This window comes from Cyprinodon tularosa, unplaced genomic scaffold (genome assembly GCF_016077235.1).
Source record: "Cyprinodon tularosa strain WSP-4 unplaced genomic scaffold, ASM1607723v1 ctg598, whole genome shotgun sequence".
Classification (NCBI taxonomy): domain Eukaryota; kingdom Metazoa; phylum Chordata; class Actinopteri; order Cyprinodontiformes; family Cyprinodontidae; genus Cyprinodon; species Cyprinodon tularosa.
In genome coordinates, this window is record NW_024039338.1 from 818020 (window position 1) to 890108 (window position 72089).

At 40.3% G+C, this 72089-nt stretch overlaps 3 protein-coding genes across 4 annotated transcripts; 2 read left to right on the forward strand and 1 right to left on the reverse strand.

Moving 5' to 3' along the window:
- Nucleotides 1–2854: 2854 nt before the first annotated feature.
- LOC119797745 (stanniocalcin-like) lies at nucleotides 2855–40292 on the forward strand. Its single transcript, XM_038306947.1, has 5 exons — nucleotides 2855–3042; nucleotides 11698–11840; nucleotides 11917–12024; nucleotides 26430–26533; nucleotides 39620–40292. Exons 1-5 carry the CDS (start codon nucleotides 2928–2930, stop codon nucleotides 39915–39917), a joined length of 768 nt encoding a protein of 255 aa, XP_038162875.1. The 5' UTR covers nucleotides 2855–2927; the 3' UTR covers nucleotides 39918–40292.
- Nucleotides 40293–45966: 5674 nt separating this feature from the next.
- LOC119797755 (G2/M phase-specific E3 ubiquitin-protein ligase-like) lies at nucleotides 45967–50576 on the forward strand. Its single transcript, XM_038306963.1, has 5 exons — nucleotides 45967–46085; nucleotides 46260–46324; nucleotides 48211–48294; nucleotides 48377–48962; nucleotides 50397–50576. The coding sequence occupies exons 1-5, from the start codon at nucleotides 46032–46034 to the stop codon at nucleotides 50571–50573; spliced, it is 966 nt and encodes a 321-aa protein (XP_038162891.1). The 5' UTR covers nucleotides 45967–46031; the 3' UTR covers nucleotides 50574–50576.
- Nucleotides 50577–51290: 714 nt separating this feature from the next.
- On the reverse strand, nucleotides 51291–53277 carry LOC119797757. 2 transcript variants are annotated; one of them, XM_038306965.1, is made up of 3 exons: nucleotides 52613–53277; nucleotides 52089–52223; nucleotides 51291–51735 (listed from the first exon to the last, which is right to left on the reverse strand). In XM_038306965.1, the coding sequence occupies exons 1-3, from the start codon at nucleotides 52834–52836 to the stop codon at nucleotides 51531–51533; spliced, it is 564 nt and encodes a 187-aa protein (XP_038162893.1). In that variant the 5' UTR covers nucleotides 52837–53277; the 3' UTR covers nucleotides 51291–51530. The 2 variants fall into 2 exon arrangements, with proteins under 2 accessions (XP_038162893.1, XP_038162892.1); XM_038306964.1 differs by having other exon boundaries at nucleotides 52005–52223.
- Between the last annotated feature and the right edge of the window lie 18812 nt (nucleotides 53278–72089).

Consider the following 72089-nt stretch of genomic DNA (forward strand, 5'->3'; position numbering starts at 1 on the left):
AAAAAAAAAAAAGGCAACATGGTGTTTTTCCACAGGGCAGAGGAGAGGGGATGGAGGAAAGTGTGACCTGTGGGTGATAGTTATCATTGCCTGGTGACCTCCAGATTTAAAAAGGCCCACAACTTCCTCTGGTCAACCAGGCTGAGTTGGAAATGTAATCTACTCCATCATGTAGTCTCACACTTCACTAGCCCCGGTCCCTCAGATAAGACACACACAGTTTTCCTAATCTCCCACACAGGAAAAAGTAGCAATTAATCTGTTTCTAAAAGATACAGTGTAAGAAGTCAGTGGACCAAAGAGGGCCTGAGGGGTCCTGATGTACAGATCCAAGAAAGAAAAGTAAATAAACTAAAAAGAAGTAATTCAGATTGCAAACAACTTTACAGACATGTAGGATAGTAAGTGGGCAGTAAATGTTCATAAAGATGGAAAACCTTGCTTTTACCTTTCTCTTACCTTTACATCTTCCAAAATGGTCAGGCTATCTTGAACAGTTTTCTATACATATGCTGTTACAGGCTTACACCCTCAGGGGGTATAAATAAATTTCTGCCTGACAAAAACACACAAAAGTAAATCACTTATAGCCTCACTGCTATTAGATTTAAGAAGAAACTTTTGGTACCTCTGTAAAGGTAAGATGTCATAGAATGGTTTTCTGGTGTCAGCACCATTGTAGCTTTGACCCTGCCTGAAATATTAGGGACAAAATACAAAATATTTTGCATTTTTTGAACCTCGCCAAAATTTTCTTTGAAATAAACATTGCAAAACACTACCAAAATATTATTTATAGCACAAAAAAGTAGTACAGACTTTTAAATCTAAATGTTGTGGAAAAATATACCAAATTTGGACTCAATCAGATGAGTTCAGATGAATTACGAGGTCACGTAGCAGCTGTACCCACCGGTGGGTCCGTAGGGTTCTAGGGGTTAAGGCTTGCTTATGCTCAGAAACCAGGTTGTCTGCGTTTGTGACGCAGTTAACACAGATATAGTGCAGTTCAGTTTTGGCTCGGTTCTCAGATAACAAAGAGTGCATGGATAGACCGCATCAGCCTCCTTAATCATGATAATTCAGAGATTCATAAAAGTACTAGCTTCCCTATCGTGCCTACAGTAATGATTCTGCTTACAGTGTGATGAACATCAACTCCTGTCATTGTTTCCTGTGTCTGTTTGCCATGATTAGACTATCATTTGTCCTTTTCGCTTCCCGACTCTGTCATGTAAATTCCCCAAAGGCTGCCTTCTTCACCTGACTCTCCGCAAACAACGAAATAACACAATCATAACCAAACTTCCTGAATGTTATGGGCACCGCCATGTTGATTTGCTTGATTCCCTCTAGAGAGCAGTAGTACCGTAGATGGTCACTAGGAGACGAGGAACGTGCTAGCATGATGTGTAAATGGTCATAAAGAACCGAGCTCGGCATGCTCAATTGATCCAAGCTCAGTCGGAACTCAGCACAGATTGGTTTTCAGAGGGTAGTGTAAATCGGGCTACTAATGTATATATGGGCAGTGCTAATAATATATGGCAGATTTACAGCAGATTATTAATATGGGAAAATGGTGGGAAAGTATGCTTAAATAAATAACTGCTCAAACTTGAGCCTTTACAGCTATGGCCAGTAGGCACTATGATATCAGGCTGATGGAGTTGGTACAGTAAAGATAAAGGGTTCAAATGAAGCCAAGCAAAATGTGTGAATTTCCCTACAAGAACAGTGAAAAGAGTCAACGTTACATCTTCAATACTTTGTGATTAAACTAAAATAGTATATTTTTAAGGACAGAGCATATTTCATTAAGCAAGTATTTAAAGTTAGGTTCCCAGCATTACATTGTTTTTCTTTTTGACTACACAGACAGCATTTGTGACCTTTTGCATAATATCAAAATTTTAAGTAAAATTTTGCAAAAACTGTTAATTATTAGGGATATACTTTCATCTTTGGAAAAATTACTCAACCATTTTATTTGTATAGAACCTTCGAGTTGTGTAGCCTTTATAACTTAATATTGGAATTTGAAAACATAAGTTTTATTGTTAGTCTAATTAACAACAAAGATCTGAGAAATGCATAACTTAAAAGTTCTGATGTAATAGCTATATGTGTGCAGGTGCATATTGATATCAGAACATATTGTCAGGGCAAAATTACAATTACATTTTTTTTTATCTAGCCCTAGTACACCATAATTTTCAAATACTGCCACAGTCAACTGCTAACATGTTGCAAAATTTTTCTTACCAAAGCTTTCATTTAATCCCTTTAGTTATTTACTTTACATTTGATTCAGCTTTTTTAATTTAGCTGTTTGACAATTTAATTTAGGCATTCCATTCGAGGACTGTATTTTTCCATAAGAGCTGTTTTGAAAGTTAACTTTTCCATGAAGTTCTGGGTCCACAGGTCTCCTTCTTTCCACTGTCCGTCACATCCTATGGTTGCTCTTGTGTAGTAGGCGTAACCTTACAGGAAACGCAAAGAACGTGACTAGAATCAGATCCTCTGGCTTATATGAAAAGAGTGATAAATAAAGATAAAGATCCAAGGTTCCGCTTAGCGTAGCGGGGAAAAGATACACATTCTGTTTAAATGTGATACAGGGTTTTCATTTTATTTTTCAAGATTTTTATTGCTGAGGACATGTTCATTAAGTGAAGAGCAAACACCGACAAAGGTTAATCTCAGTAACTGTTTATTTTTGTGGAAATATTCACTTAGCTGTGGAAGTTAATTACACTCATGAATAAACCATGATCCTGCCCCCTGTGGAAACGGCACGCTCTTATTGGTTGCTTCAGTACCAGCTCTATATAAATTTTCGCTGGTAAGTCATAGCCTCAACGCACACTTGCTATCACGGGAGGGGAAAGTACATCTTTAAATTCATCAGCCCCGTAGAGAAGATGCTGCGCAGCTTGGCCCTGCTCTTCCTCCTCTCACTCTGCTTAACCTCCGGCTTCCAGATGCTGCCGGAGGAGGCCGCACCCCGCCGTGCACGCTTCTCTGCCAACAGCCCAAGTAAGTCTCTAGCCTGAGCCAATTACTATTTTTTTTCCCCTTTTTCTTTTGAACCTTACTTACAACATTTTTGCTGCAGTCCTTTTATTATTGTCCAAACAAGATAATTATAACCTTTAGCTGTAAATAACTGGAAGTGTTCAGCGGATCATTAAAAATAATTAAAAGTAATTAAATTATTATTTTTAAATTAAGGCTTTTTTAATTTTTTATTTAATTGGCATTAAAATTCATTAAATGTAATTATCGTGGCATTAAAAATCTTTATTTAAAAAGTTTTATAAGCACAATTTCATCTGATAAATTATATCAGATATAACTGGTTCTGCGTGTTTCCGGTTGATCGTAAAGCTGTATCTTCTTTTTATTCATTTATTAGTTTTACAGCACTATATATACACTACTGTGTACAATTTTGTGTTTTCCTGAAAAGTCACACTTACTTACCACCATACGTTGTGAAATGAATAGAAAATTACAGAGCCCCTCTGATGACATGGACAAAAAATGTTTTTTGTTGTGGCCACGAAGTAGTATTCCGTGCGCACGAAGTAGTATTTCGCGGCCACGCAATAAGTATAACGTGCGCACGAAATACTACTTCGCGGCCACGCAATAAGTATAACGTGCGCACGAAATACTACTTCGTGGCCACGCAATAAGTTTAACGTTCGCACGAATATCAATAAATCCGCCCCTGTTTTCAGGCTTATGTTAACTGTAATGACTTATCTTGGACAGGCTGTTACTGTATGTAAAAGGGCCAGTTGCGGTCTCCGTCGGCTCGGTAACCGCACCGGAGTCTGTGTGAGCAAGGGGTTAGTCCTTCGTTTAGCTATGCTGCGGTTGTTTACCCTACGCCTTTTCCACCTCAAATGGCGTCTTAGCAACAAATGTCACGTGACTGGCGGAGACCGACTGGGTAAGCAAATCGAGCGCGCCTTAGACCTTGGAGAAGGCGCGCTCGATTTGCTTACCCAGTTGTCCAGGAATGATATTATTATTAATAAGTATTTCGTGCGCACGTTAAACTTATTGCGTGACCACGAAATAGTATTTCGTGCGCACGTTAAACTTATTGCGTGGCCACGAAATACTACTTCGTGGCCAAAATTAAATTTTTTTTTTGACCATGTCATCAGAGGGGCTCCGTAGAAAATAGAGTCAAGACATTGTAAGGTTAGAAATAATGATTTGTATTTGAAATAAGATTTTTTTTTACATCAAACTTTCCTTTCGTCAAAGAATCCTCCATTTGCAGCAATTACAGCATTCTAGCGGTTAATTTGTTGAGATAATCTGGAGAAATTGCACCCCACGCTTCCAGAAGCTCCCACAAGTTGGATTGGTTGGATGGGCACTTCTTGCATACCATACAGTCAAGCTGCTCCCACAACAGCTCAAAGGGGTTCAGATCTGGGGACTGCGCTGGCCACTCCATTACCCATAGAATACCAGCTGCCTGCTTCTGCTCTAAATAGTTCTTGCACAATTTGGAGGTGTGTTTAGGGTCATTGTCCTGTTGTAGGATTAAATTGGCTCCAATCAAGCGCTGTCCACTGGGTATGGCATGGCATTGCAAAATGGAGTGATAGCCTTCCTTATTCAGAATCCTTTTACCCTGTACAAATCTCCCACCTTACCAGCACCAAAGCAACCCCAGACCATCACATTACCTCCACCATGCTTAACAGATGGCGTCAGGCATTCGTCCAGCATCTTTTCATTTGTTCTGCGTCTCTCAAATGTTCTTCTTTGTGATCCTAAAACCTGAAACTTGGATTCATCCATCCACAACACTTTTTTTCCAGTCTTTCTCTGTCCAGTATCTGTGTTCTTTTGCCCATCTTAATCTTTTTCTTTTATTGGCCAGTCTCAGATATGGCTTTTTCTTTGCCACTCTGCCCTGAAGCCCAGAATCCCGCAGCCGCCTCTTCACTGTAGATGTCGACACTGGTGTTTTGCGGGTACTATTTAATGAAGATGCCAGTTGGGGAACTGTGAGACGTCTGTTTCTCAAACTAGACACTCTAATGTACTTCTTGCTCAGTTGTGCAACACGGCTCCCACTTCTTTTCCTACTCTGTTATTGAGAACAGATAGAAATTATTTCTAAGAGCATAAAAAGGATTAAATTAAAGATTACTCAGTCCTTTGAAAACCCTGTGTCCAAGTATCAATGTTTATTACTCAAGTAGAAGTATTACGACGGAGTATTAGGGTCAGTCTAGAGATTTTTTTTCCTTCTATTTCCAGAATAAAGTTGTAACATTATGATAATAAAGTCATATCATTACGAGAATAAAGTTGTTATATTACGAGAATGAAGTCATAACATTACGCGAATAAAGTTGCAATATTACCAGAATAAAGTCGTAACATTATGAGAATAATGTCATCACATTGCGTGAATAAAGTTGTAATTTTACAAGAATGAAGTCATCATAAAACAACCCATTTCAGAAACAAAGCTTTGAGTTCCGACCAGCATATTATGGCCGACCAGCTCCACCATTCAGCAACCTGAGTCCACTTTGACATTCTGCCCAATTTGATCCTGGTGCTAATAGATTTCCTTATTTGTCAAACCAGAGCCAAAGTATAACTTCACATGATGCTTGACATTCCTCATTTTAGTGAAGAAAGTGCTTCTTGTAGGAGCTGTCATAAAATACAACTGTTTTTTTTTTATAATTTTAGGACTTTATTCTTGTAATTTTTTGACTATTCTCGTGACTTTTTTCTCATAATATTACGACTTTATTTGCGTTAAATTTACGACTTTATTTTCATAATTTTATGTCTTTATTCTCGTTATTTTACGACTTTATTGTCATAATTTTACAACTTTATTTTCATAATTTTATGACTTTATTCTTGTAATTTTGTGACTTTATTCTTGTAATTTTACTACTTTGTTCTCAAAATAGAAGAAAAAGAAGTCTCTAGCAAGGCCCTAATACTTACTGTGGTAAGCTATAAATCCTACTAGGGGTGTAAATCAGACCCATCATGGCGATTCGATTCAGAATCGATTTCTTGACCCAACATTTCCATTATTTTCGATACTCAAGAATACACCACGATACGATACGATTCGATCGATTAATTGGTTCATTTTTTATTTTTTTTTTTTACCTTACAAGCTAGACAATGTTTCAAATTTGAAATAAATCAATATAAGCTGTAATATCTTTAGGCATTTTATTTGGGAAAAAACAGCAAATAACAGAAGTAGAAAAGTTGTACTCCACCTAGGCCTATTAAAACCTCATTCACTGAAAAAATAATAACGCCCCCGCATTATAGATTCTGGAAGGCCTTGCATAAAAAAATACTGCACAAAGTCAGTGCAATGAGTGCAGTGCAATACCCCGGCTCCAGAGTGTCGACATCCCCGCCCCCTCCGCAGACACTCCGCTGCACCTCTCCTAAATTGTAGGTGACTGCAGACAGTGCCGCAGACAGGAGGCCGGCTTGTTTTGTTTTTATTACCGAAAGTGCAGAAAACAACTCAAGAAGTTTGAGTAGCTAGAAGAGCGAGGTGCGCAAGAACGCTGGGACCCTTTTTCCACATGGATCTCCGCTCTTTTTTTCCAGGCTTATAGGAATAAAACGTACCCTCTCTGCATTCCGAGCCAAAACCGTGAGGGCTCCATGTAGAAGGACCAGGACACGATCAGAAGACAAGGCAGACATGAAAACCCTCTCAATCCGCTGGCCTCTAGCAACCAGGAGATTGAACATTGGAAATAAACTAAAACTAACTAAACAGACCACAAAACACGAAAATGATCTGGCCCCGACAAATTGGGCTGAACCGAATGTAAAGCAGAAACTCCGGTGGATAGGATGAGGAGTTATTACAGATTGGGCAGCGTTAGGCAGGTGAGTGAAATGAACAATTAAAGTGACAATGAGGGCAGATCATGAAAATAAATAAACTAATTCAAGTTCATTTTGGTAAATTAAGCCACAGCTCTCTGCAATAGAGCCTTGTATTTCACCCTTTAAATGTCAGATCATAATACATAGAAAGAAATTTAAAATAGTCAATGCAGTCAAGGCATACTGGATGTGCAGGGAACTCTTTATTTAGCAGAATAACAGAACTTCAGGAACATTCACATTCCTCATTCATGTTTGATAGTTTCTGATGAGCACAGTTCACACAAAAACATTATTATTATTTTCCCTTTTTCCCTGTTTTTTAAAACTCTGTCAAGCGATCTGCAAAACTGCATCAGAAATACCACCAGATGAGTCAGCAGACTAGTACTAGCAGTAGACATCTTGGTCTGTCATGCTGTTTGCCGCAAGAAGTACAGTAAAACCTATATATATATATATATATATATATATATATATATATATATATATATATATATATATATATATATATATATATATATATATATATATATGTTAGGTTAGTTCATATATATATTACAGCTGAAAAAATTAATGAAATGAATAGTTATTTATTTTAATAATCATCTAGTTGTCATGATTTTATTCAAAGATCTGACCCACATGCAGAAAACCAATCAGAGACCAGGGGAAGGTTTAACAGGTTTATTGAGAACAGATAGAGATTGGTCCAGTGCTGCTCTGAACGATGGCGAACCGGGACTGAAAAAGGAAGGGAAATAATGTTGGGGAATGTAAGGGATGCTCTTTAAAGGGATAGTTCGGTATTTTTGACATGAATCTGTATGGCATCCCCATCACCAGTGTCATGCAATCACACTGACTTACCCCTGGCAGCGTCCTGTAAGCAGAGTTCTCGTCCAGTTTTGGTCAAGCCGAAAGTAGTCCGGCAGGTTTGCTAGACCCAGCGAAATAAAACGTTTCTCTTCCCAAAACACTATGTGTTAAAAAGAGCGATATTTTTGCATCCCAAAAACATTGTAGTGGAAAAAGTCACACGTCGTTATCAATTGGTCCTATTTTCTCTCTGTTCGTATCAGTGCGCGCCGTCATTCAGACAGCTAGGGCCTACTAACCTGACAACAGCCAGATGCATGTCTCCCTCCGCCTAGCTAGGAGCTAGGCGGAGGGAGACATGCATCTGGCTGTTGTTGAGCTCGCTGTCTGAATGACGGCGCGCACTGATACGAACAGAGAGAAAATAGGACCAATTGATAACGACGTGTGACTTTTTCCACTACAATGTTTTTGGGATGCAAAAATATCGCTCTTTTGAACACATAATGTTTTGGGAAGAGAAACGTTTTATTTCGCTGGGTCTAGTAAACCTGCCGGACTACTTTCGGCTTGAGCAAAACTGGACGAGAACTCTGCTCACAGGACGCTGCCAGGGGTAAGTCAGTGTGATTGCATGACACTGGTGATGGGGATGCCATACAGATTCATGTCAAAAATACCGAACTATCCCTTTAAGGATTACAGCCAAGCGTGGAAAGGAAATCGGTCTCTTTCCCTCAGTTTTGCCACCTGTGAGGAGAGGCACATGGAATGCTAAAGAATGCTAGCTGGAAGTAGCTTTCGTTTTCCTGCGTCAAAAATTACGCATTGCAGTGACCCATCGTGCATAGATCCCGCTGAACTTTGTGAGACGGGGATCTCAGAAGCTAAATTAAATGCTGTGTAGCCCCCCCCCCCCCCCCCCCCCCCCCCCCCCCCCCCCCCCTCCTTTGTGAGGACCTCGATACCAATCACGGCCTACCTGCAGGGGGACGCCCTTACTTTTGGGAGCCGACGGACCCACTCTGAGGCCGAAGCTCAATCTAATGCTGATGTTTAATCTATGCTGGTTATAAGAACTCTGGTTTAAAGGTTGAAAGAAATTTGATGTGAATAGCTGCAAGTGAGGTTTCTTTCTTCTTTTCTTTCTATCCTACTTTCTGCTTTAAGGTTAGTTCATAGAGAATTTGCTCACATTTAACTGTCTGTGGCCACGTGGTTGACAACCATCTATTGTTACACGCTGCCTCCCATCATCCCTTTCATCGTATGAAAAGAGTGGTTACACACACACACACACGCACACACACACGCACACACACTCACTGCCCTGTTGCCCCTCCCGCTTACTGAATGAACTTCTGCTGCTGCTGTTTGAGGATGGTTGTAACATGCTGGTGTTTTTAATGCATTTTTAACCATTTATCATTTAAGCTGAATGTATTTACATTGTTTTAATTGCACTGTTGTTATTATCATATCTGTTGCTATTCCAAATGGACATCTTTGAATGTATTACCATCTGGCCTATCTTGGACAATCTCATTAGCCAGTAATATGGAGTCTTAGGGTTTTATTCTTTTTCTTTCAAAACTAGGCCCTTAATCTACCTTGTGTTTATTTTCTAATAGCGTGTAGTGTTTTGCATAGATGTTAGATTTCTGTAATCCTGAATTATTAGAGTAAAGACATCTTTGTTTAACTTGCAGTTGTTTGTGATTCACATACGAATGGTTTATCACTCAGGCCAGATCCACCCTCTTTTGGTAATAGTTTGAATAGACAGAGATAGTTCTTTGATTGATCATTTATAGCTCTGCTGTTAACCTAGCCTAGGTCACTAAATTGGTGGGGATACATTGAATAAGTTAAATAAGTTACTTCTAGTTCTAGTTAATAATTTATCCATTATCTGCAGGGCATCATTTTGCACAAAAGCTGCTTTTATTTAGCCCTTATAAGTATTATTTTATCATTTATCCTCTTCCTTCAGAGTTGACCTCTCCCCCGCTCTGCTGCACTCTGCCCTGGATCCAGTCTCCCTGGTTAGCCTTCAGAGCTAGACGTAGCCACCCAACTCCTTGGCCCAGATCTGGTTCACATCTGCCAAGCATCTGGAACAGATCTACCGCTATCCCTTCCCACACACCTGGCAGAGACTGCACCAGAGTGGGGCAATGTTAGAGGACCATATCCTGCACTGGTGCACATTGCCTGGCTTCCCATCTCACAAATACACCTCAGAAGCTCAGTCAGGATCAGTGGGATCAGAGTTCCTTGCAATACCAGCTCTGGAGCAAAGACAGCAAACAGCGGAGATAGGGGGATGATTATGGTAGATCTGAGCCAGATGCCTGGCAGATGGGTGAGTGAGTGGGTTTAACTTTGGAGGCTAAACAGGGAGAATGTACGACAGGCAAAGTGCAGCAGAATGGAGTAGATTTAAACTGTGGAAGTTGTGTGAAGAGGACGAATGATAAATTGTTTAACAATCCTTATAAGGGCTTAATTAAAATATCTATTAAACAAGTCCCCCACAAAACTTTAAAGAGCGTTCCTTAGTTCATCCTTTTTCAACATTTTTTCATGTCTTTTGTCATTTATATTGAACAAAGGTTTGTTTTCACTGCACTTCTTTAAATTTGTTCATTAAGTGTTTTTTATTTGAACCTGTATTTGCTATGATCTAAAGATAAAAATATATTCTTCTTAAAGGAATAGTACACCCAAAACATGATTAGCCTTCATTTTCTACTCACCTCCATGCTGAACAACACTCTGGAGTACTTTTTTGATATCTCAAATGCATCTGGAGATCTGGGAGACTTCTTGCTGTCTGCTGACATTCAAATAATGGAGGTCTATGGCGCCCGAGACAGAAAGGTCCACAAAAGTCCACAAAAACTTGTCAATATTCCTCCATACTGCTCGTCCAATGTAATCCAAGTGTCCTGAGTGGGTAGCATCCAGAATTTACTCGAAACGAAGTCATTTAGAACGTTTTAGAGCCTAAACAGTAGTGTATAGGATTTCCTAATAGCGCCCCCATGCGCGCTCACGATTCTACGGAAGCCGGCAGACCAAACCAGCGCATTCAGCTCGGCAAAGAACTCATGCTCTTCCTCAACACTGAAGTCCTCAGACATTTTTCTTTCGTTGTTTCTTTCTTTGCACAGGTAAACAGCACATTTCTTCTTCTACGCTTGCATTATCGGCAGACCAGACGCTGAATGCGCACTTCCTTCCGGTTTGGTCTGCCGGCTTCCGTAGAATCGTGAGCGCGCATGGGGGCGCTATTAGGAAATCCTATACACTACTGTTTATGCTCTAAAAACATTCTAAATTACTTCGTTTCGAGTAAATTCTGGATGCTACCCACTCAGGACACTTGGATTACATTGGACGAGCAGTATGGAGGAATATTGACACGTTTTTGTGGACTTTTATGGACCTTTCTGTCTCGGGCGCCATGGACCTCCATTATTTGAATGTCAGCAGACAGCAAGAAGCCTCCCAGATCTCCAGATGCATTTGAGATATCAAAAAAGTACTCCAGAGTGTTGTTCAGCATGGAGGTGAGTAGAAAATGAAGGCTAATCATGTTTTGGGTGTACTATTCCTTTAAAAACAAGAAATAACCATCACAAATTGAGAAAAAAAACACAACACAAAGCATGACAAACAGCAGCTGGTACAGAAAATTAATAAAATTGTTAAGTAATTTTTATAAATGCTTGGTAAAATTAAAAAACAGGCAGATGAAGCTTGACAACCAGCTTGTGCCAGTTTCTCATTTCATTGGTTTTGTTTATTCATAATTACACCCACCTTTACCTGATAATATTACATATTTAGAATATTGAGTAATAATGTGGTACTATAGAGCAAACAACAAATTTAAAGTGGACTGTTACAGCTTATATTGCCCTAATGAATGTGTTTCTGTAGCTGATGTGGCCAGATGTTTGAGTGGAGCTGTAGCTGTGGGCTGTGGATTCTTTTCATGCCTCGAAAACTCAACTTGTGACACTGATGGGATGCACGAGATATGTGAGCTGTTCTTTCATGCTGCTGCTACCTTTAATACAGAAGTGAGTAGACCCACCTGGCTAAAGTTTTTTTTTATCCAAACCTTTCTCAGTTTGACCTCAGTTTTTTTTTCTTCAGGGTAAAACCTTTGTGAAGAAGAGCCTGCAATGCATTTCCCAGGGAATCTCTAACAAAGTGTTCCAGACCATTCGGCGCTGCAACATCTTCCAGAGGATGATAGCTGAGGTTTGCAGACACAGAAATGTTCACGATTAGTTTAGATGATCATCTGAAGCATAGCCTTGTTTGTTTTGTTGTTGTTTTTTTTGCGTTTTTTTTTTGTACGCCAAAGACAAGCCACAGCTGGTTTTCCATAGTTTGCAAAATGTTGAAAACTCTCCAAAATATTGCAAACTATGATATGCGGTTGCAAATATTGTTATCATTTATTTATTAGCACTGCTAATAGGTGTTGTGTACACTTTCAATGGAAAAAAAGTGCAATTACTCTAGTTATGGTAAACAGCAGTTCTTTTCCATGTACTGTATAACTAGGATAATTTCAGTAGAATTATTTGTTCAAAAGATTTGTTCACCATATAAATCATTGTTTTGAGAATGTTCACAAGTAAATTACATATTATACATGGCTTTAGTTACATTTACTGTCATTTATAAAGCTTTAACTGTATTTTATGTTCTTTAACATTTGAAATAGGGAATAAGCATGGCTTAAGTGACAATGATTGAGTCAATCATAGAAATTTTACCCTCGACACTTTACTGCTTTATCAGTAGTCGAGTTGTAAAAAAAGAAAGAAGTGGGATGGTATATATATATATATATATATATATATATATATATATATATATATATATATATATATATATATATATATATATATATATATATATATATATATATATATATATCAGTGCTGTCAAAATTATCGCGTTATTATCGCGTTAACGCGAGGCCATTTTAACGGCGATAATTTTTTTAACGTGAGATTAACGCTATGTGGTTTTTATGGTACAATTTTCCAAGTGCATCCCGCTGCAGCCTGCGGGAAGGCGGGGCTATTTTCCCCCAGTGTATGCATTTCTCATAGGCTTTGAGAGCGGACCTCCTCAAGGGAAAAAGACGCTCATACACTGGGTGATGCTAGTGCCTTTTCTTTAAGCCCCACCACCAACAAACAAGTTGAGTGTCTGGTAACTAGTAGCAACCTGAAATACGCTGAGAAAACAGATTACTGAGGTGAAATGGAATCTGCTACGGCACTCTTGCCGTCTGTGTACGCCACAGGTCGGTATTGTGTGTGTGTGTGTGTGTGTGTGTGTGTTCTCATTTTTGTTAAGAGGCTGAAAAGTAACTTTCTAGAGCATAGACTACCTCCATCTAGTGACGTCGGCCTATTGATTTTGATGTATTGATTGAAAATTGTTCATTATAATCTCAATTGTTAATTAACATCTAATGTTAACTGTACTAAATTTTATAGCAGTAGGGTAAAATGCTTGTCTTTGTTCAAAATACTGTATTAACTGTACATACTGTCTTTTACATTAGCCTGTTTTCAGGGCCTTTTTTTGGCTACATATTTGTTATTTTTGGCATAAATCAGTATCTGTGACCTGTTTTCATTTTAAAAAAAGAACATTGGCACAAATCTAGCCTGTATGTATTTTTTTGTATGTCATCGAGAGTATTTAAATGATTTTCAATCAGGAAAAAAATGTGCGATTAAAATGCGATTAATCGCGAGTTAGCTCAGGCATTGATGCGATTAATCGCGATTAAAAAAATGTTATCGATTGACAGCACTAATATATATATATATACATATATACAGGTGCTGGTCATAAAATTAGAATATCATGAAAAAGTAGATTGATTTCAGTAATTCCATTTAAAAAGTGAAACTTGTATATTATATTCATACATTACATACAAACTCATATATTTCAGATGTTTATTTTGTTTAATTTTGATGATTACAAATGACAACAAATGAAAATCTCAAATTCATCATATCAGAAAATTAGAATATTGTGAAAAGGTTCAAAATTGATGGCCCCTGGTGCCACACTCTAATCAGCTAATTAGCTCAAACCACCTGCAAAAGCCTTTAAATGGTCTTTCAGTCTAGTTCTATAGGCTACACAATCATGGGGAAGACTGCTGACTTGACAGTTGTCCAAAAGACGACCATCGACACCTTGCACAAGGAGGGCAAGACACAAAAGGTCATCGCTAAAGAGGCTGGCTGTTCACAGAGCTCAGTGTCCAAGCACATTAATAGAGAGGCGAAGGGAAGGAAAAGATGTGGTCGAAAAAAGTGTACAAGCAAGAGAGATAACCGCACCCTGGAGAGGATTGTGAAACAAAACCCATTCAAAAATGTGGGGGAGATTCACAAAGAGTGGACTGCAGCTGGAGTGAGTGCTTCAAGAACCACCACACACAGACGTATGAAAGACATGGGTTTCTGCTGTCGCATTCCTTGTGTCAAGCCACTCTTGAACCACAGACAGCGTCAGAAGCGTCTTGCCTGGGCTAAAGAGAAACAGGACTGGACTGCTGGTGACTGGTCCAAAGTCATGTTCTCTGATGAAAGTAAATTTTGCATTTCCTTTGGAAATCAAGGTCCCAGAGTCTGGAGGAAAAGAAGAGAGGCACTTCATCCACGTTGCTTGAAGTCCAGTGTAAAGTTTCCACAGTCAGTGATGGTTTGGGGTGCCATGTCATCTGCTGGTGTTGGTCCATTGTGTTTTCTGAGGTCCAGGGTCAACGCAGCCACATACCAGGAAGTTTTAGAGCACTTCATGCTTCCTGCAGCTGACCAACTTTTTGGAGATGCAGATTTCATTTTCCAACAGGACTTGGCACCTGCACACAGTGCCAAAGCTACCAGTACCTGGTTGAAGGACCATGGTATCCCTGTTCTTAATTGGCCAGCAAACTCTCCTGACCTTAACCCCATAGAAAATCTATGGGGTATTGTGAAGAAGAAGATGCAATACACCAGACCCAACAATTCAGAAGAGCTAAAAGCCACTATTAGAGCAACCTGGGCTATCATAACACCTGAGCAGTGCCACAGACTGATCGACTCCATGCCACGCCGCATTGCTGCAGTAATACAGGCCAAAGGAGGCCCAACTAAATACTGAGTGCTGTACATGCTCATACTTTTCATGTTCATACTTTTCAGTTGGCCAACATTTCTATAAATCCTTTGCTTTTATTGGTCTTCAGTAATATTCTAATTTTCTGATATGATGAATTTGAGATTTTCATTTGTTGTCATTTGTAATCATCAAAATTAAACAAAATAAACATCTGAAATATATGAGTTTGTATGTAATGTATGAATATAATATACAAGTTTCACTTTTTAAATGGAATTACTGAAATCAATCTACTTTTTCATGATATTCTAATTTTATGACCAGCACCTGTATATATATATATATATATATATATATATATATATATATATATATATATATATATATATATATATATATATATATATATATATATATACACTATATTGCCAAAAGTATTTGCTCACCTGCCTTGACTCACATATGAGCTTAAGTGACATCCCGTTCCTAATCCATAGGGTTCAATATGACGTCGGTCCACCCTTTGCAGCTAGAACAGCTTCAACTCTTCTGGGAAGGCTGTCCACAAGGTTTAGGAGTGTGTTTGGGAATTTTTGACCATTCTTCCAGAAGCGCATTTGTGAGGTCGCACACTGATGTTGGACGAGAAGGCCTGGCTCTCAGTCTCCGCTCTAATTCATCCCAAAGGTGTTCTATCGGGTTGAGGTCAGGACTCTGTGCAGGCCAGTCAAGTTCATCCACACCAGACTCTGTCATCCATGTCTTTATGGACCTTGCTTTGTGCACTGGTGCACAGTCATGTTGGAAGAGGAAGGGGCAAGCTCCAAACTGTTCCCACAAAGTTGGGAGCATGGAATTGTCCAAAATGTCTTGGTATGCTGAAGCATTCAGAGTTCCTTTCACTGGAACTAAGGGGCCAAGCCCAGCTCCTGAAAAACAACCCCACACCATAATCCCCCCTCCACCAAACTTTACACTTGGCACAATGCAGTCAGACAAGTACCGTTCTCCTGGCAACCGCCAAACCCAGACCCGTCCATCAGATTGCCAGATGGAGAAGCGCGATTCGTCACTCCAGAGAACGCGTCTCCACTGCTCTAGAGTCCAGTGGCGGCGTGCTTTACACCACCGCATCCGACGCTTTGCATTGCACTTGGTGATGTATGGCTTGGATGCAGCTGCTCGCCCATGGAAACCTATTCCATGAAGCTCTCTGCGCACTGTTCTTGAGCTACATGAAGTTTGGAGGTCTGTAGTGATTGACTCTGCAGAAAGTTGGCGACCTCTTCGCACTATGCGCGTCAGCATCCGCTGACCCCGCTCCGTCAGTTTACGTGGCCTACCACTTCGTGGCTGAGTTGCTGTCGTTCCCAAACACTTCCATTTTCTTATAATACAGCTGACAGTTGACTGTGGAATATTTAGGAGCGAGGAAATTTCACGACTGGATTTGTTGCACAGGTGGCATCCTATCACAGTTCCACGCTGGAATTCACTGAGCTCCTGAGAGCGACCCATTCTTTCACAAATGTTTGTAAAAACAGTCTGCATGCCTAGGTGCTTGAATTTATACACCTGTGGCCATGGAAGTGATTGGAACACCTGATTCCAATAATTTGGATGGGTGAGCAAATACTTTTGGCAATATAGTGTATATACAGGACCGGTTCTAGCCCTTTGGTTGCCCTAGGCGAGATTGAGTTTTGCGCCCCCCCCCCCCCCACACACACACACACACACTTTTGCTGTGCGAAATACCAGTACTGTTTTCAGCATCTGTTTAGTGCTTCGTTGAGTTGTGTTTACAGTACCACAAAGAGTGCTGTGCGGTGAATTGTGCCTACAGTTGTGCAAAGTGTGTGTTACAAAATTGCAAATTGAGTGCAAAGCAGTGTTTGTTCTTTTAGTTTTGTGAACTCAGTGAGTGTATTTGCTGTAAGTATTAATAGTTTTAGAAATTGTGCTATAAGAATCAAGGTTGTGTTTAATCATTCAGAAAAAATTGTAACTTAGCATGGAGTGATGCATAGACAAATACCAGAATAGGTTTCAGTACCTTTTCTTTTTTATTATTTTAAATAATTTATTACACACTCAAAGTTAGGACTGTGCAAAAACACTTTTAACCATCTGTAAGGACACTTAGGTAAAGTATAACTAAAAAACTGGATTGAATCATTGAATGAATTTATTTCAGACAATTAACAAATTTAACACACATTAAACAAATATTAAATAAATCAATTTCAGAAATTACCAAATAACAATAAAAAATAATAAATGTAAGAAATTCTTCAACCAAGGACTACATAAAAAAGTAATTGATAAACATTAATTTTCCTCTAAATAAAATATATCAGGTATATTTACCCTGATTTCTGACATTGATTAGTGATTAAAGAAAGGATTAACCCTCTACAAACAAAAATGCTTTTATGAATACCATTACAAAATTAAAAGTTTGAAGTTGTTGTTTTTTTTTTGTTCACATATTCTATGATGAACAGCCATGACTTCATATATTTTTATGATTATTTGTACATCCCTTTTGAATACTCAATGCAGATAATCACTACAAAATATTTTTTTTTACATTAGTATCTTCTACCCATTCTCAAGCTAATAATATAGCACATAATTCTGCTGCATATATACTGAGAAAAAAATTATGTCAACATTAGGGATGGGGATCGTTAATATTTATTGATATCGATACCTTTATCGATACTCCTTATCGATCCGAGTCTTTATCGATACCACTATCGATACTTTTCTGTTATTTGGTGGAAAGACGATGCAACAATATTTTTTTAACAGAACTGGTATTGCTTCTATTGCTTAACAAGTGAGCATAACAAAAACATTTCTAGCCTTCAATAAACATGGCTAATGTAATAGGCCACTTCGAAATGACATAAAACTAACTAGAATATATTTTCACAATTGTTGGTTAATGTATTGTCTACTGTCACTTTTCATCATGTTTTTAGTGATTAGGAAAATATTTAACAAATAAATAATTGTATTTTAAATTAAATGTAATTTTTAATAAATGTTGGCATCAGTAGTTTAATTATATATAGAGCAATATACAACTGTATTACTCATGTTTCTCGCCAAAAACAAAATTTCCCGTTTTCTTTACGTTACACTTGAACGCATCATGATAACCTAATTGACGTTTTACTGAGCCAATCTGAACACATCATCACGCAGCATGTCTGAAACTTTATTTACTTTTCAAGCTAACTAGCTTGTATGCTTCCGATTACAAGACGGATTTCACAATTAATATTTTTAACTGACCGGACAAGCTACAAAGTCTGTGTGCGCTTGCCAGTGGTACTCTGAGTGGATGATTAAGACGGGCCCGACTGCGGCGGCAGGAGGAGGAGTCTTTTCCGTTCAGCCATTCTCGAGTCGCGAGCAAAGTTAAGTGCCAGACTTCACTTGTTTTACTTTTAATATCTGTTTGCTTACAATTTCATTCCAAAATATTGGTGTACATGCTGCAGTGATTGACGTCACGACTTCCGGGTTGGAGGGCGCTTGAAAAGTGATCAGAATCTCTTTCGATTTTCTCTTAAATGTGAAAAAATAAATAAAAAAACGGTGGTATATTTATTTGTTCATATTTGCTATTTATATATACGTAAGGTTAAGTCAAACTGACGGACGCTTCATAACCGGTTTAATTCGCTTTTTTTTCTAATTCTATGATTAATGGGAAGTAAGCCTAAGGGCGACGCTAGAGGGCGCCCCCAACACATTTGTCGCCCTAGGCAATTGCCTAGCTCGCCTATAGCAATCGCCGGCCCTGTATATAGATATATATATATAAATATATATATATTAGTGCTGTCAATCGATTAAATTTTTTAATCGCGATTAATCGCATCAATGCCTGAGTTAACTCGCGATTAATCGCATTTTAATCGCACATTTTTTTTCCTGATTGAAAATCATTTAAATACTCTCGATGACATACAAAAAAATACATACAGGCTAGGTTTGTGCCAATGTTCTTTTTTTAAAATGAAAACAGGTCACAGATACTGATTTATGCCATAGAAACATATGGCAAGAAGATGGGGAGGCATGTAGCAAAAAATAACAAATATGTAGCCAAAAAAAAAGGCCCTGAAAACAGGCTGAAGTAAAAGACAGTCTTTACAGTTAATACAGTCTTTTGAACAAAGACAAGCATTTTATCCTACTGCTATAAAATTTAGTAGAGTTAACATTAGATGTTAATTAACCAAGGTAATAATGAACAATTTTCAATCAATACATCAAAATCAATAGACCGACATCACTAGATGAAGGTAGTCTATGCTCTCTAGAGCACAGACGGCAAGAGTGCTGCTACGAGATTCCATTTCACCTCAGTAATCTGTTTTCTCAGCGTATTTCAGGTTGCTACTAGTTACCAGACACTCAACTTGTTTGTTGGTGGTGGGGCTTAAAGAAAAGGCACTAGCGTTACCCAGTGTATGAGCGTCTTTTTCCCTTGAGGAGGTCCGCTCTCGAAGCCTATGAGAAATGCAATGCTGGGGGAAAATAGCCCCGCCTTCCCGCAGGCTGCAGCGGGATGTACTTGGAAAATTGTACCATAAAACCACATAGCGTTAATCTCACGTTAAAAAAATTATCGCCGTTAAAATGGCCTCGCGTTAACGCGTTAATAACGCGTAATTTTGACAGCACTAATATATATATATATATATATAAATATATATATATATACACTGCCTGGCCAAGAAAAAGTCGCCACTTGGATTCAACTAAGCAAATAGGTATGAGCCTCCTATTGGATAATTACTGCATGGGCGATTATCTTTCAGCTGGCAGAAAGTTATTTAACCCCAACTGCTGCAATGACTTGCTTCTCATTTCCTAAACAACCATGTCGAAAGACACATCCCGTGGTCGTGGAAAAGATGTTAGTCTGTTTGAGAAGGGTCAAATCATTGGCATGCATCAAGCAGAGAAAACATCTAAAGAGATTGCAGAAACTACTAAAATTGGGTTAAGAACTGTCCAACGCATTGATAAAAATTGGAAGGATAGTGGGGACCCATCGTCTTCAAGGAAGAAATGTGGCCGGAAATAAATCCTGAATGATCGTGATCGGCGATCACTTAATACTGACGCTTTGTTTAATACTGAAAGTAAGAGCATTTTCACACGCACAATGTGAAGGGAACTCAAGGCATTGGGACTGAACAGCTGTGTAGCCATAAGAAAACCACTAATCAGTCAGGCATACGGAAAAAAAGGCTTCAATTTGCTAGGGAGCATAAAGATTGGGCTGTGGAGCAATGGAAGAAGGTCATGTGGTCTGATGAGTCCAGATTTACCCTGTTCCAGTGTAATGGGCGAATCAGGGTAAGAAGGGAGGCAGGTGAAGTGATGCACCCACCATGCCTAGTGCCTACTGTACAAGCCTGTGGGGGCGGTGTTATGATCTGGGGTTGCTGCAGTTGGTCAGGTCTAGGTTCAGCAACAGTATGTGCTCAAAGAATGAGGTCAACTGACTACCTGAATATACTGAATGACCAGTTATTCCATCAATGGGCTTTTTCTTCCCTGATGTCACAGGCATATTCAAGATGACAATGCCAGGATTCATCGGGCTCAATGGTGAAAGACTGGTTCAGGGAGCATGACTCATCATTTTCACACATGGATTGGCACCACAGAGTCCAGACCTCAACCCCATTGAGTATCTTTGGGATGTGCTAGAGAGGGCTTTGCTTAGCGGTCAGTCAGACTCTACCATCATCAATGCAAGATCTTGGAGAAAAATTAATGCAACACTAGATGGAAATAAATCTTTTGACATTGCAGAAGTTTATCGAAACAATGCCACAGTGAATGCATGCCGTAATCAAAGCTTAAGGCGGTCCAACAAAGTATTAGTGAGCGACCTTTTTTTTTGGTGGCAACTTTTTTTTTTGCCAGGCACTGTATATATATATATATATATATATATATATATATATATATATATATATATATATATATATATATATATATATATATATATATATATATATATATACCGTATATTCACATATTAAAACTACTTTATTCCCACTGATCACAGCAAATATAGCTGCAAGATTGAGATTATTTAGATGAAAAAACACCTGCTAGCCACCGCGGTGAAGAGGAGGAGACCCGCCCAGAGGCTGCTGTTGAATTAAGTTTTCAGGTAGAAAAATAGAGCTGGAGCAAAACTGAGTATGATTGTGCTTTATTAATGTATTTATTACAAAGTATTAATCAAACCCATCGAAGTCATCATCCTCTGTTTCTGAATTAAACAGATGCGCTAAATCAGACATGCCAGTTTCCCCTTCTTCGCTGTCAGTCACTTTCCGTGCAGCGCAGCTCCTCAGAAATAATGCCGGCTTTTGCAAAAGCTCGAACAACAGAGCCAGCAGACACGTTTGTCCAAGCATCTACAATCCATCCGCAAACTGTGGCGTAACCTGCCCGGCGCTGCCTTCCACTTATCCTGAAACTGTGGTCTCCGTCTGTCATCCATCGCTCCCACGCCGCTGGCAGCCTTACTTTGAACGGCCGGTTCACACCGATGTCGAGCGGTTGAAGTTCCTTTGTCAGACCCCCGGGATAACGGCGAGCACAGCGTTCATTGATTCACCTTTTTTTTCACATCAGCTGTGAGATGGGCACTCATGGAGTCACAGATTAACTGCGATGGTGATGCGTGGAAAAAAACACCTGGTCTCCTCACATAGCCTACACCTCCCTCAGCCACGCTTTCATCATCTCCTCATCTATCCAGCCCTTTTCATTTAATATCATATGTCATCAGAGCGCTGTGTCTGTCTCGCTGTCAGCTCCCAGATCAGCTTCTCTGATTGGTTGATGCGGCGCGTCCAGCAGCAAAACTTCAATTTTTCCATCTCGAGCAGCAGCAGCGCGTTGGCGGTGCGTCAGATGCTTAAACGATCCCGACGTGCTGCACCTGCGGCTCAAAACGCGCTGCAGGACCTTTTGCTGCACCTATACGCGCGTCAACCATTGACTTTGCATGTAAACTCGCTGCTTCTGCTGCACCTGCTGGGTCCGGTTCACACCGATGTCGAGCGGTTGAACAGCGAGCACAGGGTTAAATTGTTTCCCCATGTTTTTCACATCAGCTGTGAGATGGGCACGCATGGAGTCACAGATTAATGGTGATGGTGATGAGTGGAAAAAAAACACCTGGTCTCCTTACATTCAGCCACTCTTTCATCATCTCCTCAATGAGGTGGTCTCAAAAGTCGCAGTTACAACACACATAGGGCGCACCGCACCATAGGGCGCACCACACATTTTGAGGGGAAGAAAAGACGTTTAAGTGCGCCTTATAGTCGTGAAAATACGGTATATATATATATATATATATATATATATATATATATATATACTGTATATATGTTTTTTTAAGTATACATAGCCTAATTAAGTCTATAGTCTATTAAACTAAAGCACTATGCATGGTATGTTTGTTACATGTCAGGTATGCCAGCCATTGAACATGACCAAGGCACCTTACAGCAAAACTGCAGTCAGTCGCTGGACTGGCATGGCTATCACTACCCCTACGTAGTTAGGGGCTAATTTCTCACTGTAATCAGCTTTACAGCCATGGAAGGCAAACTTCTTTAATTTTGCTTAAACTATTTAATTTTACAAATCTATTAAGATTTGGAAAAAAAACTTCATAAAATATTGCAAATGAATATCTGAATCTTTTCAAGTCAAGTATTTTTTCAAATTCAATTAATTAAATTGAAAGATCTGAAATAATTTTTAAAATCTGAAAAAGCTGCTAACAAATTAAAATACATTAGAATTAGCCAGAAAATGAAAAAAGCCTATATAAAATATAATATTTTTTCTCAAGTTTCTAATATGCTTTTAGAGTATTGATTTTATAAAATATACTGTTTATCGGAAAATCAGTGTTGCTTCTATTGGCTAATTTAAAGTAAGCTAGACTACAGGCAATGAAAGAGTTCAAACTATTCTAACAGGTCCGTCGAAGTTATTTGCCATTGATTAGACGACAGGCATTATTTAGCACCTTACAGCGCCTTTTAGGGCAGCCAATAGCTGTCATGATTTAATTAAAGATCTGACCCAAAATGCAGAAGACCAAACAGAGAGACCAGGGAAAAGTTTTAACAGGTTTATTTAGTATAATGAGATTAGCCCAGTGCTGCTCTGAACACTGCTCAACTGGAACTGAAAGGTGAGGGGAAGACACTGCGGTTAGCTCAGGCTCAGTGGGAAATTAGATTCTTTGACTTGAAGAGGAGGAATAGGTTGCAGACTCACGCTTCCAGAAAAAGGTGTCCTTTATTGAATCCAGTCTGTGTGGGATGTTCCAGTGATTGTCTTGTTTGATGGTGGGCGGACAGGGTTTACTCAGACTGCGGTTGTTCCTTGGTGAACGGAGAAGCTGACTGCCACTCAGATTTCCTGCGGTACTTGAACGGGCTGTGGTGCAGATGAATCCCTTGCTCAGAGTGAAACTCAAACGACCTCTTTGGGAAAAGTGGATCCAAACCTCCAGTTTGAATCCCCAGCTCAGTTTAAGGCTCAGTTGATCCTTCCAGGGAGAGAAGGTCCGAAACGTCCAGTTTTGCAGGATGACTTCCTACCGAGAGGCAAAGACAAAAATAGCAAGGTTAAAACTCAAGTGTACAAAAACTCAGCTTGGCTAGAGTACCCAAAACAGGCAGACAAAAACTCAGATTAGACTCTGCTAAACTAAGCGTGGCTAGAGTACCCCAAACTGGTAAATGCACTGGCCACGAGGTAGTGGCAGTCAGAAGCTTAAGAGCACTCCACAGGTAATGAAGCAACGAGCTGCAGGTGTGCAGGGAGGCCCGATGAGGACGGGCACCACCTGGTGGAGGAGAAAAGGAATCACAAAAACAACCCACAAAAACAGGATTCCTGACAATATGGCCTTTCTTCCTGGGCAGTTGGCAAGACTGGTGAGGAGCAGAGAAGAAAAGCTGTTGAAGAAAAAAATACAAATTTTGACAAGAAAAAGTGTTTAAATATATTAAAAAAATTTATAATTTAATTTAAATGAGTCTTAGAGTAAAAAAAGTTCTTGTTCTCTGCACATCCCATACTGCTGGGTTCTTTCTATATTGTGGCATTTTGAAACTTTTTCAAGAAGAGCCAGCCCCATTGCAGCTATGCAAAATTCTGCAGGTTACTGTTAGGACAGCTCAGTTACAGCACTAGGGGGATATTTCATAACTGGGATATAAAAAAAAATATAGTTTTGACTAGTTCAGAGTAACTTAAATATCTTGTTTATAATTCCGGATGTGTGACACTTTAAATGACAAATTTGATTATGTCATTTGAGACATCTCAAAATGCATTTTGACTATCCAAAATGTGATTAAAGATATTTTGAATTGTAATTTTTCCCTAGACCTAATATAAAAATATAAAAAATCATTAAGGGCAGTCAAAATTTAGTAAATAATGTTTGTCTATTCTATTAAAATTTCTGTGTCTCTATAATGGTTTCTGTATTATGAGTTGTCTTCTCAATTCAGAGGGCCCCATGCCTGTCGTTGCCTAGTGATCCAAATTTCCTAAATCTGCCCCTGCTTCGATTCTCTCCTCTGGGTTTCATCTGTGGTGCCGAGAATTACCTCCCCTGTCGCGGGAGCACGCATCGCCCTAAACTCATGCCCAATGATAAGAAAACGGAATAAAATATGAACGAAAAGGGAAATTTGAAAATTAAAAATTTTAAACATATGTTTTTATATTTCTTGTACTTTGATGCCTTAAAATTTATAGTTTTTGTGTACAAATAAATTTGAATTAATAGGGTTTTACTTTTATGGAAACACCTTTCAGTTAATGTGCTTCAGTCAGTGTAGGATGAATAAATTCTCCGCTCAGTAGATGCCAATTCCTGAGTTTGCTATCAACTCTATTTTAGATAATTTCTGACACTTTATTAGTTAAACTAAGAACCTGGAACCTGTGGATGATTCCCTGCCCTCCTTATTTTCACATTCCCTCAAATCACGTTGTCTTTGCCGCTCGGCCATGATGCTGTTCAGAACAGCGCAGGCTGTGCGCTACTCAGCCTGCCAAATGTTGATAGGGCAATAGTATTGCCATTACTGTTAAAATAAAATAGAAATTTACACATTCAGTTATAAAACGTCACAGGGAATGGTATAGGGGGATGGTCATTTAAGAAGGGGGATCATTTTTAAGATTTTTTTAAGAAGGGGGATACCTGCGCCCCTCTTCCCCCCTCAACTCGAGTACTGTCCTTTACACTTAAAATTAGTTATGAGGATCAGGTAAACTTTTTATGCTCTCACCTAACCTTAACTTGGAATGTTAAGCCAATTTCAGACAGTCTAAATGGGAAAAGGAAAATATGCACCTCTATCCTGACTTTTGGATGAAAATTGCTTGTGAAAAACATTTGTTTCAAGGTGATGTCATAAAATAAATGATCTGTTCTGTCTCAGTATGTCAGTACAGTAAGTGAGAAAGCGACACAGCAATTCATGTACTGCACATATCAGGATTTGATGTGTTCATGCCATAACACTCTAAAGCATCTATTGATTCCTACACCAGGTAGTAAGTATATCATGGGCAGTACTTCATGTGTCCAGGGGTGCAAGTGTCGACTGTCAGCAGAGATGGCAAAAGTACTCACTTTCCGTACTTGAGTAAAAGTACAGATACTTGTGTTAAAAAATACTCTGGTAAAAGTGGAAGTACTGATTAAACTTCTTAACTCAAGTAAAAGTAACAAAGTACAGGCTTGTAAATTTACTTAAAGTATAAAAGTAAAAGTAGAAACCACTTTTTTCATGCCGTTGCCTACATTTTAAATGGATGTCTGCCAATAGGACTAGATCTCTGTTGTGTTCATTTTCAATCATCTCGTCGTCCATGCTACTATGCTAACGCCACCGCCACCAAGCTGCAATGATTTGCCGCGAATGAATACCGCCGAATCTGTCGATTCATCTTGTAGTGGTGCGTCAAATGCAACGTAGATTCCCATCCAATTAGACTGAATTTGGTATTGATGACGTGAAAAATAATAACGGTAACTCCATTGAAATGATTCAAAACTAAAGTAACGAGCCAATTTTTTAAACTGTAAGGAGTAGAAAGTACAGATACAGTATGTGTCTAAAAATGTAAGGAGTAAAAGTAAAAAGTCGCCATAAAAATTAGTAGTAAAATAAAGTAAAAATATCAGAAAAATCTACTTGAGTACAGTAACGAAGTGTTTGTACTTCGTTACTTCCCATCTCTGACTGTCAGTCATGTTATTATCTGCTGGTTAAAATTTGGAATGATGTTATGGTGAAGTATGACAGCTTATGCTAAATAAGGGTAAGTCTTAGTTGTAGATTTGTATTAGACCTTATAACTTCATTCACTTTGGTGTTCTTCAGCAACATTATCCCCTTATTTTAAAGGTTCAAGAGGAGTGTTACACAAGTCTAGACATCTGCACTATGGCTCGATCTAACCCTGATGCTATTGGAGAGGTTGTGCAAGTGCCGACTCACTTCCCCAACAGGTGAGTTCCTGAGCTACTAACATATAAAAAGTCAATGAGGCTATTTTCTTTTCTAATGTATATTTCTTTAGTCAGAGTGCACACAGAAAATATTATTAAAACATGCCTGTGAATCAAATTATTTTGATATGTACTGCATAATTGTAGTAGTGTTACTTGCATTAAAAGAAGTCAGGAATTCCTGTAAGACTCATATAATTTTACCTAAAAAGATGTGTAAATCCTTTAACCTAACCTAAAAAATATATGAATGTCTTATTTTCATTATCCATCCATCCATCCATTATCTGACACGCTTGTCCTAATTGGGGTCGGGAGGAGGGCTGCTGCCTGTCTCCTGCTGTCAAAGGGCGAGAGGTGGGGGTACACTCTGGACAGGCCGGCAGTCTTTCACAGGGCAACACAGAGACACATAGAACTATACAACCAAAACAACACACTCTCACACCTATGGAAAATTTAGAAAAAACAAGTTACATAACAGAATCATTGTTTTCATCTAACTGAAATGTGAATTTGATTTTTATTAAAGTGAATTAAACAAGCAATGCAAAGCATAATATTGCAATGTATATTATATCACTATGTATATATATATATATATATATATATATATATATATATATATATATAGCTGTTCAGTTTGTCTATCAGATTCTGATTCTCAGGTGAAGATCAGAGAAGTGTCACGATTTTACTAAAGTTCAGACCCAAATGCTGAGGACCAAACAGGGAGACCAGGAGAAAAGGTTTAACAGGTTTAATTTAAGAGATAATGCAAACACTCTGGCCTCGAAGTAGTGGCAGTGAGCAGTTAACGAGGAAACCAACAGCAGGTGTGTGAGGTGGCGGACCAGAACCAGGCGCCTCCTGGAGGAGGAAGGGAGACAAACACAGAAACACAAACACACAGACAGGAGTCCTGACACTACCCCCCAAGGACCACCACCCGGCGGTCCAGAGGAACCAGAGGGCTGAGAGAGGCGGAAGTCCCTAATGAGGGAGGGGTCTAGGATGTACGATCCTGGGACCCTAGAGCAATCCTCGGGACCGTAACCCTCCCAATCGACCAAATATTGCCACCCTCGCCCACGGGGACAAGCATCAATGATGCGTCGAACTGTGTAGGCGGGGTGGCCATCAATGTCCAAAGGGGGAGGGGACTCAGCGGGTGGGCACAAAGGACTAGACGAGACTGGCTTGACCTGGGAGACGTGGTATTTAGGGTGAATACGAAGGGAGGATGGAAGACGGAGACGGACTGCAGTCTCAGATTGTTTTCTCCACTTCGTAGGGTCCGATGAATTTGGGTGAGAGTTTGCTTGACATCACCTTGATGAGGGGGGTGTCACGGGTGGAGAGCCGGACCTTCTGGCCCGTGCGATAGGATGAGGAAACCCTCCTCCTGCGATTTGCCCACCTCTGATTCTGCTGGGAGGTCCTTCCCAGGGCCGTCCTGGCCCAGTTCCAGAAGGTCCGGCAGCGGCGGATGTGTTGCTGGACGGAGGGTACAGCAATTTCTGCCTCTTCAGACGGGAAAAGGGGTGGCTGGTAACCAATGGATGCCTCAAATGGAGATAGACCTGTGGCGACGGAGACACTGGATTTATGTGCATACTCGACCCATGAAAGGAGTTGACTCCAGTTAGTGGTTACTGAATGTAGCTTAAGTTACTCATTCTGTGATGCATCTGAGGCTGGCTTCCAACTCTTGATTCATATGCTCTACTTGTCCATTGGATTGAGGGTGGTAACCGGAAGTGAGAGAGACCTTGGCCCCAAGTGCCGAGCAAAAACTTCTCCATACCTGGGAGATGAACTGCGGGCCGTGGTCAGACAGGATGTCCAGAGGTATTCCATGAAGCCAAAAAACATGTTTAATGAGAAGCTGGGCTTTTTGCAGAGCTGTGGGGAGTTTTCTCAGAGAGACTAGATGATAGGCCTTGGAAAAACAATCAATGATGGTAAGGATGGTTGTCATACCTTTTGAGGTGGGGAGACCTGTGATGAAGTCGATGGCGATGTGAGACTAGGGTTGCTTGGGGATGGGTAATGGTTGAAGCAGTCCGGAAGGAGGTTGATGAGAGGGTTTGTTGCGAGCACAGGTCGGCAGGCCAAAACAAACTCCTTTACATCCTTTAGCAAGGAGGGCCACCAAAAGCGCCGACTGATGTGGGCTACCGTTCGACCGATCCCTGGATGGGCAGAAAACTTATAAGAATGAATCCAAATGATTACACAAGCTCGGATGGAGGAAGGTACATAGATTCTGTTAGGTGGCCCGGTTCCAGGATCAGGTTCAGTCTGTTGGGCCTGTTTGACGAGATCTTCAATCTCCCAGGTTACTGCAGCAATAGAGCTGACTGTATATTTACAGTTCCAAGGAATCCTTTTTTTCTTACTTTGGGAAGATAGGCTAGACTGTATTTTTGGAGATATTTTCTTTGTTATCATAAGCATATGATAATTACACTATAGATCATTGTAGTGCCACAAAACTTGTAGCACACATTGTGCTGTTATGTTCACACCTTTCTTGCATCAATGACTCTGCAGACGGTGATGTGTCTAAGCAGGTTTAATGACACTAAAAAGGGTAAAATCAGAAAAGGACAAAAATGGAGACAAAAAAATACAATGCATTTACATAATGCATATGTCCATAAAATGCTTGAACTGCACTGTGTATAATCTAAATTATAGAACAACATTAAAGATAAAACAGTAATCAACAGAGACGCCATATTGCCGACCGTCTGGTTCGCTAGCATTAACTTGATACAAATCAAAATCTACGGTTGCTTAACTCATTTCTAGTCACTACAGAATAACACAAGTATTGAACAAACATAAATACATTTGTGCACATACCAGCGATCCAACCTCAAAAATGAAAGGCAAATGCGGTCTAAAGACGGCCGACATGTTCCCTGCCATCATCTGTCTGCCGCGCTGCTAAAAACGTCACTTCCCATGGAAAACGGTCTCTTCCAATTAAAAAGTACACAACCGTATCTACCTGACTTGTCCACTAGATGGCACCATAAAGCAACAAGATTAACTAAGTGGAAATATTCAAACTTTTCCTAAAATAAAACATTATTAAAAGATGAAACAGAACACATATAGATAACCTCATCTAGTTCATACTACAACCCTTACTTTCGGAATATGTGCTTAAGTCTTATTGTTTTTAGATTTTTTCATTGTTATTATAAGCAGGCCATGTGTGCAATCTCTGCAACAGGAACCACAGCACTGAGTGTTGTGTGTACTGCACAAAGTATAACTGTCACAAATGCAAGAAGGAATCACCTTGAGACAATTATAAATGGGACAATTATAGCTTTATATGTAGTGCTTTTCCTTGGGTGTAATAAATGTTATTCTAATACTGAAATCATACTGTTGTCATCCTCTAGGATGAAATGTTGAATGACGTGAAAAGGTGAGAGAAGACAAAATACAACTATTCTCTAAGTTTCTTTCACATAGTGAGCTTTGCAATATAAATGAGTCTGTTGGTGAATGGACAATATAAATAGGCTCTGAAACTAGGACCCGTATGATCAGTGGCGCAAAAACCGGGTATGCAGCGCATGCAACGCATAGGGGCGCTGCACTTGAGGGGGCGTCAAAAAACCCCTCTAGAAAATCAATATTTCTAGTTGTAATTTTCTATATTTAACAGCATAAAACGATCAATAACAGAAAGACAGCACTGATTATGCGCCCCTCTGATGCACGCCCACCGATTATGCGCCCCCTTCACCTCTCCTCCTGTCGCTCTCCTTTCCCACACAGGTGGCTTGCGCACGCGCCCCTAAGAGACGCACTCAGGCGTGTTTTTCTTTTTCTTTTTTTTTTTTTTTTTATCTTCGACTATCATTTGTAGTGCGCACTTACCAGCAAGAGGGAGCGCCAGAAAAAAAAAAAACTATCCGGGGCGCAAAACAGAAAAAGAAAAAGGGAGATAATTAAAGATGAGTTGTACAAGTTTATGTGTGTATCAGACACATTAATCCAGTGTTATTATAGCCCTTAGACTCGGTGACCCATGTTACCAACCTTTTTGGCAGGGGGACACTTGAGTTTAAATGTTTTATTCAGTATCACTACAGTGGTGTTGTGAAATATCTGATAAGTCAGATAAGATGCAGTGTCCAGTCAGTAACTTATCCAACAAGAAGATCATTCAAATATAAAGATTAATTTTTATTGTGGTTTGACTGCTGTATTTTTTAACCCTACTTAACATAAAATTAATTTAATTCAGCTGTGAGGATGGAGAGAAAGAAGAGAAGATGACAAAGGAAGAATCAGGACAGACAGGGGAAAGCAACAGGTTGATCTAATATTAGGTGGAAGTGAGGGAACAGCTACTTAATCCCAATCGATAATGTTTAAACATTATTTTTAAAAACTGTATTAAGATCTGTAATTTTTACAACTAATTTATAATGCTTTTTGACCATATGACTTAGTGGAGAACGCCACAGACAAGGGTTGAAGGAGACAAACATGAGGTCGGTGATAGAAGAGACAAGTGAGGACATCAGGTAGAAATAAATACATTAGGGAGGCAGCATAAACATATATACCATAATGGTTTGAATTTGGGATGACCATCTCTCATTGTGTTCTTTTGGTTACTGTACGGGGGGTGGGGGGGCGTCGATCATTTGTTTTCGCATACACCTCAAAAATATGTAGTTGCGCCCCTGCGTATGATATCTGGTTGTTCAATAGGTTTTTCTAAATAAAAGATTTAGATATGACTTATCCAGATATCCCTGCCAAAAGGTCTGATGTTGCAGGGGAAGATAATGAAAAGTGTTTGGAGCATGCTCTTGTTCTGATGCCAGTTTGTTTCAGCCTTTATCCAGTCTCATGTAGAAAGGTTGGTCAGATCACATGTTATTTGCATTAAAATAGAGACAGTTAGCAAGGTAGAGTAAATACACAAACTTGAAGAGGGGAAGGGGGCTTGCAGGAAAACTGGAATTCTCTGGGACTTCGAGTGCTTACAAGAGAAAATTTTGATCTCATGGGAATGCTCTCCAAAGGTTCCCGAAAGAAAGCTATTTACAACAATAACCAGGTGAAACCAAAACTCTTCAGCTTGAGGAGTTTTGGATTGAGACAGTACATTTTTTTAATCCAGAATGCAAAATGTTTTTATATTTTTTTCCAATTTTGACATAATTAGGGCTCTTAGTGGGTCACTCTGTTAGCTAAAGGTATTTTTTACAGTCTCTATATTCGAGTTAACGCTTAATCAATTGCTAAACTAGTGGAAGATTATTTAAAAAAATCACAATTAATATGATTAACTGTTTCAACTGTAGGCTTCCCCTAGGCATACTTGACCTACAGTGACTCACCCAAGCACTGGTCTCTGTGCAAATGGAAAGTTCACTAGGCCATAATATAATCCAGGTGTATGTTGTGCAGACTGACCCAGCTAATGAGCCATTGCTCTGGTCCTTTATAAACATATAGGCTTTGATCTTCTTGCCTGGTTTCCCGTTTGGATAATCATTGAAAAGGACATTTGGAGCAGGAGTCCCCAAAGTGGGGTCTGCACATGTTTGAGTGCATGCTGAGGTATGACCAAGTGTAACTGTGTTTTCCTCTCCACCATGTTCCTCCCTCTGCTCTCTGCCTTGGCCTGGAGTAGTGTTTTGACTCTGTGTATATGACACTGTGTACTTGACTTGCAAGTCAGGTACACAGTATCACTGTATCATTTCTGAAGTTTTGAATTTTGCAGGTGCACGCTTGATTTGTGGACAAATCACAACACCATAAACAAATGTTGAGCTCTTTGAGATAAGCTTTATGTCTTTTCTCTATAGGCCCAACATCCTTTGCTTGTGAATTCAGTAGGGGTTGGCTTGTTTGCTTTGATTACCTCTGTTTGTTTTTTTTTAAGTGTGATTGGAGCTTTGGATTTTATGAACTAGCTCTAGTGGTTGTCATGGGAAGTTGAAGGGGATGTGGGAATTGAAACAGGGGTCAATCCCCCCCCCCCCCCCCCGTTGTGTTATAAAAGGAAGCTTTCTATGCCCAGTGGACTTCAGACTTAACTGTAAATCTGCTTGACAATCTGTGCCTAGATATGTTTTGGTTAAAGGGGTCATAGAATTATTATATGGGGTATTTGGTGCTGGTGTTTAAGGTCTCTGAATAGGGTGTGTAACATTGTCAGGGGTGAAAATTGCATACTTACCATTCTATGAGCCCTAATTCAAGCCTGGTTAAAAGCCTTAGAATGAAACAACAGGTTTTATTCCTTTTATGGTATGCTCAGGGATATTTAGATAAGCTGTGCGCTGATTGGTTGGTTTACAACAAGTGAAGCTGCTGAGCAAAGACGCATCATAGCAACAAGCACTTACTCACATCGAAATTGTTGATATGATAGGATGACCAGAAGTCAAAATTTCAAAATCGTCCGGGACTTTGGTCAACTACATTGCAGCAGAACTGAGCTGTGAGCTCAGGGGCTGGTCCTGGAACCCCAGCAGATGGGGGCAGGAGCCAGCGTGGGACGGAGCGACTGAACCTGACCCAGTGATGGTAGCCTGGATACAGGCGGCCCCGTGCATGACAAATGTACAGGCCTGAACCAAATAAGGCAACATCCCCGAGTTTAAGTCAACTCTGGGCTTCGTTTGAATTTGCCATTTTTATGGTGGAAGTTTAGAATTGTGAGATTTGCAGAGAAAGGAGGTGTTGATGGTGTTTGAACTTCTCTGTACGTCCATTTCACCCACTGAAATATCACTATTCATCTATGACAATGTAAACTCAGTTTCAGATTCTATGACCCCTTTAACCTCTTGAAACCCACCGGGTCGCCTTAAGTAGGGGTAATATTTCAGAATGCATAAAGTTCCAAAAGTTTTACCAGCAGTTAGAGCCATTGTGTGCAGCTTCAAGCTGACACCAAAAGTTCCAATCCCCACAGCTCTGGAACTGTTATAGCTAGAGGTCTGAAATTTTCAGCATTTGTGGTTGACATGATGTAGGACATATATAATACAATGGAGAATGTCTTTATTACTGCTGTTCAAAAAAGACCTATCATTTCGAGAATAAAAAAACAACAACTTTGAGTCATATTTGAACTAATGTAGGTTGGTTTGTGTTCTACTCACCCAATTCTACTCACCAATTCAGAAAGTAGAGGATGTTAGCTTTCAAATAATGTATTGCACATGTAATCTGGGCTTACAGTTCCTAAGTTATTAGATTTTTAATTTGAGGATGCAAAAACAGGCGAGGATTACCCAAAATGAGGTGGATGTTAAGTGGTTAAATATCTAGCAAGATTATAAAGGTAATTCTTCTCATTTGATGTGTTTTATTGGTTTGATATCTGACTCTTTAAGCCCCTTAAGCTCAGCTACTTACTCAAACACATTGGCTTCAGCAAATGCTCCCTCACTTCCTTCTCATTTGTCAGTGCTTATTGAGTAGCTGAAAATTCTGCTTGTTTAACTTTTGTGTTTATCTCCTTGTGTGCAAACTTTAATCTGCCTTGTGCAGCTTCAGCCTTCGCATGTTCTTCAACTGCTGCTATTGCAATATGCAAGCGAGTAGTTCTAACTGTCCCTGGACCTCCAGTCTGTCCTCTCCGTTTGGCTACTTTGTTAGAGTATGCTCATTTTCCTGTAGAGTTGCCTCATTGATTTATACCTTTGGACATCTTTGCCATAGACTGCAGTGTAGCATTTAAACTGCATCGCCGTGAAGAGCCAATCTGCTGCTTCTACTTCAAAGCAGATTGTACTGCATTTTTTTCAAAGTAGGCTTTTTATATTTTGTCTCTGTCTGGTTTCTAGAGGATAGATAACTCTTGCAAATAATGAGGCATGAACTGTATTTTTTTCCTACACTTTATTCAGTACATCACTGTTTTTTCTTTTTTGCTTTGATAAACCACATAAAGCTAACACATACTTTAGTTAGCTTAAAATCTGATGATGTCAAAGACAAAAACTAAATATTACCACCCACCAATCAGTGTAAAAAGAGGTTTACACCTCAGTTTTAGGTTTATAGATATGAAATGTTAATTGTTGCTTTGAATTGGGAATAGGGCTGAAATGGTAAATAAAAATTGGTGAATTAAATGGTTTTCTTATATTTTTACAAATCAAAGTGCATGTTTGGTCAAAAGTTTAAACAGCAAAATCATGTAATGACATGTCACGGATTTTTTTTTGTTTGTTCTTCTAACATTAACAGGATAAATATGGCAGGATTATACAACTAGACCCATCCACCTAAAGTGAAGGGGTGGGAAAGGAGAGTATTGAACAATGAATCAGCCATCATAAAGTAACATTTGCAATTGTCGAAAGTCAGTAAAATTAATTGGCACAACTACCTGAACACACTATCCCACATTGAAATATTGAGGTGGGAGTAAAATGCAAATAAAATAAAGAGTTAAATAGTAGAGAGTAAAGCTGGTCTAAAATCAGAGATGTTAATTCAATTAAATTCAGTGTATTTATATAGCACCAATCCACAACATGTAATCTCAATGCACTTTACAATTCAACCAGGTCATACAGTCAGATTGATTCAAAGTTTTCTATCTAAGGAAAACCAGTTGATTGCATTGACTCGAAGGCAATCCCTCATGCTAAGCATGCTTGTAGTGACAGTGAAGAGGAATAACTCCCTTTTAAAAGGAAGAAACCTCCAGCAGAACGTGACTCGGTGTGAGCGGCAACCACTGAGGCCGCCTGGGGTTCAAGGAGACAGAAGCAGACATATACCCCACTTACAGTACCCTTGAAAAACCGATCCATGCCGAGACCGGTCCGAGCTCGGATCAGTTAACCAGGCCAAGTTCGGTTCTGACGACCGTTTACACATTGCGCTATCTTGGTTCCTCGCCTCCTAGTGACGATCTGCGGTATTACTGCCAGTATTGAAGGAGGAAATCAAGCAGTTGGTGGCGGTAATGCACCAAAAGTTGTTTGCCGACCGCCATAAAACACAAGAAGAAGAAGACGAAGAAGGAGGGAATCAAGCAAATCAAAGTGGCGGAGCCCGTCACATTCAGAAAGTTATGCTTGATTATTATTATCATCGCAGGTCGCACCACCCTCTTTTGAAGCCATTATTCAAAATGTTGGAGAAGATTTCAAATGTTATTTATAGTTGTTGTTCTTCTTCTGTTTTGTGTTGGTTGGCAAGCAACTTCCGGAGGGGCATTACCGCCAACTACTGGAATGGAGTGTGAATCGGGACGTGCAGCCAGACGGAGTTCTGCTCATGCACTCTTCTAATCAGAGAACCGAGCCAGGGAAAAACCGAGCCGAGCCCACCTCTGGAACTGGTCTGCAGTTAGCTCGGTTCAGTTCAGTTTGCTTTCCATTTACACATGATAAGTTAGCTCAGTTACTGAGCTCGGACCGGTCTCAACACGGTTTTTTAAGGGTAGTATAAATGGGGTATTAGAAAAAAAAACAGGGATACAATTGGCAACTGCAAACCAGCTCCACAAGCGGCCCCATTCAGGAAACACACAGCCAGGCAGACAAGCTCAATGCCAGCTCCTATGTCACAGTCAGAGAAACAGGACTACTCTGAAAAAGAGGTTGATCTCCAACATCTATAAACAAAGGTGTTTATGACAGCAGCCAGAGATGGCAAATATACTCACTTTCCGTTCTTGAGTAAAAGTACAGATACTTGTGTTAAAAAATACTCTGGTAAAAGTGGAAGTACTGATTACACTTCTTTACTCAAGTAAAAGTAACAAAGTACAGGCTTGTAAATTTACTTAAAGTATAAAAGTAAAAGTAGAAACATCTTTTTTCATGCCGGTGCCTACATTTTAAATGGATGTCTGCCAATAGGACTAGATCTCCGTTGTGTTCATTTTCAATCATCTCGTCGTCCATACTACTATGCTAACGCCACCGCCACCAAGCTGCAATGATTTGCCGCTAATGAATACCGCTGAATCTGTCGATTCATCTTGTAGTGGTGCGTCAAATGCAACGTAGATTCCCATCCAATTAGATTGAATTTGGTATTGATGACGTGAAAAATAATAACGGTAACTCCATTGAAATGATTCAAAACTAAAGTAACGAGCCAATTTTTTAAAACGTAAGGAGTAGAAAGTACAGATATTTGTGTAAAAATGTAAGGAGTAGAAGTAAAAAGTCGCCATAAAAATAAGTAGTAAAGTAAAGTAAAAATATCAGAAAAATCTACTTGAGTACAGTAACAAAGTATTTGTACTTTGTTACTTCCCATCTCTGACAGCAGCACAGGTGATATTTCTTTCCAGGCTGGTGTCACAGCCAAACAGGGGCAGAAAAAATTAAACTACAATGAGAAAAAGCAGAGGGAGCATAGTGTTAGAGATTGTACTAACAAATTCTGCAAAATGGGAGAGTAGAGATAGAATGTAGCAGACTGATAAAATGATAAACTTGCCCAATATAATGTTTGACAAATATAGTTCCTAATATTCATTTTTGTATATATATCAATGAAACATGTTTGTTTTCTAAATGTTTTTTGTAATTCGGTATTTTTTAAATTTCCAGGTTCCTGGTGTGTATATGCATGCGTCAGATAATGAACTCAAGCCTACATTACCGTGACAACATGCTTTTCAATCCTTCATGCACATTCTTTTCAAACAAAACTTTGCTTTAAATTGTTGTGTGCTTGGAAAAATATAAATTGTAATGTTAAAAATCTAAAAAAAACTTGACAGGTTAAAAACTTAAGATTAATCACAAGACAGAGTCAGTGTCACAAATGAATAACTTTTATTTTAGAGTCAAGGTATGTTTATACAAGATAATACTATTAATATAATGTGACTTTTCTAGAGAATCATTATACATAGTTATTTTATACAGGGTTTCCACGGTCTTACATCATTTCAGAATTCCCTAAATTCTGAAATAACTGACTCAGGATTAGTTTTCCCTGACAAAATAAATGCAGTAACAAGACAATAATAATAACATAACAGGTCACCAATTTAACATGTTTAACATTTAAATGCTCCTCTCCAATGTCTAAGAGAAATAAAAATTAATGAATATTTTTTTATGTATTACCTGCATCACTGTACAGAAGACTGCCATATGATAGTGCTTTCTAGCTTGTTTGTCGTTTTGGTCTCATGCCATCTGGCAGAAAATCACCCGGCTTTTTCAAATCACGCGAGAATGTGTACAAAACAATAAAAATGGTGCCGGCAACTCTTCTGGGTCGTTCTCATCGAATGTCGGTGATTTTAAGGTAATTTTGAGTGATAATTTTATTTTTTTTTTGCGATCATTAAACTTGCCCGCCGGGCAAATGCAATGAAATTTGTACTCTCCCAACAATAAAAACTACTTGCCCCAGGAGATCAGGCGATGGTTAACATGGAGCCTTGCACAAGTAAACCTGCAGATAAAGAGCAAAGTGCTCTGTTAGGAACATAACGAACAATCATTTCTCTGATATAAGATGGAGCTTTTCCATTTAAGGCTTTATTTGTGAGAAGTAGGATTTTAAATTCTCTTCTTGATTTCACAGGAAGCCGATGAAAAGAAGTCAGCATAGGACAGATAGGATTTCTACTTGTCCAGTGTAGTGAGCTAAGCTATCAGTTACTCAACAATAAATTAAGCTTCACTACACCAAAGCTACCACCTAAAGAATTATAGCAAGCTAAGTTACACTAATGTGTTAACAGTAGCGTAACTACATCAGAATCTACCCAGCCAATTAACCAGGTGAGTCCAGTCTGCACAGGTTAATTCACGGTGAAGATTGGACTCACCTGCTTCAGTGGCTGGGTAGAACAAATACATGACATGGAGATGACTTGTTGACTCCACATTGCCCATGTCTGATGGATACACACTAATAGTAAAGACTAAGTTGCAGCAAGAGATAAATACAACCACTATTAATAATCTATAATAACCATAGGTTCTGCTTTCCACATATGGGTATCTAAGAGATACCTGCTGCTTTTTGATGTTCACTTTGGTTGTCTTCTGTTTTCTATTGTTATGGGTTTTTTCCCCCTGTCATCCTCATGAAGGTGCGGAAGCAGACGTCTAGGAGCTACTGTATATCTTCTGAGTTGTCTATTTTAACTATTTTGTTCTATTTTCTCTTTTTAATGCACCTTTCCCTCTTTCCTGTCTCTATATCTTTCTCTCTCCACTTAGTTCTTATCTCCTCTTTCTTTCTCACCTCCCTTTCCATCTCTGTATATAGTTAGTACAAAATGTGGCGGCTCGTATTTTAACGGGGACCAGAAAACATCAACACATGACACCAATTGTTGTGTCTCTGCAAGGGCTCAGTGTTCATTTTAGAATTGATTTTAAGATTTTATTGTTTGCGTTTAGAGCTTTGAATGGGACTCCTCAACACATTACCGACCTCCTCCATATTTACTCTCCAGCACATCCTCTTCGGTCTCAGGGTGATCTTGAGCTAATAGTCCCCTAAGACAAGACTTAAAAGAACCTTTTGTGCAGTTGGCTCCAGACTTTGTAATACTTTTCCCCTCAATATATGAACAGCTTCCACAGTGGAGTGTTTTATTCTTTGGCTTTTAACAACGCATAATTGTGTGGTCTTCCATATCCTTTTTATTTCATTCATTTTAAACTCTTACTGCTGTTCTGTGTGTGATTTGGGGTTTTTGTTTGTTTTTATGTACAGCACATTGGAAACCTTTTTTGTTGTTAAATGTGATATGTAAATAAACTGGATTTGATTGCTTAAAATAGATGGCTGAAAGTGAAGCTCACTGGATACAAAAAAATCTATACTTTCAGCTGTTTTTTGTTAGATTATTTTTATAAAAAAAATTTTCCCTACACTCATACACTTCTATAATTTTTCAGTTTATTTTCTTTATAAGACTGTAAAATAAAACAACAAAAGCACACATTGGTATTTTTGATTTCAACATTACAATTACAATGTTAAATAAATTACAAAGCTGGATGTATATAAATACCTTTGCATGCTAATGAAAAATACTCTGTGATCCCGATTTTGTATCTTCTATTAAATTCACAGATACTACATCACACTGCTGCAGACCCTGCTGACCTGCGATGAGCAGACGGTGACAACAGTGAGGGCAGGGGTTATGGCCCGCCTGGGGCCTGACATGGAAAGTTTCCTTCAGCTTTTCCAGAATAAACCCTGCACCCCCAGCTCTGACTCCACAGCCTACAACAGCCCAGCCATTTGGAGGAACATGCCTGTTTTTAACATTCAGCCTGGCTTCAGAGGCCGCGACCCAACGCACCTGTTTGCCAAAAGATCTGCAGTCAACCTGAAGAAGAAGCAAGTTCAAGTGAATGAAAAATAAAAAGAGAAAAAACTAAAACTAAATAATGTGGTGACTTGTGATAGCTAACAGATGTAAATGGTAATTTGGTTGAGTTTTAGATAACACACCAGTTAACTGTTGTGATCCTGTTATATCCATTGTAAAGGGTTGCCTTTATAACTCAAATTGATATTTATTATTCTAGATTAACATATAAGTCAGTTATGGTGGGGGCAAAAAAAGAAGGGCGTGTTTAAAAGATGCTTTCATGCTGGTCGTGGAGCTCCTTGTGGTTTTGTCCTTACTGATCTATAAATACATTTATAAGCTGTATGTTACGTTTAAAATGCTTAAATGTCTATCAAAATGTCAGCTTGTGCTAAATTTGAAATAAATACACTCACTTGACTAATATCTGTGACAGTATTATTTCCACCAAATATATTTTCTAAACAATGCGGATCATAATTGGCTACACATGACAATAATTTCAAAGGCCTATAAGCTTTGCGACATAAATGTAATTTCTGACAATATGTAATTATAATTTAAAACTATGCTGCTATTAAGCTTTATGGGAAATGGCTAGACAACAGAAATATTTTCAAATACTGTTTAGTCTGTAACATCAATGACACTGAAAGTCTATGTTTACATTGCTTCATGTTCGTGCTCTCAAATTACCATTAGACTCGAGAGGATTTTAGGCAGTTGCCTTGGGCCTAAGTTCCAGGGGGCCCCAATAAGCTCCTTTTACATGTACACAGTAAATATTGCATCGTTAAAGTAACACTTAAAGAGGGCATTTGGTCCTCAAACTAAATCCGTTTTGGCCTTTAACAATGCAGTATTTACTGTGTATGGTTAGTACAACTTTTCCCTACGGTGGCCGACAGGTGCAAATGCGCAGCAAAAGAGAAAACATGCAAACAAAAAAAAAGACACGCTCACAAATTAAATGCGGCAAACAAAAAGCAAATAAAATGCAGCAAACAAAAAGAAGACACCCCCGAATGAAATGCAGCAAACAAAAAGAGAGACGCAAACAAAAAGAGTGACGCAAACAAAAAAGAAGACACCCCCGAATGAAATGCAGCAAACAAAAAGAGAGACGCAAACAAAAAGAGTGACGCAAACAAAAAAGAAGACACCCCCGAATGAAATGCAGCAAACAAAAAGAGAGACGCAAACAAAAAAGAAGACACCCCCGAATGAAATGCAGCAAACAAAAAGAGAGACGCAAACAAAAAGAGTGACGCAAACAAAAAGTGTTGAAAACGGAAGTGCTCCAGACCACTAGGGGGAGTCAAAGAAAATAGTATTCATTTCTATGGGAACAGGTGCAAGATTCAGAGAAAGCTATTTGAAAGAAAGTAAAGGTACTACTATATTTCTTTTCAGATACGCCGTATTTTATAATATTATAGAATAACAGAATAATTTATGGGTAGCGTGATAGACTTTGTGTCAGTCATACCGTTCTGGGCTCGTTCTCGTAGATGCTCGCCCGAATTAGCAAAGCAATTGTGCTAATCATACAGCAAGAAAAAATATATAAATTACACACTCGTATAATTAAATATATTTTTCAAGAAAATTCAGCGTTTTAGTAGGCAATGTCTCCACTTTTAATGTACGTATTTTCCCGACCATAAGGCCCACCGTGCTAAAAGGCGCAGTCTCAGTTATGTGTGCCGTTTCTGTATTTAACACACACATAAGGCGGTCCTGACTATATGGCGCGTTTTTTTATATACAGGTACATGTCCTCTACTAAATACCTCTATTGCGTATTTAAAAATAGAGCGTGAGCAAAACTGAGTATGATTGTGCTTTATTCATGTATTTATTACAAAGTATTAATCAAACCTGGGAGCTGGCCGTGAGACAGACACATCGCTCTGATGACAGAGCATTGTGATCACTCCTTTTGAAACAGTTTATTGACACATAAATTAACTTAAAATGCAGAAATCTGCCGGCAAAATATGTTCGCTTTAATTATCCTGGCGTCTGCCTCCTTGCGGCCGGCCAGAGGATGTTGTTGAAGGGATTCCTACTGTCGGCGCACCGCTGGTATGTGGGGGTCTGAGCGCAGGATGATAATCTGGATGAATTTACAGCAATGATTAAGTTTTCAGGTGGACTTTCTCACTTAAAAACATATTAAAACTACTTTATTCCCACTGATCACAGCAAATATAGCTGCAAGGTGTATTTATTACTATTGAATTATTATTCAATCCTGGGAGCCGGTAGTGAGACAGACACATCGCTGATGACACAGGGCTGTGATTACTCCTCTGAAACAGTTTATTTGCGCATAAATTAATTTAAAATCCTGAAACCTGCCGACAGAATATGTTCACATTTATTATCCTATTATCCTTTTATAATCCTTTAGATTATTTAGATGAAAAACACCTGCCAGCTGCAGCGGTGAACCCGGAGGCGACCCGGCCAGAGGCTGCTGTTGAATTAAGTTTTCAGGTAGAAAAATAGAGCGGGAGCAAAACTGAGTATGATTGTGCTTTATTCAAGTATTTATTACAGAGTATTAATCGAACCCATCAAAGTCATCATCCTTAGATTGTACCAGTTAGTTCTGACGTGCGGCTGAAGCAGCTTTGCTGCTCTGGCTGCGCGGTGCAAAAGTGTGTCTGACGCGCGTTGGGCGGAGCTGCACTATCCTTTCTCTGCCTTGCAGCTATATTTGCTGTCCAGCAGCAAAATTTCCATTTTTCCATCTCGAGCAGCAGCGCGTTGGCGCCGCGTCAGATGCTTAAACGCTCCCGACGCCTGCGGCTCAAAATGCGCTGCAGGACCTTTTGCTGCGTCTATACGCGCGTCAACCATTGACTTTGCATGTAAACTCGCTGCTTCTGCTGCACCTGCTGTGTCCGGTTCACACCGATGTCGAGCGGTTGAAGTTCCTTTGTCAGATCTCCCGCAATAAGCACAGCATTCATTTGTTTCACCATGTTTTTCACATCAGCTGTGAGATGGGCACGCATGGAGTCACAGAGTAACAGAGATGGTGATGAGTGGAAAAAATAAACCTGGTCTCCTCACATTCACCTCCCTCAGCCACTCTTTCATCATCTCCTCAATGAGGAGATGAGGAGTTCTACATGGTTCATGGTGGTCTCAAAAGTCCGCAGTAACAACACACATAGAGCGCACCGCACCAAAGGGCCACCGCACATTTTGAGGGGAAAAAAAGACGTTTATATGCGCCTTATAGTCCTGAAAATACGGTATTTATTTCCTCACGTATTTTGGAGAGTTAAAAAACAAATTTTTTTTCAGATGTACTGTCCATTTTGTGGAACTGCCGCCATAAATTCTGCAGACTTTTGTTGTCAATGTGGCAGAAACATAAAATTTGTCCAAGATCATGCAAACAATGCCCAAGATGAGAGGAACACTACCACTGCAACTCCCGATGTTCAACCAAGCACCAGCACAGGTAAATCGAAGCATGGGTTATTTATTTCAGCATGCTTAAGTGTTAGCATTTTAAACCATCTGTAGATGCAGGTACGATCACTGCAGTATTGATCGTACCTGCAATTAATATTTAATGCATTTAAATTATAACTAAAGTGCCAATCATGTATTTTTTTATTACGAATTTCAGGTGTAGAGTGTTTCATGAACTTTAGAGCTATAAAAGAGAGGGAAAGAAAGAAATTTTTTACCAAGAAGCATCAGAACAAAACACAGAAGGGAAATAAACTGAAGGTATGCCTTTAATTTAGTGCAAACACAAACTGGAAATTACATACTTCATCAAATAATTTAATTTGATTGATTACATTTTGTCTCTCCCCAGATTAATGTTGGGCTTATGAGTAGGGTTGGGAATTGAAAATATTTTCACGATTCCGATTCCCTTTTCGATTCTATGAAACAATTCGATTCTTTATCGATTCTTTTTTCGATTCCAATTTGGGGAAAAACGGAGAACAAACAGTTTGATTAACAGCATCAACTTTGTTTACTTAACTATTGCACAATCTTACAAACTCAACAAGATCAAGATGTCCACAGGAAATGTGAAACTGGAGTAACATCTGTGTTTAAATGAAAAATGAATACAAGAACAAACTTAATAACCAACAATGTCTAATAACAAATGATGGGATAATAACCTATTTTAAATAACAAAAAATACTAATTATAAAACAGTAGTAGGGAAAATTAACAGTTCTTTTGCAGAAAGATGTGCATATCTGCTTTTTCTGGAAGGATACGGGATCTTTCAGCACTTAAGGTGTCTCCAGCTGTAGAGAACACCCTCTCAGATGGGGTGGAGGAAGCCTGCACACGGAGGTAGTTTTCAGCCAGTCCAAATAGCAAGGGCAGCGTATCTTGCTTGTTCCACTACCACAGTGTGGCGCTATCCCTGCAGGGGATGGAGGGCAAGCTTTTATAAAGCTGGATTTCCTGTTCTACCCTCTGGGCTAAGGAAAGACGGGGCTTTAATCCACAAAGTGACCACAGCTCGTTGTCTTCCTCCTCGAATAGTTTTTCCAACTTGCGTAACTTGAGTAAAAAAAGTGACGTAAATCGTGCTCCCCAGAGCCGGCGCTCTAGACTCTGGTGCTGCGGGAATCGAAAATGTGTAACTTGCGTAAAAAACGTGACGTAAGTCGTGCTCCCCAGAGCCGGCGCTTTAGGCTCTGGTGCTGCGGGAATCGAAAAAAGAATCGTTCAGCGAGCTGCCAAACGATGCCATGGAATCGGAAAATACGGAACCGGTTCTGAACAGGAACCGGTTTTCGATTCCCATCCCTACTTATGAGGATGCATGGAGATTCCTTTAAGACAGTGAGAGGGAAGTTACTTCCAGTTGAGATTCACCCTGAGTGGGCATCGGAACAAGTGCTTGCTGCTGCTCTAAAGAAGCAAAAGGATTTCAATATAGACCTGAGAGATTGTGCCCATGTCTTGTTGTATCCTGATACAAGGGAGGTTAAGAACATCCCAGGAACAGACATTCCTTTCACAGAGCAAAAGTACAAGGAGGCAATTGGAAAGCCTTACCAAAGAATTACGCTTTACATTTGCCCTGTTGAGGAATTTGCAAAAAGCTGTAAGTGCTTTTGATCTACATTCCAAATAGTTTGAAGATCAATTTTGCTATAGTCTTATAGTTAAAATGACAAAATGTCCTCCTATATCCAGAATTCTGTGCATGATTAATTCTAGCTATGATGTCATATATTTTATCTAAGGAAGCAAAAGGATTTTCCTCTTTACAAAACATACCTCCCTTTTGTAAAGACTGATGTACAAACGTACATTTTATTAATTGCAAAATTTAGCCTTGCAAAAGAAAATTTATTATTTATAGTACACATTTATAGTATATTTCTTTTCACTGGTTGTTGAAATGATAGTAACCATTTTCCTTTGGTTAATATCAACAAACAAAACTGTGTGGTTCAGAGTAATAGAAGACTTACTGTCTTCAAATAACTTAATAAATAGAAATCTGCTGCCCAGTGACACAGTTGGTGGCATTGTTGCCTTGCAGCAAGAAGGTGTTGGTTTCAATTCCTCACCTGGATTCTTTCTGTATGGAGTTTGCATGTTCTCCCTGTGGGTTCTGACCAGGTGCTCTGGGAAAAACGTATAAGAAAATGGATGGATGGATGGATGAATAAAGGAATCAGAATATACTGTGCTGCTAATTGTACAAAATTCTATTTGTACAAGTGATACTAAAATTTTCTTGTTGTTTAACATGTATATGAACTTATGAAAAATTCCTATGCAACTAAACAATTTGTGGAATTACATAAAAATAATAATTAAAATAAATGTCAAAATAATCATTGCTTTTTAAAGGTTTCAGTGGACAGAGTTCAAGTGATGATGACAGTGTGGTTCATGTAAGGTTGCCATCTCAAGATAGTCCACTATCTGACACTGTGGTCAGTCTGCATCTTTATGACATTTCTCCTGAATTTAATTACTTACACTTTCTTTTGATAAGATAAAACCTGTCTTTTATATGTTGTACATAGGTGTGGGATGGTCCAGATGAAGCAAGCACTCCAAGACTGGAGAAAATTTTTTTGTAAAATACAAATTACTGTTTGCTTCATATTTTGTTGCAGAAACTTTTATATCCACTTTATAGCTATGTTAATTTTTATTTTCAGGCCTTTTGGACACACAGAACAAGGGTCTGATCAGGTAAGATTGAACTCAATCCCTTTCACAGTTCAATATGTAAACATTACATACCATAAAAGATTTTCAAAAATTCACAAACACAATCACCCAAGATGAGATACATGACATTGTGTTAGCTAAGTCTGTATGGTATTGCCACTACCACAACTGGAGTACTAATTTATGTTAAATTAGGATGGCGGAAACACCAACGTCCAGGAGCATCCCATGTCCTCAGATGGCCAGAACCACTTCTATCGGTAGGTTGTGTGAACACATGTCAACTTTTGCACATGTCAACACATTTACTGAAATGATTTATAGAAATTACACATGACATTTGGCATAAAGACTTACAAAAAAATCCATCACGGATAAATCCAAGAACTGCAACTAACTGAATTATTAATCTCAACTAAAATGTCTTCTTACATTTCCAAACAGAAAAAAGTCATTGAAAAAAAAAGTTTTGCACCTGTCCAGGTAAAACAGCAACTGGTACATTTGTGAGTGCATTTACTATCTCCACCCAACTGCCACACACATCAAAGAGAACTAAGTGCACCCATCCCTTTCACTTAGGCCCATTTGAACTCTATAAGGTAACTTGGCACACCTGTGTTCACAATGATCTCTTCAGACAAAGAGCCTCAGCTTGAAGCTTCCACAAAGACACTCTGGTAGGCAAATGGACATTATATCATTTAATCTGCATTCAGAGTAGTGATGGGCAGATGAGGCCCCATTGGGTGTATGGCACATTTCCCAAACTGTGTCGACACTGTGTTGAAACTGTTTTGCTGTATCACTGAATGGCGACATCTGCTGGATTTAAAAAGTAATTGCAGGCAACTTCAATAAAGACTGGAAACAGACTGAACAAGGTTCATTCACACATTTTTATTTAGAAACATCAGCTGCGTTAAAGGAAAATTCCGGTTTTTAACACTTTTAGCCCATTTTCTGTAGTGTCCAGGATGAAATCGAATGATCGACACCAACATTTTGACAATTGGTCCTGTCTCTGCTATTTGGCTCATGCAGAATCCCCCCCTGGCTGCTTCAGAACGGCTTCCATAGTGCATGTCCGATAATGTCCTTAAAACAACCTTAGACGTTCTTTTTTTAAAATATGCTACTCACCGGGTCGTCAGCGCTGTTCAATGACGTTCCAAAAAAAGTTTCGTAAAGAAAAAACGTTCCTGTAGTGTTTTATTTAGCATTTTGTAAATCCCATTGAGTTCTGTTGGAATAGTCAATATCCCTCCGCCACCGGAAATGGAAATGGGGCCTGTTCACGCTTAGTTGTAGTCTTTTCGCAAGGCCCAAGTGTTTCTGCTTCACTCTGTGTACTCCGACGTCGAGGTGCTAACGTCTCTGTTAAACACTTTAAAAAACTCTGAAAATGGAATACGAAAGGTGGATTCTTGAGGAACGTCATTGAACAGCGCTGACGACCCGGTGAGTAGCATATTTTTAAAAAAGAACGTTTAAGGTTGTTTTAAGGACATTATCGGACATGCACTATGGAAGCCATTCTGAAGCAGCCAGGGGGGGATTCTGCATGAGCCAAATAGCAGAGACAGGACCAATCTCAAAATTTTGGTGTCGATCATTCGATTTCATCCTGGACACTACAGAAAATGGGCTAAAAGTGTTAAAAACCGGAATTTTCCTTTAACATCTTTGAGCAAAGGCGATTGCGCCGCTTACAAACCATTTCTCCTGCTTTTGAGAACACCCTTTCACAGGGCACTGATGATGACGGCGTACATAAAAATGTCATTGCAAGTTTGTACAACGTAGGATAATTTAGTCTTTGGATTTCCAGTATTGTAGTGGATCCTGTGATCTTGGTGTTTTCTCTTCGTGGTTCCTACTTTTCTTTGAGGGAAGCAAGCTTTCTTTAGTTTGGGCAGAAGCTGAGCTGGTTTAAAGAGCAAAAAAACTTGACAGCACCATAACTTCTGGTTGTTCAATATTTTTTTTCGATCAAACTTTGAGTAGTTTGCAAGAATTACCCAAATATGCTGGTGTTAGCTGTCCTACTGCCAAGAATGACTAACAGAAGTCTCTATGCCTTATTAGGGATGAATTTAAATTATTTACCTAGTAAAGTATTTACTCTATTTTCTTTTCAATACAGCAACTACACAAATGTGTACGCACCAATAATTGTTGACAACGACTCTGAGCCGGATGAATATCTGATGCAGTTCCCTGAGCAAAGGTATTAATTAGAAATTAGTTGTTCTTCTAAATCCTTTTGTGCTTTTTGTATTTGAAATAATTGTACACTTCATGTTTTATAGTACAGACAATGTGACTGCTGCAGAAATCATTTCAGAGCTTTTGGCAATGATCACGTCATCATCTCTCAGCCGCTTTAATATAAACAGAGCCAATGTATGGGATGGAGCACAGAGAGGTTTCAAGCGGGCTTCTTTCAACCCTTTCAATGAAATATTTGTAAAATTCACCGATGACAAGGGACAGGCAAAAGACGGCGTTGATAACGGTGGTCCCAAACGCGAGTTTCTAAGCCTTTTAATGAACTGCTTAAGGACTCGAAGAGTCTTTGATGGGCCAGAAGGAAGGAAATTTATCACTTTTGACAGTGAAGGTATTGCCGTTAAGGGCAATATTTCAGAGTTTTCTCATAAGAATGTGACAGCTGTTGGTGAATGTGGAATTAATGTGAACAAAATTTATACAGCAGCCAAAAATGATGAATATTTCCTGGTTGGGAGGATGATTGCCACTTCTGTCGTTCATGGAGGTCCAGGTCCTCAATTCTTATCTGAGAAGCTCTACCAGCACCTCACAGGAACATCAACAAATACAGAAGGAAAGATAGAAGACATCACCGAAAACACCATGAGGGCTTCTTTGATTGAGGTAGGATAGCATTATTGATGAGGCTTTACAATTTGTTACAATCAAGCAAAAATTTTGTTATTCCATAACTTCATGTAACATTAAGATCATTTGTATTTTGTGTTTGATACGATTCTATTGTGCAGAATAAATCTGATATTTTCTAAAAGGCACATTGTCATATTAAAGCACAAACAAGTACCTACGCTACCTTCACTTAAAAGAATGCTATATGCATAAAAAAGACAAGCCACTTTATTAGGTACATCTCGTTAGTACCGGTTTGTACGCCCATTTGCCTTCTGAACTGCTTTAATCCGTAGTGGCGTGGATTCAACTAAATACTGGAAACATTCCTTAGATAGTCTGGTCCATCTTTACATGATGGCATCACATAGTTGCTGTAGATTTGGTGGCAGTACATCCATGATGCAAATCTCTCCTTCCACCACATCCCAAAGGTTTTCTATTGGATTGACATCTGGTGACTGTGGAGGCCATTCGAGTTCAGTGAACTCATTATGTTTAAGAAACCAGTCTGAGATGAGTCATGCTTTCTGACATGGCAAGTTAACGTGCTGGAATTAACCATCAGAAGATGAAAACACTGTGGTCATGAAGTATTTTGCTTGGCAAAATACTCAGGTAGGCTTTGGCGTTGACACGATGTTTGATCGGTACCAATGGGCCAAAGTGCACTCCATAGCACCACCCTGAATCGTGGAAACGTTGGTACAAGCCAGATGGATCCATACTTTCATGTTGTCACCAAATTCTGACCCTCCCATCCAAATGTTGTTGCTGAAATTGAGACTCATCAGACCAGGCAACGTTTTTCCAATCTTCTATTGTCCAATTTTGTTGATCCTGTGTGAATTGTTGCCTCAGCTTCCTGTTCTTAGCTGACAGGAATGGCATCCGGTGTGGTCTTCTGCTGCTATAGCACATCTGACTTAAGGTTTGACATGTTGTGTGTTCAGATGCTCTTCTCTATAACTCGGTTGTCACGAGTGGTTTCTTGAGTTATTGTTGCTGTTCTATTAGCTCAAATCTCTCTGGCCAGCAAGGCATTTGTGACCACAGAACTGTTGCTCACTGGATATTTTGGTAACACTTTATTTGAAGGGGGTTGAATAAGACTGTCATGACACTTTCATAAACATGACATAACACCTGTCATGAACATGAATAAGCCTTCATGAATATTTATGACTGTTGTCATAAAGCGTCATTCAGTAAATTATGACACTTTTAATACAAAGTTCGTATTATTCAAAATGTCTTTATGACAACTTGACATTAACCAATAAATCATTACTGTTTAAACTTTATCTTTAATAACATAAAGTTACCTAATTTTTAAAGTGCAATCAGTGATACTTTCATAACAAATTTATATCAGTAATGATTTCATAAATATTCATTTATGTTTTTTGTTATTGTTCTCTACCATAGATATCCAGTGCAGGTACATTGACTGAACTACACCAGTCAGTTGAAAGACATGCAAGCATTTTGCAAACTGCTGGTTGCTTGCAGTTCCCTGTGACTGTTGATGATAAATTGAAAATTGTAAAGGAGTTCATTGATTGGTACATCATTTACCTCAACCATTTCTCTATTCAAAGGTAATGTTTCTCTTCCTTAACTTAAAAAATAACTATGCTAATTTAGTTACTATTTTGTTTCAGTTAAAACAAGCAAATATACAATAGTGCAAGAATCAATCAATCAATCAACAGCAGCCAAATAAGTAGGAGCCTTATTGATTGGACGGCTTAACTGGAGAAAATTAACGTTACTGTAGGTTAATTCACTGTGTACAGTGCATCAGCAATATTACCTATGCTAAATAAAAAAAGATTAGACATATTAATGTTCTTTGTGTTATTGAAAAATATCAGCTCTTTTGATAATAATTAAGGTGATTTCTGTTTCAAACTTTTTATAGATTCAAGGATGGCCTTTCTACACTGAACTTCCAGAATGCTTTGGAGCAGCATGCTTCCGTCTTCAGGCCATTTATGTGTGCAAGAGTGGAACAGCTGACATCCAAAATATTGGAGGAAATATTTGAGGTTCAGCTCAGTGAAAAGGGTAGCAGCAGAAGACATGAGGAAACAAGAGTGCTAGGATTCTGGAGAGACTTTCTCCTTGACACAAAAGGTGAGCTTGAAGATTTATTGCTATATTCTGGTGTTATTGTAGTATCTGATACATAAACTCATTGCTTCTTTTCTAGAACAAAAAAACGGATCTCTCTCTCCAGGACGTCCTCATGTTTGCCACCGGCTTAAACACACTACCTCCATCTTCAATTCTGCCACCACCAAAACTGATATTTCAGGCCACTTCTCGTTTTCCTGTCAGTAGCACCTGCTCCAACACTATCAAAATACCAATGTCCAAGACGTATCATCAGTTTAAAGAAGACATGGACTTTGGGATTCAAAACTCCCCTGGGTTTGGGCTTTATTAAGGTCAAATGCATAACAAAACAAAATGCTAACTATTTAACTTGTCAAACCTGTTCAGTTATGACACTGTTTAGTGTTTGTGTGCGACCTTCAAATTTGGATTCTTGTTTGTTTATAAGTCCACCATGTTTTTCAGTTGGATATAGTTTTTGACACATGATTCCCAACTCAGTGGATGTGCTAGGCCACACTGTCTCTGGAGGTTCTCAAAATGTGCCTGAAGGTGTTCATCTCCACATTGAATGTTGTTAGTCTCTGTCACAAACTGTCCCAATTGCTCCTGGGAGACTGGGAAACCACAGTCTGTTCCACCAAACCTAGGAATAGAAGAAGCACAGTAAACATTTAGTTATATTTACATTTCTTCACTAAACTGTTACTGCTGTGACTATTGTTGTAACCTGTCTAAATGATTAATTTGTATTTAAATTTACATTTTAGAAATTGTCATCTGAAATTGTTAGAATAAAAAGTGACATACTGTTAATACATTGTTCATTATTTTTGTTTTGGCAAATTATTTTTTAGAGTTCCCAAAGGGGTTTTAAATCAACCAGATGTTGAAGACAAAAACAACAAAAATTACCTGTGAGGTAGATGATACATCACATCTGGTTTACCAGATGGACAGCAAGATTGTTTAACAGGTCTTATGGTATGTTTATTCCACCTGTCCTTGCATTCATCAAGATCTCTCTGTAGCATATCCATGAAGACAAACCGCACAAGGCATGTGTGCTCATGACTTCCATTGAAGAGATGTCTTTCCTTCAAATCGTTCATGAGATCCATCCAGAACTGAGATCTACAATAAACCAAAAGTATAAGATATCAGCAGAAAGTAATAGGACTAGTTTCTATGTCATGAAAATATTTAAATATATGTTGACCTACAAAGTTAAATATAAACTAAGCAGACATCAACTGTTATACTTTAAATGTTGAGCTTCTGATTCATCCATTTCAAATGTTACACTATAAAATTAAGTTGTATATAGCACAAAAACATAATGGTCATTAAAAGATATGCAAGTTCTTCATTTCTTCTGACAAAGTAGAGGTAATCAAGTAAAATGTTGCATTAAAATTTTGAAATGTTTGCTTATCCAAGAAGACTACTAAATTTACTCACCTTTTCAAGGTCTACTACTTGGTATTTATACAAAAATTACAATAAACTGTTGACAAACTCACCTTTGTTTTCTGAAATATGACCACCAGCTTTCAATGCGTTGGTTGGCTGTTGAGGAGCCATACATATGGCTGGCAGCCCCAGCAAAATCATCAGTGTGTGATGACCTTAATGTACAATGCATTGCCACCATTGTTCCATTTTCAGTGCCACAGGAGGCGCATTGGTATCTTCCCAAATTCTGAGACACATTGCACATAGTTTTGAGCAATGACTCCAGGATCATTATTGCTGGCTTGACACACTAACCATAGCACCTTCCGAGAATACCCATCTATGCAACCACTTATTGCCAAGCCATAGGGCTTTAGTTTGTCATAGCCATCTGCATGCCAGACATAGTTTGGGCCACAAGAACTATAAACTTTTCTTATAAATCTTGGTCTTGCACGCAGTTGTACTCCTGAGGGGTCAAGTTCTGCCATCAATGCCATGACATCGTCTCTTCTGACAGTCAGACAATACTTCTGTCGGAGTGTCTGCCACATCAAGCGATAGCCATAATGCTGGCCTGGTCCCTTTAGCTCCTCTTCAATAGCAGCATGTACCAAGTGAGGCGGTGTGTAACTTCTTTGTCTAAAGAGTGATAATTTTTTTAATTTGCTCTTTAAGGAGCGAAGGCTCATTTCAACATTGTGAAGGTTTCCCAAGAAATCCAAAATTTCTGAATGACTATAGTTCACACCAAAATAGAATCTGTGTAAAAACTGAGTAACATACAGTACAGTAAGGGTAAAAGTTCTGTGCTGTTATTAAAAGTAGCATATAAATAGTCTACTCTACAAAACTATGTGCAGTTAGGCATGATAATTTTAAAAAATATTTAAAAAAAATATATAATAAAACCATATTTATTGAGATAAACAGCTGGGATACATATCTAAAACAAGTGTGGCTTGTTAAACCAAAAGTACTTAATGAATATGTGCGACGTGGGACCACTGTTTTTAGTAACGAGTAATCAAACGCAATGCTAATTCAAATCCAGTAGACCATATTAAAGTTAATTATCCAAATCACTGTGCGTTGCTATTTTCTTTTGTAAATTAATTTAATCCCTATGTACGTCTTGGGGTGGACAGCCGTTTACATGTGACAGTTATCTGCGGCGACAGAAACATAAACAATACGGGGAGGAGGGAGATGCGTATGTTGTTGCTGGGAAAACAGGAACTATTTTGATCATCTGTCCTCAAAGTCTGATTATTATAAGCAGCTTTGGGCTTCTTTTTTTTTGAAATCGGTTTCAAATTTCATGAATCACGGGTTTAAGTTTTTGGGCTTGATTTTGATCCTGAAGTTCTTATTTTGACTTGGAAATAAGCAGAAACATATAAGCCCCGTAATTTGTATGACATCCAAGTAGTTTTAGTCAGGACTTCCAGGTACATCTATTCCTGGATGATCCATCTTGCTGAGCCTTTGGTAATGTCAAGGTAATATTTGTTGTGAGCGACCTTGAATTTTGCACAGAAACAGCAAAACATGGCCACCTAAAAAAGGTAAATCAGAATCAGAAATACTTTAATAATCCCAGAGGGAAATTACTTTTGTTACAAGCTCCAGTTACAGTTTTACATGATATATACCCACATCCAACTATACAATATAATAAAGATAAAAAAGAATAAAAAGAGATAATATATATACACATATAGCTCTTCTGTATATATATATATCTGTACGTATATCTATGCATATGTAAAAACTAAATCCAAATAAAGTGAAAAGTCCAATTAAAGTGATAAATCCAAGTAAAGTGATAATGTTGTTTTCCTCCTCTGCAACCACGGCGTGTTTTTCTCCACAGTTCGGGTGGTATTCCAGCTGTCTAGCATTAGAGCGATAAGCTGTTCTCTGGAGTAAACAAAGGCAGCGTGTCCCGGTGGGAGCGGCATGATAAAAACAGCACAAAAAAGCACAGAAACTCCCCTAAAAATACCTCATTATAGAGGTATACTTCACAGAGTCACTGTGAAAAAATAAGAGCAATCAAAAAAAGGTAAAAATACAAAAGTTAAAAGCGTAACAGGAGCGGTGTAACTGCAGCATGCTGCTTTCGCGCAAGCGCAATAACTGCTTTGGTATGCACATAGGTCCTCTTGTGACAGATAGGTGCTAAATCGAATTCACTATCTATCTATCTATCTATCTATCTATCTATCTATCTATCTATCTATCTATCTATCTATCTATCTATCTATCTATCTATCTATCTATCTATCTATCTATCTATCTATCTATCTATCTATCTATCTATCTATCTATCTATCTATCTATCTATCTATCTATCTTTGTATCTGATTATGATTAGCATAATTGCTTTGCTAATTCAGGCAAGCATCTACGAGACCGAGCCCAGAACGGTATGACTGACACAAAGTCTATCACGCTACCCATAAATTATTCTGTTATTCTATAATATTATACAAGACGGCGTATCTGAAAAGAAATATAGTAATACGTACCTTTACTTTCTTTCAAATATCTTTCTCTGAATCTTGCATCTGGTCCCATAGAAATGAATACTATTTTCTTTGACTCCCCCTAGTGGTCTGGAGCACTTCCGTTTTCAACACTTTTTGTTTGCTGCATTTCATTCGGGGGTGTCTTCTTTTTTGTTTGCGTCTCTCTTTTTGTTTGCTGCATTTCATTCGGGGGTGTCTTCTTTTTTGTTTGCGTCTCTCTTTTTGTTTGCTGCATTTCATTCGGGGGTGTCTTCTTTTTTGTTTGCGTCACTCTTTTTGTTTGCTGCATTTCATTCGGGGGTGTCTTCTTTTGTGTTTGCTGCATTTGATTTGCTTTTTGTTTGCCGCATTTAATTTGTGAGCGTGTCTTTTTTTTGTTTGCATGTTTTCTCTTTTGCTGCGCATTTGCACCTGTCGGCCACCGTATTTTCCTTATATGTGCACATTAATTATGTTTTTGATAAAAATGCTTTCACTAAAATGCCATAAGAAGGTGTATATTATTAAGTCTGTCTCAGGTCCCTACCCCCTTGAGTGCCCACCACATTGCTGCACAAGTTCAGAAAGGTCCAAACAGACAGCAGCAAACATTTGTAAACAAATGATGGGAAGAGCAATGTTGCCAACTTATTGCTTTTGTTGCTATATCTAGGGACTTTTCAGACCCCCCTAGCACTTTTATTTCAAAAAAATGAATAGCGGCAAATCTAGTGACTTTTTTCTGTTACTGGAGACTTTAGCGACAACATCTAAAAGCAGCAAGCTCTGCTATCCATAGAAAGTATATTGGTAACTCTGCCTCCTGTTCTCCTCTATCTTGTCTGCTGTCATGATTCATGCAGCTATTATTTCATCCAAAAGAAAAATGGAGAGCAGATAAACAGATCACGGTTTGTCTTTATACATCATGTGTATTGTTACTTTGTTAGTCAGATTAGACAGAGCAGAAGGCCTTCCTTCACATTGTGGATGTCACGGTGTGTACGGAGGTCATCTAATCAAGACAGCCTTCGTGTCTTTAAGAGAACACAGGATATGGGCACATCTTGGAGCCGGTCTGATAGAGGAGAGCTATCTGCAACCCTGAAGTATAGAAGCAAGCTGCATAAAGTTCAAGACATGATATGGCGTGTAAGTTTCTGATACGGCCAGCACAACATCAACATGATGCAACACATAGACCCATGAGCTATAAGAAGCAGGTGATGACGTTGTTCGGGGCTCAAACTTTGCCGAACGCTCGCGGACGTGATTTTTGAGACCACAGCTGTGCAACCTTTAAGCATTTTTCCCTGTCCTGTAACGACCTGATCTAGAATAAACTCTTATTTTCTACTCCTGTTTTTATAGTCCTTTTTATATGGTTTTACCCAGTTTGAGTTAAGAGTCGTAAATAACTTGCTCCCAGGAAATAAACTGGTGAGAAGGCCTCCGGGGCGCTACAGCCTTCCTTCCAAGGGGACAAATCCTTCTCATTTTAACAATGCCATATGGCACAACACCTTTTTGGAAACACAGGAAGGAGCAATTAGCTAAGTGAGCTTAGTGCTTGGAAAAAAATCTTTCATTCCTTTTGACACTGCATGAAAAGTCAGCTGAGTACAAAACATAGACAAGAAAACAACAACAAAAAAGACAAGAAGAGAGGGACAAAATGTAGAACAAATAACGAATGTATATTCTATTAGAATTTCACTGTCTGTATAATGGGTCTGTTTTATATGTTGTCTTCTTAATTCATACGGCCCACTTTGCCTAAGGCCCCAGATTTCCTAAATCTGCACCTGATTAGACTATACCTCTAGATTACGGACCAACACCAATACACCTTCTACTTTTATCCACTAGTCCTTACTTTCCAGTAGCCCACACCCACTACCAGTACACCCTTGAATTGAAGCTACATTAGTTAGGGCTTTGAAATCTTACCTAGGATTTTATGTTTGCAGTTTTATATTTTTCTTTTATGCAACTTTCATTGGGTTAAATTTTTAGTAAGACTAATGTAACTACTTGTTATTGTGACTCTCGAATATTGGTGCTCCTGATGGTCTTTTGGTGCATGGCACGTGTTTCGAAGTCGCTCGAGGAGAAATGTCCTTGGCTGTGAGTAGTGAGGAAACTGGAAGCGATTCTTGTGGGATGGAAGAGGGATATAGTGACAATGAAGGGTTAGATAGCAACGTCAAAAAATGAGAAAAAGCGAAAAAAGCAGAGATCAGTTGAAGGGGAGTCCAGTTTAGAACATTCAAGTGATGATCATTCCACAGCAAAGCAAAATGAATATAAAGTCATATTCAAACTCGTTTATCAGGCACTCTTTTACAAATTGGAATCCGGTTCTCTTAACAAAATCCATAAATAAACTTGTTGGAGAACTCAGTGGTGCCAGAATCCTGTACAGTGGAGACTTAATCAACTGCAGAGACAGCACCCAGCAAGGTAAAGCAATATGGATTAACAAAATTGACGGGATAAGTGTTGGGATCTGGAGATCTGCCACTTGTCGCCAGCAGAGAGCGCTGTGGGATTCCTGAGTTGGGGCTCTCAGCACACCTGGGAGTCATCAGCTCATCAGAAGACCATACTTCATAAGCAGCAGTCAGACCTTCCTTCGACGCCGCAGTGTTGACCAAGTTTGGTTAGCGAACCTGAGCCTCTGATAATCTTTGTGATCTCTAGTGGACTCTTGAGAGAGACTAGTCATCTAACCTGTTTTTGTCTTCTTTGCTCATAGAAAAGCCGACCGAAGTCTGAAGCTCTGGAGGAGCTTAACCTGGAAGATTGCTTGCCTGCCCAAGTAAGCCAAACCTGAAGATCTCAGCCTTGACTCCAATCAGCTCTCAGGGAAGAGCTGTGAAACAACTCTGATCCGTCAATCCCTAGCTAGAAGCTAGACGCTGCTGCTGCTGAACTCTCTGTGGCTCCACCGTCTCTGGACCCAACCGGTTCCTCCACTCAAGGATCAATCAGAACCTCTCCAAGGTATCATCTATCTTCAACTCACCAGTCCAGCCATATAAGTCCCTGGCTAACCAAACTCTCATCTCCTTTAGATAACTGTGAGACCTGTCCCAGACCAGCACCTGAACCAGTATAATTAACTCTGTGTGTTCTTCTCCAAAATAAACTTTGTTAAGCTTTCCTCCATCTCCGTTAGTGTTCTGCATGTGGGTTTAACCTAGTGAACCAATAATGACAATAAGAGTTCTGTGCAGCTTAGTGGAGAACAAAAAGATCAGCAGGGGAGTCATTGGAGGAGTTCCTTTGAGAGTGACAAAAAAAGAAATTCTAGAAAACATATGTAGCCGAGTATTTAAGAGAATCAAGACACAAAAAAATTATATATATTTTGTTGGTTCTTTATTCCCCGACTGTATTCAGACAGAAAACAGCATTAATTTTATAATTTTGAGGGTTTTACTAAACATATCCAGATAGAAGAATATAAATCAAAAATACTTTCACCCTCATTCAACTAAATTTAGCTACTTTAAGCTTCAATACCAAAAACAGACAACAGTAGTGGCTGCTCTCCTATAAAACAGAAAATAAAATGCTCAGCCACACTTATAGCACATCTTACAGTGAAATTCTTCTATATAAAACAATAAGATATAGTTTCATCTCTCCAACATATCATTACAACCAATTCTGAATTAACTTAAATAACTTATTTTCAAATATAAATGAGAAACTCTCTCACATCCAGTGGATAGCCTACAGCTTAGTTTTATACTTGGACACAGCACATAGACACTCCTCTTTCTCCCCTCTGTGACGGAGATCAATAAACAAAATACTTAATGAAAAATAAACAGATTATGATGCTTTATCAAGGATTTTTATCCTTAGATTTGTCACTTATGCCACTCTGCTGCTCCACTTCGAACCCAACAGGAAGGAGACAGCACACACACACCTACGTGATGTTTTCCCACGTTTTTCAGTCAGTTTAGGATGTTTTGTGACCAACTGCAGTGATTAACCGTCTCTAGCTTCCCAACTGGCAATTTTCACAGGGTCTCATGAGACTTCGAAGTTCTCGCGGGATTTGCAGTTTCCGTTCTTAAAGTGACAGTATGCAATAATAATCCCTTATCCCTATGTTGAGTATGATGCTTGCCACTATTGTATTTATGTTTGGCACTACTTTGTGGAGCGGAAGGTTACGTATGTGTTTATAAAAAGCAATAAAGGCGGAGCCTCCTTGTTCTCTGCGTTCAGTCAGAGCGGGGCAGTGTGGCTACCAGTTAACTGATATTAATGTTTCCTGTCTCCTTGAAGTAAGTAAAGGCAGAGATGCAATCAGGTGTAGATGATGCAGAAGCACCCGGAGGTTCCCGTAGAAACGGTAGGAGAACCGCTGCAGAAGAAGCAACACCCTAAACCAATGCACAAAAAGCACTGTAGCCCCAGTTCACTTGGCTACACATAAGTGGTGCAAAAGTAAAAGAAGTAAAACGGTTAAAAACAACAAGAAATGGAGAAAGATCTGAGAGTTTATCTGTGTTAATTAAAGTAGTAGTAGTAGCAATTACCCAGCAAAGTATTCGTTGGTTACATCAGCTATAATGTTAAAATCTACAATCCTCCACCTTTGAGATGCTACAAATTCCCCTAATTTTGACAGATAGCAGCAGTTTGTAAAGGAAAACAGTGATGTGGCAGGTGTGCAGGAGAACATGAATACAGAAAATGTGGAAAAGAAGCTCAAATCAAATTCTGTAACTGTGGTGGAGAATATACTGCTGCATTTCGCGGCTGTGAAGTGAGCCAAAGGTCCGAGGAAATTAAAAAATCGAAATTTGAGGTTGGAACAACTTACGCTGAAGCTGCAAAAAGGATCCCATCTCAGTTAGAAAAACCAAACCAACAGTTCAATACATGGCAAATTCAAAACCTCTGGAGAAATGTCCCAAAATTGAAGAAGACTCACTAATTGTTAAAAAGAAAGATTTTGTTCTATTCATGGTTGAAGTCATCAATTGTACTGCACAGATGACAAGAAAAAATGAAAAAATCAAAATAATAGTGAGAGCTGCAGAAAAATATCTGGAAGTGAAAGATTTAAACTGGGAAATGGTTGAAAACATGATGGGAAAACCGAAAGGACCATAAGAAACTGGCAGAGTGACAATGACTTAAAGATAAATTAAAATTATAAGGGCAAATGTGATTAAGTATTTATTATGTTGGATTAAGTTACACAGGTTTTTTTTTTTTTTTTTTCTGGGGTGAATTGTTTCCTGTTTCCTTGCTTTACTCCATAGCTGCGTCTCAATTCGCAGGCTGCGTACTCCGGAGGACCCAGCCTACCTAGCCTCTGGAGGACCCAGCCTTGGGAGGATGGTCTGGAGGATCCTCAGCCGTTGGTAAATGGGACGGTCTAGCCTTTGGAGCACTTCCTGGTTGCGACACGATGTCATCACGTCTACCCCAAAAACAACGGCAAACAAAATCCGACAGCTCGAGAAATACGGAAAGAAACAACAAAAACAAAAAAATAGATATGGAAATTTTTATTATTTTTTTTTTTATTTAATTGTTATTGGAGGAGGAGAGTCGGCTCTGACAGCTTCGGCGACAAAACCGACAACGGATTTTTCTCAGGCTGGGAGAGCGCAGTGGAGAGGTAACATTTACCTCCTATTATTTTCTCCCACAGGGGCCTGCTAATGATCAGAATATACCAGTTCCTGGGCCTCCACATCACGTCTGACTTCTCCTGGAATACAAACACCTCCCACCTGGTGAAGAAAACACAACAAAGGCTTTTCTTCCTCAGGAAACTGAGACGGGCTGGACTTTCCTCACGGCTGCTCGTGAACTTTTACAGGGCGATGATCGAGAGCATCCTCTGCCTCAACATGACTGTGTGGTATGGTAGCTGCACAGCACTGGAGAGGAAACAACTGACACGGGTGGTGAGAACAGCACAAGGCATTGTGGGATGTCCCCTCCCAGACCTGGACTCCATTTACACAGACCGGGTCAAGAAGAGAGCTGGATCCATAGCGATGGATTCCAGCCACCCGGGTCACAGATTGTTTGTGCCGCTGCCATCAGGCAAGCGGTACAGGAATATACGGACTACAACAAACAGACTGAGAAACAGTTTCTTCCCCACAGCCGTCAGAGCCATTACTCCCTGCCGTCTCCCCCTCTCACACATATCATAACAACCCCCCCCCCCCCCCCACCCCCCCCCCCCCCCACCCCCCCACACACACACACACAGCCATATTGTTCTGTACCTTGCACTGTCACATTTTCTGTGTTTTGCCATGATTGGACCTGCTGCTGCTTCTTTGGCATGGCTGAGTGCCTTTAGTTGATTTAGTAGTGTATGTTGTTATTATTATTGTTGTGTGTTTGCTTGTCTGTACTGTATATATTTGACCTTTTGCACGGGAGCTGCAATGGAAATTTCGTTGAATTCTGTTCAGTGACAATAAATGCTATCTATCTATCTATACCAGTTATTACACAAATGCTTGTCAGCAGATTTGTGAATATCAATTCCATCCATTTTCTTTACACGCTTGTCCCGAGTGGGGTCGCGAGGGGTGCTGGTGCCTATCTCCAGCGAGAGGAAGGGTACACCCTGGACAGGTCGCCAGTCTATCGCAGGGCAACACAGAGACACACAGGACAAACAACCATTCATGCACACACTCACACCTAAGGACAATTTAGAGAAGCCAATTAACCTAACAGTCATGTTTTTGGACTGTGGGAGGAAGCCGGAGTACCCACAAAGAACCCACGCATGCTCAGGGAGAACATGCAAACTCCATGCAGAAGGGCCGGGAACCTCGACCAAAAACTGAAGTTGAGGATCAGGTATGGTGAGAACCGGGGCAGAGGTGAACCTGTTCTTCAGTTTCTGGAAGGCATAATCCGCCTGAGGAGACCACTGAAACTTAGAGGTAGGAGAGGTCAAGGCATGCAGGGGTGCTGCGATGGTGCTAAAGTCTCTTATGAACTTCCTATAGAAATTTGCAAACCCCAAAAACCTCTGTACCTCCTTTCTAGAAGTTGGGACGGGCCAGTCCCTAACGGCCTCCACCTTGGCTGGATCCATCTGCATCTCCCCCTGACCCACGATGAAACCAAGGAAGGACACCCTGGGAACATGGAAGTCACACTTCTCTGCTTTTACGTAGAGCTTGTGTAGAAGAAGACGCTGGAGAACCTTTCGAACATGTGCGGTGTGGGACTGCTCATCAGGCGAGAAGATCAGAATATCATCCAAGTAAACGAAAACAAATTTGTTGAGCATGTCCCGAAGCACGTCATTTATTAGGGCCTGAAAAACAGCTGGGGCATTAGTGAGTCCAAAAGGCATCACAAGGTACTCATAATGTCCACTAGGGGTATTAAAAGCAGTCTTCCACTCATCCCCCTCTCTAATCCTCACCAGATGATAAGCATTCCTTAAGTCCAACTTAGTAAAAATTTTGGCACCTTGCAAAATTTCAAAAGCTGAAGAGATGAGAGGAAGAGGGTACCTGTTCTTTATGGTGATGTCATTGAGTCCTCGATAGTCGATACATGGCCGCAGGGACTTATCCTTTTTGGCGACGAAGAAGAAACCAGCACCCGCAGGGGAAGAGGATGGTCGAATGATTCCAGATTTGAGGGCTGAGTCCACATAATCTTTCATAGCCTGCTGTTCTGGTAGGGACAACGAATAAAGACGTCCCTTGGGTGATGCAGTTCCAGGAAGTAAATCAATAGCGCAGTCATAGGGCCGATGAGGGGGCAACGAAGTGGCCAGAGACTTGCTGAACACTTCCTTGAGGTCGTGGTAGCAGGTGGGAACCTTGGATAACTCAGGAATATCAGGGTCTAAGTCCTTAGAAGTAGATTGGGTTAATACAGGGGGAAAAAAAATTTCAGAACTAAGTTGGTTCAGGACACAATTGCAGTTCCACGACAGAATAGAACCTGTGGACCAATCAATGTTAGGGTTATGCTGAACTAGCCAGGGATGGCCTAGTATTACAGGATGCTCCGGGAAGTCTGCTAGAAGAAATGAAATCATCTCAGAATGGTGGTCAGGGAAAGTAATCTTGACAGGTTGGGTGTGGTGGGACACTGAGCACAAATGACGTCCATCCAGAGCCGTGGCCTTCAGAGGTTCCTCAAGGGGAACAACCCTTAGGTTTAACTGTTCTGCAAAGCGAGAATCCATTAGGTTAGCATCAGCACCAGAGTCAATAAGAACTTTTAGTTCAATATTCTGCTCAGAAGTGGTGAGCAAAATGGTAGGACAGACACATTTGGGACTGACTGAAGAGGATGAACAACTCACCAGGGTTGGTTTCTTCTTAGGATTTCTCCTATTATTTGGGCAGGAGGAGACTCGGTGGCCTGACTGACCACAGTACAGGCACAATTCCTCCTGAAAACGGCGTTGGCGCTCCTCAGGAGGAAGATGGATCCGGCCAAGTTCCATGGGAACCTCAGACGAAACTGGTGGATCAAAAGACAAAGAGGGAGCAGGCTCTGGAGCGAGGGGTCGCCAGGAAGTAGCCCCTGTAGCAGCATTATTTCTCAGTGAAAAGTTGTTGGAAGAGGCTTGTTCCCTCCGACGTTCATACAGTCTTTTATCAATCTTTATCGCCAAAGCGATAAGAGAATCCAAATCCTCAGGTAAATCCAGTGGGGCCAACTGATCCTTGAGTTCACCAGAAAGGCCATCTAAAAAAGCATCAAAAAGAGCTGCAGGATTCCAATCACTGCCAGCTGCCAAGGTGCGGAACTCAATAGCATAGTCTGAGACAGGTCTCTTGTTCTGCTGCAGCCGGTTCAAAGCCCAGGCTGCTTCCCGTCCGGGTCTAGTGTGCTGAAAAATCTGGGTGAAACTCTTGGTGAAAAGATCTAGTGACCCACAAATGGCTGAATCTCTCTCCCACTCACTGGTAGCCCAAGCCTCTGCTCTGCCAGAAAGGTGGCTGATAATAAAGGCAATCTTGGATCTGTCCGTTGGGTAGGAGTGGGGGAGCAGCTCAAAATGTAGGCCACATTGTGTTAAAAATGCACGACACTCACCAGAGTCACCAGAAAACCTCTCCGGACGGGCAAGATGAGCAGAAGGTAGTAAAGGTGAAAAGGGCTGGGCAAAAACCCCTTCCTGAACCTGAGATGGTGCTGGATCCTTTATGGTGGGGGGCTGGTCAGAACGCTGAGACCTCTGAACCTTATCCACCAGGAAACTGAGCTGATCAGCAACTGAGGTCATGAACCGGTCTTGTTGCTCACTTAGCTTCTGAATCCCTTGCTGTAAGTGAGCCAGTTGCTCCTCCTGTAGGTTGATGCGTCTCCCCTGGGCACCCAGGGCTTTTAGCACTGAATCAGAGTCTGCTGAGTCAATTTCTTGGCCAGTTCGTACTGTCACAAGGCTTAGAAATGAAGGACTCAAATGCAAGACCTGACACAGTGGATTAAAACTCAAAGTTCTTTTAATTCAGTCCAGGGTTGAACAACAAAAAATCCAGCAGAAACAGAAGTATCAAAAAGCAGAGGCAAGGCAGGTCCAAATCCAAGCAGGGGTCAAGAACAAAAGAAAGCTAAATCTAACAGGCAAAAAGGCTGGAACGCTAAGCTCAAAAGACTAAGACGAACTGGCAAAGGGAAGCTGCAAGGGTGGGAACTAAATACTCTAACAAACAAAAGAGGAGCACATACACCAGGTGAATTGCATTAGGCTGTGGCAGATCCTGATTGCAGGAAGGAACTCAGGAAGTGAAGCTGCCTAAAACGAGAGAGGAAATGAGTACCAAAATAAAACAGGAAGTGAAAAGACAAGGTAAAAAAGTGACATCAATCTAACCAGGACTGCCCCTGACACGGGCTACCTGGGAACACAGAGAGACAGGTTAGAATCCAACCTGGATTCAAAGTCATGGAGATAACACAAGGAGCTAGGCTTTAGCGCTGACCAACTGGAGCAACACTGCGGCGTTGAGGCAAGGTCTGAAGACAGCTTATATAGTGGATCCTCTGATGGTCTTGATGAGCTGCAGCTGTGCAGGAGGCTCCCTCAGAGGATCCACGGCGGACTCTGCTGGAGAAAGATGGGATCTTCTCCAGCCCCCAACAATATATACACCCACTTTATTAGGTACCCCATGCTAATAACGGGTTGGACCCCCTTTTGCCTTCAGAACTGCCTCAATTCTTCGTGGCATAGATTAAACAAGGTGCTGGAAGCATTCCTGAGGGAGTTTGGTCCATATTGACATGATGGCATCACACAGTTGCCGCAGATTTGTCGGCTTCACATCCATGATGCGAATCTCCCGTTCCACCACATCCCAAAGATGCTCTTTTGGATTGAGATCTGGTGACTGTGGAGGCCATTTGAGTACAGTGAACTCATTGTCATGTTCAAGAAACCAGTCTGAGATGATTCCAGCTTTATGACGTGGACAATATCCTGCTGAAAGTAGCCATCAGAAGTTGGGTACATTGTGGTCATAAAGGGATGGACATGGTCAGCAACAATACTCAGGTAGGCTGTGGCATTGCAACTTTGCATAATTGGTACCAAGGGGCCCAAAGAGTGCCAAGAAAATATTCCCCACACATGACACCACCATCACTAGCCTGAACCGTTGATACAAGGCAGGATGGATCCATGCTTTCATGTTGTAGACGCCTAATTCTGAGCCTACCATCCGAATGTCGCAGCAGAAATCAAGACTCATCAGACCAGGCAACGTTTTTCCAATCTTCTATTGTCCAAATTGATGAGCTTGTGCAAATTGTAGCCTCAGTTTGATGTTCTTAGCTGAAAGGATTGGCACCCGGTGTGGTCTTCTGCTGCTGTAGCCCATCTGCCTCAAAGTTCGACGTACTGTGCATTCAGAGATGCTCTTCTGCCCACCTTGGTTGTAACGGGTGGTTATTTGAGTCACTGTTGCCATTCTATCAGCTCGAACCAGTCTGGATATTCTCCTCTGATCTCTGGCATCAACAAGGCATTTCCGCCCACAGAACTGCCACTCACTGGATGTTTTTTCTTTTTCGGACCATTCTCTGTAAACCCTAGAGATGGTTGTGCGTGAAAATCCCAGTAGATCAGCAGTTTCTGAAATACTCAGACCAGCCCTTCTGGCACCAACAATCATGCCATGTTCAAAGTCACTCAAATCACCTTTCTTCCCCATACTGATGCTCGGTTTGAACTGCACAAGATTGTCTTGACCATTTCTACATGCCTAAATGCACTGAGTTGCCGCCATGTGATTGGCTGCTTAGAAATGAAGTGTTAACAAGCAGTTGTACAGGTGTACCTAATAAAGTGGCCGGTGAGTGTATATATGTATATAATTTTAAAATCTAATGTAAATACTTGCCTAACTAAAAATAAACTGATGTTGTCACTGAGAAATTGTTCTAAGTTTACTTAAATTGTAAAAAAGTGATGAAACAGATAATGCAAAAAGGTTAAAAGTCTTTAAGAACACACTGGCAACAATAACTTTTATAAACAATTTAATAGTTTAATTTAACAATAACAGCAACACAGAACCTCAACTTGAAAAAAAAAAACACCAAAAAAAAAAATGTCTGTCCACCATCCTCTCCAATAAATTAAATAATCTGTCCATCCTTTCCCGCCTCCCTCTGCCATCTGATATCCTCCCTGATTAACTCCACCAAATTATCTCTCCTTTTCCTCTTCCTCTTCCTCCTTTCCCTCCTCTCTTCTTTCTCTCATCCTCATGCTCTTCCTCATCTTCCCCCTGATGCTGCTCAGCCCTTGCAGCACCTGGCCCTGGTGTGTCCTCAGGGATGGAGGCAATTAGGACAGGTGGGGCAACAGAGGGCCTCTGTCTTAATACCTCAGCTATGAGGACAAAGCAGGGCCAGGTGGCAGCAGTAGGCTTCCCACTGAGCCCTGCCCTGTCCCTGGATCTTTGCATTCCTAAAGTAGAGGAAAACAATTTGTGTCAACATATGGAATTTTCTGTAGTGTTTCTTTAAAGCTAGAAAAAAAGGAGTGTTTCATGAACTGGATGGATTGATAAAATTCTACAGAAAAAGAGACAACTTTGGAATGGTAACCTGGAGAGGACTTTTTTCAAGCTTACTCAAAGTGTAAATTCACCTGAATTTAATATATGTAAGATGTAGTCTCCCTACACATATGTATATATATATATATACATACACACACACACACACATATATATACATATATACACACACACACACACACACACACACATATATATATATATATATATATATATATATATATATATATATATATATATATATATATATATATAATTACACATATATGTATATGTATATGGAATTATGCCTCAACTCTTCCCTGCAGCAGTATTTTTGGCCCCGATGATTGTCATGTTGGGTTCGAGGCGTCTAACCCACATGCAGAAACACTCGTGAGACAGGGAAAAAGTTAAAAGGTTTATTTACAAAATATACAATGAGTATGAACTGGTCCTTGGTTCGGCAGACAGGTCACGAGGGGAACACCACTGAGGAGGACAGAAAGGTTAGAGTAGATCCAGGTTAACTGCAGGTTTTCTGATGTTGGAGTTAATACCTGCTCAAGGGTGGAGCAGAGCTGCAGGGGGGGAACCTTGAGGGTCCAGAGGCTAGTCGGCAGGCAGAGGACTGAGGGCAGAGGCTTAACTGAGTGCAGGCAGGCAGATTCCAGACAGAGATTACTCTCCAGGATTTCACTGAGTGCAGGCAGGCAGATTCCAGACAGAGATTACTCTCCAGGATTTCACTGAGTGCAGGCAGGCAGATTCCAGACAGAGATCACTCTCCAGGATTTCAGGTCTTCAGACAGGAATCTGTGAGGCAGAGAGAGACAGGGTCAGACAGGTTCACAAAAGTCAGAGATTCAGATCTGGTTGTTGGCCTCCTCCTCCTTAAATAGGGCTTCCTGATTAGCAGATGGAAGACAGGTGTTGCAGTCAGCTCATGCCCCCAGGAGATCTCGTGCGCCCTCTGGTGGAGAAAGTGGACAAAGCCTCCAGATCCCAACAGTACCCCCCCTCGACGACCGCCACCAGGCGGTCCAAAAGAACAGGAAGGCAGAGAATCGCGGTACTCTGAAATGAGAGCAGGGTCTAAAATAAAAGAACTGGGAACCCAAGTTCGGTCCTCTGGACCGTAGCCCTCCCAGTCGACCAGGTACTGCCAACCTCGGCCCCGGCGACGGGAGTCTACGATCCGGGGATGTCTATGCAGGATGTCCATCAATGTCACAGGGGGGAGGAGGGGAGTCGGACGGAGGGCAAAGAGGCCTGGTCAGGACGGGTTTGATCTGGGACACGTGGAAGGTGGGGTTGATCCGGAGTGAAGGAGGGAGATGCAGGCGGACAGCAGATGGATTGATAATGGTGTCGATGTTGTACGGGCCAATGAAACGGGGAGACAGTTTTCTAGACATGGATTTTAATGGAATGTCACAGGTAGAAAGCCAAACCTGTTGCCCTGGTGAGTATGTGGGAGCTGGGCGTCTTTTCCGGTCTGCAAATTGGCGGTTTTGTTCTGATGAACGGTTCAAGGTTGCAATGGTGTTTCTCCAGACTTTGCGACATCGGTGGATGTGGTGATGGACAGAAGGGACTGAGGTTTCTTTCTCGTTGGCAGGAAATAACGGAGGCTGGTACCCTAAGGAGACTTCAAAGGGGGAGAGACCGGTAGCAGAAGAGATATGAGAGTTGTGAGCATACTCCACCCAATGCAGGTTCTGACTCCAGTCAGTCGGGTTGGTTGAAGTGAAGCATCTGAGGGTGGACTCCAGCTCCTGATTCATGTGTTCAGTTTGGCCGTTTGACTGAGGGTGGTAACCAGAAGTTAGACAAATTTTGGTTTCGAGAGCAAAACAAAAATGATTCCAAACCTGGGCTGTGAATTGTGGTCCTCTGTCAGACAGAATCTCCTGAGGGATGTCGTGTAATCTGAAAACGTGCTTGGTTAGAAGAAGAGCTATTTGAAAAGCGGTGGGAAGTTTTCTCAGAGGGATGAGATGGCAGGCTTTGGAGAATCTAATGATTATAGTGCAAATGGTGGTCTTACCCTTGGATGCCAGTAACCCTGTGACAAAATCTATAGCTATGTGGGACCAAGGGCGTTTGGGAACAGGCAGAGGATGGAGGAGACCAGAGGGAGGCTGATGAGACGGTTTATTACGTGCACAGACAAGGCAGGCTAGTACAAACTCCTTAATGTCCTTGTGGAGTGAAGGCCACCAAAACCGACGGGAAATCAGAGCTACAGTTCTACTGACCCCAGGATGAGCCGAAAACTTAGAGGAATGCATCCAGTGAATTAATCTGGACCTTACAGATGAGAGGACGTATGTCTTGTTAGGCAGACCAGTGCCGGGATCAGGTTCGGAAGTTTGGGCCTGTTTAATCTGGTCAGAGATCTCCCAGGAGACAGTAGCGACAGTACAGCTAGCTGGTAAAATATTAGCTGGAGATTCAGGTTCATTAGGAGCATATAGGCGAGATAGAGCGTCAGGTTTAATGTTTTTAGAGCCTGGTCGGTAGGAAGTGATCAGGTTGAACCAGGAGAAAAACAGAGACCAACAGGACTGACGGGGATTGGATCTTTTGGCAGATTGAATGTATGAAAGATTTTTGTGATCTGTCCATACCAAAATGGGATGCTCTGCGTCCTCCAGCCAGTGCCGCCATTCTTCCATAGCCAGTTTTATGGCGAGAAGTTCTCTGTCACTGACGTTGTAATTTTGTTCAGCAGGGGTGAGTCTGCGGGATAAAAATGCACACGGGTGAGTTCTCTCGTCAGAATCAGAAACTTGGGACAGAACAGCCCCCACCCCTGAGTCAGAAGCATTCACCTCCAGAATGAACTTTTTGGAGGGGTCTGGTTAAATAAGGATGGGTGCATTAGAAAACAGAGCTTTGAGTTTCTTGAAGGCAGCCTCAGTAGACCAGTGAAAAGTTCTTTTGACTGAGGTTAAGGCTGTTAAAGGCTGGGCTGTTTGGCTGTAGTTACGGATGAATCTGCGGTAAAAGTTGGCAAACCCCAGAAATCTTTGCAGTTGTTTCTGGTTCTCGGGATTGGGCCAGTCCAGAACCGCCTTGATTTTATCCTCCGACGGCTTCACCTGCCCACCCTCGAGCACAAAACCTAGGAAATCGACAGATGGGCGATGAAACTCACATTTTTCTGCCTTCACAAACAGTTTGTTCTCCAGAAGTCTTTGCAGGACCAAACAGACATGTTTCCGATGCTCGGAGATGTTTTTAGAGTAAATCAAAATGTCATCTAGGTAGACAAACACAAAAACGTTAAAAAAATCCCTCAAAACATAATTCACCAGAGCCTGGAAACAAGCTTGGGCGTTAGTCAGACCGAAGGGCATTACTAGATACTCGAAATGCCCCAGAGGTGTTTTAAAAGCGGTTTTCCATTCATCACCTTCACGGATTCTGAGAAGGTGATAAGCGTTTCTCAGGTTTAACTTGGTGAACACAGTGGCACCCTGAACAGGTTCAAAGGCTGAAGCTAACAGGGGTAACGGGTATTTGTTCTTGATGGTTATTTGGTTTAACCCTCGGTAATCAATACAGGGTCGCAGAGGTCCGTTTTTCTTACTGACGAAAAAGAAACCGGCTCTGAGTGGAGATGAGGACGGTCGAATTATTCCAGCGGCTAGTGACTCATTGATATATTAGTCTCCCTCTCATGTTTGGAGATGTTATAAAGCGGACTGTTGGGGAGAGGGGCCCCAAGGAGAAGATCGATGGCGCAGTCATAAGGTCAATGCGGAGGGAGAGAAAGGGCTCTAGCCTTACTGAATACAGGAGCCAAATCATGATAGTCAGGGGGTATGGCGGAAAGATCAGGCGGGTCAGCCTCCTGACAGCTAGCCGGCGACTGAGTCGGAGGGACGGCGGAGCGAAGACAGGAACAATGACAGGAAATTGACCAGGACTCCACGTCTCTTAAACCAGTTAATATGTGGGTTATGGAGTTGAAGCCAATCAAATCCTGGGACTACAGACGAGCTAGCAGAAGGAAAAACAAAAAACGAAAGGGTCTCTCTATGGTTTCCGGAGATCAAAAGCTCTACAGGTTTGCTTTGCTGCGTAACCTGTGGTAGTTGTTTGCCGTCTAACGCAGAAACTCTCAGGGGCTTAGTCAGAGGAATAGTTTCGATGTTTAATTGTTTGACCAAACTGGAATCAGTTAGATTCTTTTCACAACCAGATTCATCCTTGAAAAACAGAGTAGCGGGTAACAGAAGTCAAGGAGATTTCTCAGTTTGAAGATGGTCCGCCAGACTCCTCATTTCCTCTGGCGGACCCCGGCTTTTACCTTCGCGGGACAGGTCGAGACAAAGTGTCCAGGTTCTCCACAGTACATACACAGGTTTTGTTTGACCCTCCTTTGTCTCTCTTCAGATGAGAGTCTGGTGAGACCGATCTGCATGGGCTCATCTTTAGAGGGTACTGTGGAAGGAGAGACGTCATTAGCTCTTTCAGGAAGGACAGATACTGGGAAAAAACGGCTCTTGGATCTGCCTTTAGACCTGGCTTGCAGCCTGTTATCTAGGCGGATAGTAAGCTTTATCAGCTCGTTCAAAGTCTTAGGCTCATCAAGAGTAGCCAACTCGTCTTTAATAGACTCATCAAGGGAGTGAAAATAAGCGCTCTTAAGTGCCGGTTCTCCCCAACCGGAAGCGGCCGCTTTAACCCGGAAGTCAATTGAGAATTCTGCCACTGTTCGGTTTCCCTGCTTTAATTCAAGCAATCCACGGGATTCAGTGGTCTTATCTGTGTCCTGGTTGAAAGCTTGCTTGAATTCCTTAATGAACTCCTCAAAAGTACAAGCATAATTTATCTCGGAAGATAATTTGGCTTCCGCCCACTCCAGGGCTTTACCAGACATATGAAACAAAATAAAGGACATTTTTCTTCCATCTTCAGAAAAGAGGCTTAACTGAGTGCAGGCAGGCAGATTCCAGACAGAGATT

Excerpts from the sequence above, each read along its gene's own strand:
- LOC119797745 (XM_038306947.1), top strand. The coding sequence starts at position 2,928 with ATGCTGCGCAGCTTGGCCCTGCTCTTCCTCCTCTCACTCTGCTTAACC. Across the intron at positions 3,043-11,697 it reads CTTCTCTGCCAACAGCCCAA|CTGATGTGGCCAGATGTTTG; the intron begins GTAAGTCTCTAG and ends GTGTTTCTGTAG. Across the intron at positions 12,025-26,429 it reads TCCAGAGGATGATAGCTGAG|GTTCAAGAGGAGTGTTACAC; the intron begins GTTTGCAGACAC and ends CTTATTTTAAAG.
- LOC119797757 (XM_038306964.1), bottom strand. The coding sequence starts at position 52,836 with ATGATCCTGGAGTCATTGCTCAAAACTATGTGCAATGTGTCTCAGAAT. Across the intron at positions 52,224-52,612 it reads TCATATTTCAGAAAACAAAG|ATCTCAGTTCTGGATGGATC; the intron begins GTGAGTTTGTCA and ends GGTTTATTGTAG. Across the intron at positions 51,736-52,004 it reads ATGTATCATCTACCTCACAG|GTTTGGTGGAACAGACTGTG; the intron begins GTAATTTTTGTT and ends TTCTATTCCTAG.
- LOC119797755 (XM_038306963.1), top strand. The coding sequence starts at position 46,032 with ATGTTAATTTTTATTTTCAGGCCTTTTGGACACACAGAACAAGGGTCT. Across the intron at positions 48,295-48,376 it reads ATGCAGTTCCCTGAGCAAAG|TACAGACAATGTGACTGCTG; the intron begins GTATTAATTAGA and ends CATGTTTTATAG. Across the intron at positions 48,963-50,396 it reads TGAGGGCTTCTTTGATTGAG|ATATCCAGTGCAGGTACATT; the intron begins GTAGGATAGCAT and ends TCTCTACCATAG.